Source organism: Artemia franciscana, chromosome 7 (genome assembly GCF_032884065.1).
Source record: "Artemia franciscana chromosome 7, ASM3288406v1, whole genome shotgun sequence".
In the NCBI taxonomy this organism is placed as follows: Eukaryota; Metazoa; Arthropoda; class Branchiopoda; order Anostraca; family Artemiidae; genus Artemia; species Artemia franciscana.
Genome location: NC_088869.1, coordinates 32418913 through 32491001, shown reverse-complemented (window position 1 = coordinate 32491001; position 72089 = coordinate 32418913). Strand labels below are relative to the sequence as shown.

The 72089-nt window shown below is 31.5% G+C and overlaps 1 long non-coding RNA gene across 1 annotated transcript; it reads right to left on the bottom strand.

Annotated features, from left to right (window-relative positions):
* Window positions 1-28510: 28510 nt before the first annotated feature.
* On the bottom strand, window positions 28511-53905 carry LOC136029169 (uncharacterized). The gene is made up of 3 exons (XR_010617990.1): window positions 53789-53905; window positions 34326-34572; window positions 28511-29105 (listed from the first exon to the last, which is right to left on the bottom strand). It is a non-coding gene; the product is annotated as an uncharacterized LOC136029169 (long non-coding RNA).
* Window positions 53906-72089: the final 18184 nt, after the last annotated feature.

Sequence of the window (72089 nt, the reverse complement as noted above, 5' to 3'; positions counted from 1 at the left end):
ACACCACTTTTCTGTAGGAGAATTATTTTGCATAAGCTAAATTGCCACGTTAACAGTAAATAATATAGGACTACCTACACCTTTAGAAGCAAATGTACCACCGGAAGCCATTAATCAGTCTGAAACTCAAGGCTCAATACGGGTATATTTTTTCGAATTAATTGACTGTCTCAAAATTATTACATAATAGGCTTTGGCTTTTTTCGATTAGATTTTTGTTTTACAACACAAAATGTCTGAAAACATCGCTTTGCTGTGGTAGAGTCTGTCTTGCTAAAATAAATGTCTGTGTTAGCCATTTATTTTGTAGGTATACCAGTACTTTTTAAAAACGAATGCACAACCGCAAGGCATTGCTGCCTCTGAAATTCAAGGCTCAATATGTATATGGTTTTTCGAATCAAATCTCAAGATTTATGCACAATAGTAATTCGGCCTTTTTTGCTAGAATTGTTGTTTTACACCAAAAAATATCTTAGAAAGTCACTTTGCTGTTAGACAGTCTTTTTGGCTAAAATAAATTTCAATTTTAGCCGTTTATTTTACAAGACTGCCTGTACCCTTAGAAATGAATGCCCAACCGTATGACATTACTGCTTCTGAAACGGGAGGCTTAATATTCGTATTTCTTTAGAATCAATTGACTGCTTCAGAATTTCCGAATATGATCAGTGTATGTCGATTTTTTCTTCGTGAAACTTATTCTAAGTAAATATTTTTCTTAATAAAACTTCTTTCATTTTTGTTTTATCTTCATGAGAATTATTTCATTTTAGTTTTTCCTTCATGAAACATTTTGTATGTTGAATATTTCTTCGGGAAACCAGTTGTATGTTTGTTCCTCGTAAAACTTGCTGTACATTTAGTTTTTCTTCATGAAAATTGTTGTCCGTTGATTTTTCTTTCATGAAATTTATTCTGTCTTGATACATTTCTTCGTGAAAGCGTTGCAAATTTTATCCTAGTGAAACATGCCGCACTTTTACTGTTTCTTCGTGAAACTTCTTACATTTTGGTTTTTCTTTCAAGAAATTTATTTTATCTTGATGCTTTTCTTCGTGAAAAATGTGTCATATTTTTCTTTGGTTCCTGAATCTTGCAGTAAGCAGATTTATTGACAATTAAACATAATATGTTTTGATTTTTCTTTGTGAGACTTGTTGTATGCTGATTTATTTAAAGATTTTACAAATTCTTTTTTTGTTGTAAAACATGCTGCATGTTGATTTCTGTTCATGAAATCTGGTGCATGTGCATCATTTCTTCAAAAAAATTAGCTTGATTTATGTCTTTGAAAAACTCGTTATATTTTCATTTCTTCTTCATGAAACATACTTAAGTTGATTTTTTTCTTCTTAAGATTTTTATATTGATTTTTTGTTATCGTGAAACCAGCTTTGCTCATGGTACTTGTTACGTGCTGATTTTTTTGCTTGTGAAATTCAATTTATATTTATATTTTTTCATGAAACATGGTTTATTATTTTGTAAAATTTAATTTACCCAGTTTTTTTTCTTTGTGAAACTTGTTTTGCGTTGGTTTTTTCTTTGTGAGACATAATACATGCTGATATTGATGCATTAAACTTGCTGCATGTGGATTATTTCTTCCAAAGTCCTAATGTATCTTGATTTTTGTTTTCCAGAAACTTGCAATAATTTTTTTCTTCTTACTGAAACTTGTTGTATGTTTTTTGTTTCTTCAAGAAATCTATTGTATCTTGATTAATGTCTTCATGGAACATGTTGTGATTTTATTTCTTCTTCATGAAACTTGTAGGATGTTCAATTTTTCCCTCAAGAAACTTTTATATTGATTTTTCTCTTCGTGAGATTGGTTTAATTCTTGGAACTTGTTGTCTGCTGCTTTTTTCATGAAACTTTATTTACCTTGATATTTTTCTTCTTGAAACTTGCTGTACGGTGATTTTGTTCTTTCTTAAAACTTTATATAGAATGATATTTTTCTTTTTTGACAATTGTCGTATGTTAGTTATTTTATTTTCGTGAAAAAAGATGCACGCTGATTTTGGCTAGTGAAACTTGTTGCATATAGGATAATTTTATCAAGAAGCTTAATTTAGGCTGATTAATATCTTGGATAAGCATGTTAAATTTTTATTTCTCCCTCAAGAAACTTGTAACGTTTGGAATTTTCTTCGTGAAACTTGTACACTGACTTTTCTCTTCGTAAAACCAAATTTGTTCGTGGAACTTTTTGCGTGCTGATTTTTGCTCATGAAACTAAATTTATCTTGATATTTTTTTTCGTGGAACTTGTCTTATATTGATTTGTTGTTTCATGAAATTGAATTAATCATGATACAGTTCTTCATAAATAAAGCCGCATGTTGATTTTTTTCTTTGTGAAACTGGTTCAATTCATGGAACTTGTTTCGTGCTGATTTATTTTGTGAAAACTTTATTTATCTAGATATTTTTCTTCTTGGAATTTGCTGTGTGATGATTTTGTTTTTCTTTAAACTTTATTTATCATCATATTTTTCTTTGTGACACTGGTTGCATATCAGTTATTTTTCATTCGTGATAAAAGATGCACGCTGATTGTGGCTAGTGAAACTTGTTTAATTTACATTAATTTTTCAAGAAACTTAAGTTATAATTATTTATGTCTTGGATAAACATGTTATGTTTTTATTTCTCCTTCATGAAACTTGTTGCATGTTGACTTTTCTCTTCGTGAAACTTTTACAATGACTATTCTCCTTGTGAAACCGAATTTGTTAGTGGAACTTGTTGCGTGCTGATTTCCGTTCATGAAACTTAATTTATCTTGATGTTTTTCTTCGTGAAACTTGTCTTATATTGGCTTATGCTTTGTGAAATTTAATTTATCATGATACTTTTCTTCTTGAATCAAGTTGCATGTTGATGTTTCTTCGTGAAACATAAAGGAGGCTAATTTTTGCTCTTAAAACTTGTTGCATGCGGGTTATTTCTTCAGGAAACATTATACATTTTTTTTTATTCTTCAGGAAATTTGCTGCATTTTGATTTTACTCCAGAAAATTATGGCATTTTTGTGTTCATGAAACTTGTTCCATGTTGATTATTCTCTTCTTGAGACTCGTAAATTAATTTTTTATTCTCGTGAAACTTGTTTTTTTTTCGTGTATCTTGTTGCGTGCTGTTGTGTTTTTGTTCGATAAGCTAAATTTTTCTTTATATTTTTCTTCATAAAACTCATTGTTTGTGGATTTATTCTTTCTTGAAGCTTAATTTACCAATACATTTATATTCGTGAAACTTGTTGCTTGTTGGCTATTTCTTCACGAAATAAGATGCCTGCTGATTCTTATTCTTGAAACTTACTGCATTAGATCTTGATTTATGTCTTCGAGAGACTTGCTATAAATTAATTTCTTCCGCAAGAAAATAGTTGCATGTTGATTTTTCTCATCGTGAAGGTGTATATTGTTTTTTCTCCTCGTGAAACCAGTTTTGATCGTGCATTTTTGTGTTCTGATTATTGCTTGTGAAACTTAATTTATCTTGATATTTTCTTCGTGGAACTATTCGTATGATGACTTATTCTATCGTAAAATTCAATTTATAATGATGTTTTTATTTTTTAAATAGGACGCATGTTGGTTTTCAAGAAACTTGTCATATTTTTTTTGTCTTCATGAAACTATTTGCATGTTGATTCTTTTCTTCGTAAAACTTGTACATGGATTTTTCTCACTGTGAAACCACTTTTTTTATTGAACTTGTTGTGTTCTGGATTTTTTAATGTGAAATATAATTAATATGTTTTTTTCATCTTGAAACTTGTTGCATGTCGATAGTTTTGTGGAAATTTATATATCATTATATTTTTTTTTAAACTTGTTGCTTGTTTGTTGTTTCTTTCTTCCTGAAAAATGATGCAAGCTGATTTTTGATCGTTGAACTATTTGCATTTTTTTTTCTTTTTCATGAAACTTGTTGATTTTTTTATATGTGTACATTTATTTTATCTCTAATTGAAACCAGAATCGTTTCTTGGAACTTGTTGCGTGCTTATTTTTGGTCGTGAAATTTATTTTATCCTGATAAATTTTTTTCGTGATAGTTGTTGCATGTTGTTTTATTCCTTTGTGATATTTAATTTGTTGTTATATTTTTTTTCATAAGACTATTTGCAAGTTAGCTCTTTCTTCGCGAGACAAGATGCATGCTAATTTTTGTTCGTGAAAATTGTTGTATGTGGATTTTAACCTCAAGAAACTTAATGTATGAAAAACTTGTTAATGTTTAAGAAGAAAAAAAACTTCTTCATAAAACTTCATGTAAGTATAATTTTCTTGTAATATAGTAATATAACTTGTAATATAATATAAAGTAATTATAGCATAATATAATATAATATAAGTAATATAACTTGTTGCGTGCTTATTTTTGTTCGCGAACTTTATTTTATCCTGAAAATATCTCTTCGTGACAGTTGTTGCATGTTGTTTTATTCCTTTGTGAGATTTAATTTGTTGTGATATTTTTCTTCATAAGACTATTTGCCTGTTAGCTTTTTCTTCGCGATACAAGATGCATGGTAATATTTGTTCGTGAAAATTGTTGTATGTGGATTTTAACTTCAAGAAACTTAATGTATGAAAAACTTGTTAATGTTTAAGAAGAAATAAAACTTCTTCATAAGACTTCATGCAAGTATATTTTTCTCTTCTTGAAATAAGTACAATGATTATGTCTCAGTGAAACCGGTTTGGCTGATATAAATAGTTGCGTGCTAATTTTGTTCGTGAAAATTAATTAATATTAGGGCAACTCGTTTTAGCATTTAAGTATTTCTTTAATAACAAATTCACCTGATTTAAATAGAACGAATAAGCAGTTTAATACTTAGCGTTTCTTTCTGATATTCTTTGATATTTTCCAAGTACTTCTATTAGAACTGTCCCAAGACTTAAAGACGAAAGAGGTGGAAAAGCAAAAGAAGATAGATCTAATGTAATATATATAAATTCGGATATTAAGAAAGCATTACTAACACTTCCATAGCATTTAAAACTTCTACGATAAACAAATTATCTCTTTTCTAGTTCTTCTTCTATTTACATGTGAAAATAAAAACTTTAAACGAAATTCGATGGATCCATTTCCTTAAATCTCAATTTTATGCAATCAAGACACAAGTGAATATAATTAAAGAAACTTGTTATATTTTTTTTGTCTTCATGAAACTATTTGCATGTTGATTCTTTTCTTCGTAAAACTTGTACATGGATTTTTCTGACTGTGAAACCACTTTTTTTATTGAACTTGTTGTGTTTTGGATTTTTTAATGTGAAATATAATTAATATGTTATTTTTCATCTTGAAACTTGTTGCATGTCGACAGTTTTGTGGAAATTTATATATCATTATATTTTTTTTAAATTTGTTGCTTGTTTGTTGTTTCTTTCTTTCTGAAAAATGATGCAAGTTGATTTTTGATCGTTGAACTCTGTATTTTTTTTCTTTTTCATGAAACTTGTTGATTTTTTTGTATGTGTACATTTATTTTATCTCTAATTGAAACCAGAATTGTTCATGGAACTTGTTGCGTGCTTATTTTTGTTCGTGAAACTAAAAGACACAAGAGGTGGAAAAGCAAAAGAAGATAGATCTAATGTAATACATATAAATTCGGATATAAAGAAAGCATTACTAACACTTCCATAATATTTAAAAATTCTACGATAAACAAATTATCTCTTTTCTAGTTCTTCTTCTATTTACATGTGAAAATAAAAACTTTAAACGAAATTCGATGGATCCATTTCCTTAAATCTCAATTTTATGCAATCAAGACACAAGTGAATATAATTAAAGAAACTTGTTATATTTTTTTTGTCTTCATGAAACTATTTGCATGTTGATTCTTTTCTTCGTAAAACTTGTACATGGATTTTTCTCACTGTGAAACCACTTTTTTTATTGAACTTGTTGTGTTCTGGATTTTGTAATGTGAAATATAATTAATATGTTATTTTACATCTTGAAACTTGTTGCATGTCGACAGTTTTGTGGAAATTTATATATCATTATATTTTTTTTAAACTTGTTGCTTGTTTGGTGTTTCTTTCTTCCTGTGATTCTAGTTCTTTTTCTATTTACATGTGAAAATAAAATTTTAAACAAAATTCGATGGATCCATTTCCTTAAATCTCAATTTTATGCAATCAAGACACAAGTGAATATAATTCAAGAAACTTGTTATATTTTTCCATTTCCTTAAATCTCAATTTTATGCAATCAAGACACATGAGACACGTGAATATAATTCACATAGTAAAATTTTTGGACTTGGGTAGAATAAAAGGTAATTGCTTATTTGATGTCTTTAAATAGTTGACTATTTCATTTCCAGGTGTAATTTCAAAACAATCATAAAATTCCACAAATGAGAACTTGGGATCATTAATATAAGAAGTCCAATGCGTCCCAGGTGATCCCATACACTCATAGTCGATTAAAACATTTTTTCCCAATTATTTTACTCAATAGTTTAGCTCGAGAAAAGACACCTTGAAAATAAGAAATATGACCTAATTCATTCAATTTATCAATACTTTCGACTGAATCATCTGATTTTTTATTCTTTCTAATGTTCCTTGTTTTTTGCAAGCGAGCATTCTTTGAATTGTGAAATCTCATCTTCAGAAACTTTTCTGGGTCTACCATGTCTTTTGGGAGCTCCATCACCAACTTCTCATCAAGATCCAACAATTTTGTGACTACCTTATAATTTTAAACCTCAAATTTTAGCGGTAGAAGAAACTGCAAAAAGTTCTTAGAGTATATCGATAAACTTGAAAAATTATTTCCATATGCCCCTTTTTGGGGCTTAGAATATTTCTAATTCTTCTATTTCCTGCATTAACATCTTCCTCTGTTACTTTTGTGGTATTTTTTAATAATAGTCCTTTTAATCAACTGAAGTCAATATATTCTCAGATGATTGATAAATTTTAGTTAATCTATGAATATCAATGCTTAAATAATGATTTTTAAGAATTTGTTGGTTAACAAATTTACCCTTGAAATCGTTGAAAATAATTTTCACATTTTTCATATCCATTGCATCTCTCTCTGATTTTTGATCACCTAGATTTGTTAATCGTTTCAATGGTAAATTGAAATTACCATCATTATCGATTAATCTGCTTTTCTTACTTGTATATCTCCGATATTTACTTCCTTTGCTTCAAAAATAGTTCATTTGGTATACACAAATTTTATCAAGCGAATATCAAAGTTTTATTTTTTTAATTGGAGGATCTATCATTTGTTTTCAAATCAATTGGTAAAAATCCATCATCTTTTGTTGCCTCATTAAAATGTTTGACAAATTTCTCATTTTTCAAGTTATATGCATGGTTTTACCTGATTTTATTTCTTTTTTTATTACAATACTTAAAAATTACCATGACAATTACAACAAAGAGAGAAAAACTCAACAAAAAAATTAAACGAGACTGAGGCCAGTAGAGAGAAAAGAAATGAAAGACTGCCAAGCAAACAAAACCATCACCAATAATAATAAATAATATAATCATTATTAATGATTACCATCATTATCGATTAATCTGCTTTTCTTACTTGTATATCTCCGATATTTACTTCCTTTGCTTCAAAAATAGTTTATTTGGTATACACAAATTTTATCAAGCGAATATCAAAGTTTTATTTTTTTAATTGGAGGATCTATCATTTGTTTTCAAATCAATTGGTAAAAATCCATGATCTTTTGTTGCCTCATTAAAATGTTTGACAAATTTTTCATTTTTCAAGTTATATGCATGGTTTTACCTGATTTTATTCTTTTTTTTATTACAATACTTAAAAAATGCAAAATAGTTACAATTTAATCGTATAATTTGAGGTGTATTAAAATAGCTCTGATAACTTTAGATTATTTGTGTATTAAATTTTATACCTCGCACCAATAAATATTCAATTTTTTCTGATGTCTTTGTGTTACAAAATCGTCAAAGATAATTAAATTTTGAACCGTGGGATCTGGGTCATTTATATTAGTGATATTACTTTAATCATTACTCACAAAAAAGAAGATCCATGTCAGTATTTTCTTTCAAAACATTCATGATAATCATTAAATCCTTATATTTATTTTCTTTAAGATCTTTAGCATACAGATAAATTTTTTGACAGTATAGATAATCATGATTCAGGTTCAAGAGCAAATTAGTTGTAATACATCAGAAGTGACCCCAAATCAATCTTCAAAACAGTCATTGAGATGCTAACAAATGCTTATTTTGAGGACGATCTTTATTTCATCCATTTATTCTATACAAATTTTTTGCTGAGTAAAATAAGAGTATGAAACTCATAGCCTTGAATATTATAGATTGGAAGCTTATATTTGAGCTTTGAAGCTTAAAGCTTATAGCTTATAGCTGAAATTCATGGATTTTAGCATACAGCATCAAGGGATGAAATTCCCAAGGTACCGTGTTTACTATATTTATCAAAACCTGTTTTTATGTGTCATTAGGGTCTAGAACTTTTTTTATTTAGTTTTTCTAAGAACATTCTGTGTTTGTTTACTCGTAGAGTATACTGAGTTTCTGATAATCTCTACACTTATCCAAGTGTAACATCTTTATAATTCTGTGTTGTTATTTTATCTTTAACGATACTCACTTTGATTGCTTTCAATTTTTCTTTACTTTGATTCCATCGGCCCACTCTTTTAAATGAGCATACACTTTTAATCTTAAACCTACAAACTAGGAGATTATTGTTCCACATAATTCATCCTTCATTGTACCTGTCACTGTTTTATTGAGTGCAAGGGCATTATAAGGGTTATTTTTCATATAAACTTTAATGTCTTCTTGAAAATCTTCAGTTCAAGTGTCAAAAATAAAGCTATTTGTATCCATATATTATAAGACAATGTACTCGCTATATTTTGGTTTCATATATTGATAACGAAATTCATAAATCCGTAACTTAGATAACTATAATACAGCAAATCCGATATAAATAGGTTTATCTAGATAAGTAATTAATCTAGTAATTAATTATCTAGACTATTTCCAATCTAAAGTTATGCTTTTTAACTATTTCTTGTCTTTGCTCATCAATAGTGATTATTTCAATACGAGCTCTGTTTTTAACATTTTCCATGGTTTATTGACTGTAATAAATTTATAAAAGTTATTTTTCTTATAACCTGAAGTATATAATTTTTTTTGAGGTTAGCTTTAATAGCTTCTTAAAAATCCTCAATAAAGCAATTCGTATTTATATATCATAAGTATATATTTTCACTATGTTTTGGTAACATGTATTCTTAATGAAATAACTGATATAACTCTAATACAGCAAACCCAATATAAAAAGGTTTATCTAGATGACTTTTTACTTGGTTATTCTGGCTACCTAGAAATTATCGCTAAAGCTTAATTCCGATTTAAAGTTAGGATTTTCATCCATTTTTTGTTTTTATTCATACCCAGTGATTATTTCAATATTACTTCTTTTTCTAATATTTCCCCTGGTTTTTCCCAAAACAATCATTATTCATATATTACAAAAAAATTTTTATCGAAATCATTTGTTCCTTTTTGTTGCAATTTATTATTATGAGGGATAAATTCTTTTAAATAGGATGACTCAGTAAATACTAGCATTATATGAATCTTTATCAGTACTAAGCATGTTTCAAATGAAATTCTAAATTCTTATATGCATGACATTATTTATTTTTCTATCTAAAATTATACTGAATCTATATTCAAAATATTCAGAAGCTAGTGGTAAATCTCAATGTTATAATCAAAGCTCTTAAACCGAACTGGTCAGCCATGACAATTACAACAAAGAGAAAAAAACTCAACAAAAAAATTAAACGAGACTGAGGCCAGTAGAGAGAAAAGAGATGAAAGACTGCCAAGCAAACAAAACCATCACCAATAATAATAAATAATATTATCATTATTAATGATTACCATCATTATCGATTAATCTACTTTTCTTACTTGTATATCTCCGATATTTACTTCCTTTGCTTCAAAAATAGTTCATTTGGTATACACAAATTTTATCAAGCAAATATCAAAGTTTTATTTTTTCAATTGGAGGATCTATCATTTGTTTTCAAATCAATTGGTAAAAATCCATGATCTTTTGTTGCCTCACTAAAATGTTTGACAAATTTTTCATTTTTCAAGTTATATGCATGGTTTTACCTGATTTTATACTTTTTTTTATTACAATACTTAAAAATTGCCATGACAATTACAACAAAGAGAGAAAAACTCAACAAAAAAATTAAACGAGACTGAGGCCAGTAGAGAGAAAAGAGATGAAAGACTGCCAAGCAAACAAAACCATCACCAATAATAATAAATAATATTACCATACTGATCCATGTAGGGAAAAGAAGTTATTAAGGTTACTTCAACGAGAATACGAGATCAACATCAAAGCAGTTGATTTGATTTTACCATTAAAGTAACTCCAATAGCTTCTTTTATCTATGTTGATCAGTAACGACAATTGTATTTATTATATATGGTGGTTTTGTTTGTTTTTAGTTAAGTTTTTTTCTTTTAAACTTATTCTAAGGATGCCTAGTTCACATAAAGGCGAAATATCCGTTTTGCACTCGTCTTTCATCTCTTTTCTCTCTACTGGCAACAGTCTTGTTTGATATTTTTTTGTTGACTTTTATCTTTCTTTGTTATTCTATATCAACTTCGTAGATGGTTCCTTTAGTATTCTTAGTCATTTCTGACTGAACTTAATCTTTTAATTGCTGGTAATTGCTGGTAAACTGAGGTATTGTTTTCTTTTAGATGGATGCTTATTTTAAAAAAGGTAAAGTCTTTGTCAGGTGAATTCTGTGGCATTGCCAAACAGCATAAATTATTAGCATATAAAGAGATTAAACAATTAAGAGATTGTGTTCTATTAAATTTTTTCATATATTCATTATTTACTTCAGCATACCTTTTCATACACTGAAATACACTTCTGTTATTAATTTTTCCTAAAGTTATACATATAATCGTCATTGAATAGTGGAAATTCAGCTTTAGAGTGTTTGAGAAAAGCTTCCCATGTTAGTCCTGGTGCTGACAAGAAGTGCAGTCGATCTAGTTTATAATTATTTAAACATACGTTTCGAAAATTTTTAACGACATTCCATAAAATTAAAACATTACTTCTTAGGCATAATTTAGTGTAATCCAAATGTGTTTTACATTTAAATAATTTTCAAATATATCTTGGTCTTATATATTCTTTTTCAGAAATACTTTTTCCCGTTCATCTAGATAAAACTTGTCTACTGAAGCTAATTTTTTATGATTTATTTTTTCATCGCCAACAATATATTCACAGGGATATATCCCCTTCTTAATTATTTCTGGGAATTCTTTAGTATTTTGAAATACATCAGATGCATACTTGAATTTCGTATATGAAACAATTGCAATTTATTTTACATTTACATTTAGCCAAATTTTATCAAAGCCGTCCTAACTACGAAGCCATAATACAGAGCGAATCTTTGAAATGCATTTCCTACTGGGTTTCATTAACAGTTATTGTCTTATAAAATTACATAAGACTCTCCACAGAATCGAAAATACCCATATTTTGGGTATTTTTACATTCTGAAATATACCCTTTATTTCGCAAAATACCCTTTTACATTCTGCATGAGTAAATCCACGTTTATTACAAGTCATAAGGTTCCATAGGGCCAAGGAGCCTTATGAAGACGATTGGAGTAGTGTTCTTGTTAATAAGCGTTGTAATAATAAAAGTATAAAACGATATGGTCGTGATCTCAATGAAAATCATTATCTACTTTTCCCTCTCAAAAATACTACAGCTTTCAATAGTTGTATTAATCCAATTTTTTTCTTACTTATTCTCTCTGTTTATTTTTCCATGATATCTCTGTCTATTTTCATACCCATTGGCTATTTTCATACAAACATCTGTTATGCAAGTTACAAAAATACCAACTAGCATCTTAACCAAAGTATTCGTAATATTTATTTTAGGTTTTATCAAAACAACAACATACTTGGAATCCATAAGCAAATGGCTTTTGCTCTGCAACTTCAATGGTCTTTTTACCTTTCTTTTGAATATATTCTTCATTATAAGATTCTTAATCAGCTGTAATAAAGTAAGGTACTTTCATTTTTTTAGCTGCACTTTGGATTAAATTGTAAATCCTGTTTTTGGCAAAATGATGTCAGGATCTTCACAGTTATCCTTTTTAGAATTTTCTTCATAATTTAGCTCTTGTGTCAAATGTCTTCCATAGATGGTGCAAAGATAAATTTTAATATATTGTTTTGAAATCTGTGTGGCTAACAATTTCTTAAATCTTTAATTAAAATATAATAATTTTCAAAATAGAGTTAATTAATCACATGTTTAGCAGTTTTTCAATTGATTTTAGTTTTAGGAATATGAGTTTTAACCACTTTATTTTTACTTACTTTAAATAAAATAAATTTGATATTTTATTTGTTTTCAAATTTAGAAATATCTTGAGTATCCATAAGAATTTAGTAATCTGTTTAAATTTGAATTAATTTTCATAGTTATGATAGTTTGAAACACTGTCTATATGATTTTTAGCTGGATGAAGATCGGCGAGCATTGAGCAAAGAAAGCAATTATGATCATTGTTTTTTACATTAATGCAATCTTTTTTTTTTACAAGTTCAGGCAATTCTTTATAAGTACCTCAAACATTATTAGGTAATCTTGCCATTTGATAATCAATTCCATAGTCTCTTTCAAATTTTAAGACTGATCAGGGTGTATCCTCTATGACTAATGTGTTTATATTCCCGTGGTTACCATTTAAATGGCTTTGTTCGACGGTACTATTCTTACAAAAACTCCAGGAGTAAACATGATAATTAACATGATAATCGAGTTCTTCATTATCCTTTTGAGAATAAAATATAGCACATATTTTAAATTGACCTTAATAACTATCTCTATCATTCATTATTTTTTCAAATCTCTAGCAACGGAGTCTAAAATTGGTTTGAAGTCATTTCTATTTAAATTCATTGAAATAATAACTGTAAGGGAATATTTTTAATTCATTGAATAGTTGGACTAGTATCATGTTCTTTTCCTTTAAACACATACTCTGAGATATCTTGAACTTCTCTTGTTTTTTTTCTTATTTATAAATAAATTTGAAACATCAATATTATGTTCTTTGTAACACTGTCTACCAGTTACGGCTCTAATCAATTGTCAATTTTTATCCAGATCCTTTTTGTTGACTTCAATATGATTATCTAAATAACTTTTTACTTTATTCTTCACTTCATTAGAATTTTCAGCACTATAAATCTGTTTTGATTTAAAAAGTTTTTTGAGCTTGGTAATATTTTTAATTCGTACACTATTAATTTGAGCTTTTAAATATAAAATAATTTTATTCTTTTCTTTGATTTTATTTTCTAATTCTACTTTTAATTCAGGTTCAATATCATAGTAGTACTGCTTTTTGTCTTTCTTCCTTTTTACATTTAGTGATTAATAAACATAGTGATCGAACGTTAACACTTTATTATTAAGATGAATATCGACGGTATTTATTATTTTAAGTATTTTACTAATAGTTTAAAAATTTTGTTTTTGGCAAATGTTATCTTTATTTAGTACACTAGTAATTTGAAGTTTAAAATAAGAAATAATTTTTATTCTCTTCTTTGATTTTCTAATTTTACTTTTAATTCAGGTTCAATATCATAGTAGTACTGCATTTTGTCTTTTTCTCTTTTTACATTTAGTGATCGTTGAATATAATAATTGAACTTTTATGTTTTATTATTAATAAAACACTGGTGGTATTTATTATTTTAAGTATTTTGCCAATATTTTTTTTATATTTTGTGTTTCGCAAATGATCGCAATTGTAAATTGTGCAAATGATTTTTATCTTGACGAATTCATATTTTAATTGTAAAAACTTTTACTCACTTCTTCAATGTCAGTCATTTTTAAGAGCTGATTTTCTTAAACATAATTCCAAATGTAAAAACTAGTCATGTCTGACTGATTACTAAGTACCTTTAACTCAATGTAAACCTTTTTACTCATGGTATAATATTAGTGGTCAATCAAAAAAGAATATGTTTCAATACTGGGAAAAAAATAAAGAACGGGTTAACGTTGTTATTCCCAGTGGGTTGTTTGATGAAGAGAGTTTAAATAATTTCTTATCTCGTTATTTCAATTCATCCCTAGTTTGATGTCCGAGTACTCTATCATCCCATCTAGTAACAATGAGATATTTTATTATTTTTAAAAGAAAAATAATTCCGGTTTAATAGTGATTTATATTTTATTTTCAAGCTCAAGTAAGTGATAAATATAATGAAGGTGCAAAAGTTCATAATACTACAAAAATTTTGATAAAATATATATCCACTGCTATACTGGATAGTTTGATTGTGAACGGGAATACAGCCTCTGATGTGATGTGCACTTTTGCGCCAAAAACAGAACCTGTAACGCTATATATGAGCTTCCTATTGAAAGGCAATGCCTTCCAATCAATTGAAACGATTATATCAACGCACTAAAGTGACTAAAACTGATGAATTAGGTCACTTAATTGATCCAAATGTAGAGAATATTTAATATGTTTTGGATGTGAAAAAAGTTTAATGAAATTATTTAATAAGATTCATCTATGTTAAATTTGGATTAATAAGAAACAGTTATTGTTAACGAGACAGTACGGTATTGGGATTTGTAGTTTCTTTAAAAATATCGTCAATTCCCAATTGTTTAAGGCCTCCATAAGAAATACAAGAAGAAGCTCGTTCCTCGTGTAACACTATGATTAAACCTTGACTGGAAATATCGAAAAATAGAGCGATTAAATATGGAAAAAATTGGATAGATTATAAGCAAAGATATTTGAATGATGTGAGATGTTTAAAAGATATAGATTCAAATAATGATAGATACTTCAATAAACGTCATTACTAACAGAAAAAAAGATTTCCTCCATGCAATGATTTTAGGGAAGGAACTTAAACAATATCCCCAGTGATGCCTTTGTTGACTCTATCAATGACAATCGAAGATCCTCCTCCACTATTTAAAATCTTTTAAAGTTTATTAAATAATTTATTCTGTATATAAATATCAGGGAATCAAGTTGTTGTTCCTTACTGGGAAATATTGGAAAAGCCTATTATTGATGATTTTACAGCCAAATAATAATATGCAAGGAAACAATTTGAATGTATCCCAGCCATTAAATTACCATTTAATTTTAAAAGATGTGGAATCTTGGATTCTTCCAAGATATAGTTACCTTTATGTAAAAATGAAAACAACACGATGGGCTGGATCAAAGCCAATTTAACAAATAGTGGATTTGATTTGTTCAGAAATGCTGATCATATTATCATTGAAAAATGGATTGAAAGTATTGATTATGTAAGTATAACAACTACTATTAAAAATTTCCTAGAAATTTCAGATGTCTATAGTCGAAATGCAGCAACTAATATGTTTTAGTATGAAGATAAAACCTAATCCTCTGATTCCCTTAAAGCTGAAAATGAATTTGAAAGCACATTTGAACCAGTTGCAGGAGGTGGTGGAACTATCACAACAAAAAGAAATAATGTTTTGATAAAGTTTTATTTAAGAGATTTAATAAAACAAAATAGAGTCGCGTGGCTAGCATGAATTCACCATTATAAAAATCATTTGCATTTTCTAAATATATTAATCGTGTTTTTGAGGTGTTACACATCAAACTATATGATTTTCTAGATTATGTCTAGATTTTCTAAATATAATTATAAATTCAGGAAAAAAATTTTAAAGTAGATGTAATGCATTTATCATGGATACTACCAGTATTACATCCCAGTTTGCCGTTAGCGACTTAATTAAAAGCTGGATTAGAGAAGAAGGCGAAAAAATTGAAAACTAGATTAAGCAAGGGCAGCTTATTTGACGTAAGATGAGAAACGTGTAAGACCTATAAAAGCGATAATAAAACGAGTAAAGAATTGACAAGGAGGGTATTCAGTGAACGTTATAATACAATTAAAATTTTTGTTTCTTTACAAAAATCTAAAAAAGATAACAGTCAAAGGCAAAACAATATGTATTTGACCTTATGATCACTAATAGAATTGAACTGAGTGTAAATGGGTATAAATATCAACAATAAGATTTTAAATGTGGTTTCAGTAATGGTAATAAAAATTATTCTAATTCTTATCAACGACTTTTGTAGTAAGTTTATAAACATAAAAATGTTGATAGTGGAACAATTATAGTGGATAGTGTTTCAGAGTAAAAATTGAATATTATCAAATTTATGATATACAGATTAAACTTTTATTAGAATAAGTACCTGCTAATCCATTAAACATTTACTGCGTTATATTTTCAGAAGGAAAAGTAATCATGGAAGACACTAATACCAAATTATATGTTAATATATAAATTTTTCCCTATTTGGCAATTTATTTCATAAAATACCTCATTAATTCACGGAGAAACCTTTGAGCGTAATGAGAATTGAAAATAAAAATAACCAAACTATTAGAAAAGAAGATTTAGACATTAGAATGGAATACACGATTACAGGAATGACATGTGTTACTAAATATGGAAGTAAAATTGTTATTACTATTGATGTTGAAGGTGAAATGGCTGATCGATTTACTCCAAATCGTTTTCTTTCTAAGAGAGCTGATCTTGAAAAGGAATTAAAAAATTAGATAAAGGTATGATTTTATTTGTTAATAAAAAATAAAATAAATTATTTAGATATTGAAATCGAACTATTCATTAATACTAAATTATTACATTTTATTGGTAGTATAGAAAAAAATGAAATGTAATTAAAGCCCTGTTTCACAAAACCTGTTTTTATATTGAATGCTCAGCATGGGCAATTGTAAAATTCCGGAAATTTTAACTTAAAATGCAGTGAATTCGATTGAAAAGGGGGGATTAGAATCTGTATTCACATTGTGAAAAGTAAAAAATAAAACCAAATTTGATTTCCAATGACCGGTTTTTATAATGAATTTAAGGACGGAAAATTGCAAAAAAGTGATATAATTATTATTAAAATGATATACAATGGACTGAAAATAGTATAAGTTGAATGAATGAGTTAAGTGATCCAGAATCCATGCTTTTTATACTGCTCAAGTCATATTGTCCAAAATGTATCTCACAGAAATTTTGAAATAGATGTTTTATTAAAAATAGTCCATATATCATATAACGAGGCTTCTTGGGTTGAAAGAAAACCAAGAACCTGGAAGTTTTGTTCATGATTTATGCCCCGGGTCATTTAAGATATTTATGGAAAATATCGTTTTATAAACTTTAAAATAGGCTCATTTGGTTGAAAATTACTACTACTACTACTAATAACTCACTGCAGCACCAAGCCGCCTGAGGCCAACACAGCTACGCACGCTCCTCCTCCAACCTAATCTATTTAAAGCCTCCCTCTTTACACCCTCCCAGGAAGTTCCCATTTCCTTTAAATCCTTATTTATGACATCCTCCCAACCCAGACAAGGACGACCTGCTTTCCGTGTAGCCCCAGACGGTTGGCCAAAAAGGACAATCTTCGGTAATCTGTCATCCTTCATCCGTAGAACGTGGCCTAGCCATCTCAACCTTTCTTTCATTATAGCCCCAGAAAGCGGGATTGAACCACACTTTTCGTACAACCTACTGTTTGAAATACGGTCAGTCAGCCGGGTACCCAGAACAATCCGTAGGCAATTTCTCTGGAAAACATCTAGTAAATTTTCATCTGCTTTTCGGAGTGTCCATGCTTCAGAGCCATATTTGACCACTGTCATCACTGTAGCTTCCAATATTCTAATCTTGGTTTGTAGGCTTATCTTTCTATTCTTCCAAACTTTTTTTAACTGTGAAAAAACACCCTGAGCTTTAGCTATTCTACTTTTAACATCTTCACTGCTCCCACCATCTTTACTAATAATACTACCAAGGTAACTGAAGCTCCCAACCTGATCAATCTTTTCGTTACCTAAGGTCACCTGTTCATCTTCACTTATTCCTAACCTTAGTGACTTAGTCTTCTTAACATTAATTTTCAAGCCTATTTTAGCACCCTGAACTCGTAAAACCTCTAAAAATTCATTCATTTTGCTCACACTTTCATCTAATATGCTTAAATCATCAGCATAATCTAAGTCCAGGAGCGTTCTTCCTCCCCATTTGATTCCATGGTCTCCAATTGCCTTTCCTGTGCTCCTTAAGACGAAGTCCATCAAAATGATCCATATAAAGGGGGATAGAACACAACCCTGCTTAACTCCTGATTTAATACAAAACCAGTTGCTAACCTCATTTCCTACCTTAACCGCAGCAGTATTATTCTCGTACATAGCGCAAATCACTTTAATGTATTTTTCTGGTATACCATATAACGATAAGACCTTTGTTAACGCTGTTCTATCAACAGAATCGAAAGCTTGCTCATAATCGATAAAACTAAGGACCAAAGGTGTTTGACAACGAAGGGACTTCTCAATTATTAACCTAAGAGTGAAAACATGGTCGACACATCCTCTACCTTTTCTAAAACCGCATTGTTCTTCCCTTAAAACTTTGTCTACAGCATGTCTCAGTCTAAAAAGTATCATATTACTCAGTAATTTGCTACCTACAGAGACCAGACTAATGCCTCGATAATTCCGACATTCACTCTTGTCACCTTTCTTATACAGTGGTTTAATTAAGGTTTTCCTAAAATCATTGGGTACTTCCCCTTTTTCAAAAATCATGTTCATAATCTTCAGTAGCTTATTCCTAACCTCAGAGCCACCATATTTAAGGAACTCATTAATCATACTATCAGCACCTGGGGCCTTATTATTTTTTAATCCTTCTAGTACTGTCGCTAATTCTTCCTCACTAAACAAATCTTCCTTCACATCCAAGGTATCACAAACTTTTTCATTTTCATCTATATCTTTTCCTGCAACTGTATCTCGGTTTAGCACATTCTCAAAATGTTCCACCCATCTTTCTTTAACTTTTTCCTTATCACTAATTGTGACCCCATTTCTATCTTTAACTGGGACTAGTCCGGATCGGCTACTCCCTTTCAATTTATTAACATGCCAGTATAATATTTTACTATTATGCCGTCTAGCCGCATCTTCCAGATCCTCAGCAATTTTATCCATCGCCTCCATTTCACATCTCCTTAGTTCATATTTTAATGCTTTCTCCACTTTCTTTACATTCCTTTTGTTTTCATACGACCTATCGCTCAGATAATTCTTATACAAACCCCTTCTACTCTCTATTAAACCTAAAGCTTTTTCACTAATATTCCTAGTTGCTGTCTTAGCACTCTTCCCTAGGACACCATCAGCAACTTCACAAATTGTTTTTCTGAAATTATTCCATCCATCTTCCACATTGTCAAATTTTAAACCCTCAAGTTTAGTACTCAACTGTTCCTGGAATTTTTTTCTCAGATTTTCATCCTGAAGTCTACCAACATCATAACTTCCCGGGAGGGAGTTACTCTTCCGAAATTTCAGCTTTAAATTAACCTTAGACACTACTAGATGGTGATCTTTACTTTTAACATCAATAACGGCACTCCTATACACCCTAGTATCTTGTATTGATCCTGCTAGTCTTCTGTTTACAATAACATAATCAATAAGGTTTGCTGTCTTACCATCACGTGAATACCATGTCAACTTATGGGCCATTTTGTGACCAAACACCGTATTGGTTATAACTAGGTTGTTATACCTACAAAATTGCAAAAGCCTATAGCCATTACTGTTTTCTTTTCCTACACCAAAATTACCTAGGCTAGGATACCATCTATCCCTATTTCTACCAACCTGGGCATTAAAATCTCCTAGCAAAAACACCATATTTCTACCTGGTACCCTGTCTATTTGCTCCTGTAACTGTAAGTAAAATTCATCTGAGTCACTAGTATCTCCATCAGTTGGTTCAATGGGGGCATATACTACTATAACTGATACCCTAAACTTTTTAGTCATAAAATGAGCAATTAGTATTCTATTATTAATACCTTCCCATCCTAAACAAGACTTAGCAGCTTCCTTATTCATCATGAGCCCTACTCCCTGTCTATGTACCCCATCCTTCCTTCCTGAGTAAACAAATTCTATGTCACCTAATTTCATGCTTCCTACCCCTGGGATATGAGTTTCTGAAACTCCTAATAAATCCAGTTCAAACCGTCTGAATTCGTCAGTCAAAATGTCGATGCGATAGTCATTTTTTAACGTCGTAACATTCCAAGTTCCAATTTTCATGTTCTTTAAATCTTTGAAATTATTTTGGCCTCAAGAAAAGCAGTGATCCCGGATACCAGTGCAGGATGGGGACCAACATATCTTCTCAAGTCTACACCGAAGCGCTTAAGCCGGCTTAGAACCGGACAGCAAGAAGTCCCTGGGACCTCCAGTAAGTTGGAGGCTTTGTGCAATCCTGGGCCCATCTTGGTCACAACATGGTTTTCAGCACTTGGCGATGCTCTTCTATCAACAAGAGTCGAAATCCTGCACAGACAGTCCCAAGCCTATTACCTCCGACTCATTATATATTCATGCCTACAAATATTATGCTACTACGGGGAGGCAGCCCATAGTAGATAAATTAGCTAGGAAGAGGTTTTTCAGCCCGAAAACGCCCATCAAAACAAACCAAGCCCAGAAAATTATCCAATAATCAGAATCCCGTACGAGTGCTGTGTTGTTTACTAGGCTATAATTTCCTCGAGGGGCGCCACTCCTCAAGTGGGAAAAATTGACCGCAAGTTTCCCAGTCTTGCAGGTACCCCGAAAGGGTCGAGGCAGCCCTTTACAGAGGCCGTTGTCCATAAATCTGGATCTTACGCCCTGCCGCAGTTGTCCTCCTATAGAGGATCCTCCCAAGATGGTGTTCTGCTTCACCATGCAATTTAACCCATTACTGGGAGAAGGTTTGTAACTTTTCTGACGCGTGAACACGGCAGTTGGCCCTGCTGAGTGTACATTTGAGGGGCCTTCTTCCTCCTCCACCTGAAATTATGACCCCCAGGGGAGGGTTTCCCAGTTTCTATTATGGGCCCCACTGGGACAAGGTCCTACTTGGCCTAAGCCTCCTATGGAGCTACCCTACCTATCTATAGGACTTACATATATACATATATATATATATATATATATACATACATATACATACATATACATACACACATACATATACACATACACACATATACACATACATACACATATACTCACTAACGTGCAAATATATACCCTGAATTGGTATAGGCTAGGTCTGTATATGGTGAATATTAATTTCCTTTCTGATGCAAATGCACAATAACTTTGGATTCAGGATGCAATTCTGACTATAGAGATAAGTATTTTTCTTACTTGAAGTGTATGTGCAGAATTAGAAATTCTGCTGGTACTACAAAAGTAGACCTAAGTAGCCAATTTAGCCTGTCTGAAACATCTCACAAGCCAACACCTTATAAAAAAACACCTTTGATAATTTAAATGAATAAGAAAACTTATTAGAAATTCTGCTGATACTGCAAAAGTAGACCTAAGTAGCCAATTTAGCCTGTTTGAAACATCTCACAAGCCAACACCCTATAGAAAACACCTTTGAGAATTTAAATGAAGAAGAAAACTTATTAGAGACTCTGCTAATACTGCAAAAGTAGACCTAAGTATCCAATTTAGCCTGTTTGAAACATCTCACAAGCCAACACCCTATAGAAAACACCTTTGACAATTTAAATGAATAAGAAAACTAGTTAAAACTCTGCTAATACTGCAAAAGTAGACCTAAGTAGCCAATTTAGCCTGTTTGAAGCATCTCACAAGCCGACACCCTATAGAAAAACACCTTTGACAATTTAAATGAATAAGAAAACTAGTTAAAAACTCTGCTAATACTGCAAAAGTAGACCTAAGTATCCAATTTAGCCTGTTTGAAACATCTCACAAGCCAACACCCTATAGAAAACACCTTTGGCAATTTAAATGAATAAGAAAACTAGTTAAAAACTCTGCTAATACTGCAAAAGTAGACCTAAGTATCCAATTTAGCCTGTTTGAAACATCTCACAAGCCAACACCCTATAGAAAACACCTTTGACAATTTAAATGAATAAGAAAACTAGTTAAAAACTCTGCTAATACTGCAAAAGTAGACCTAAGTAGCCAATTTAGCCTGTTTGAAGCATCTCACAAGCCGACACCCTATAGAAAAACACCTTTGACAATTTAAATGAATAAGAAAACTAGTTAAAAACTCTGCTAATACTGCAAAAGTAGACCTAAGTATCCAATTTAGCCTGTTTGAAACATCTCACAAGCCAACACCCTATAGAAAAACACCTTTGACAATTTAAATGAATAAGAAAACTAGTTAAAAACTCTGCTAATACTGCAAAAGTAGACCTAAGTAGCCAATTTAGCCTGTTTGAAACATCTCACAAGCCAACACCCTATAGAAAACACCTTTGACAATTTAAATGAATAAGAAAACTAGTTAAAAAACTCTGCTAATACTGCAAAAGTAGACCTAAATATCCAATTTAGCCTGTTTGAAACATCTCACAAGCCAACACCCTATAGAAAACACCTTTGACAATTTAAATGAATAAGAAAACTAGTTAAAAAACTCTGCTAATACTGCAAAAGTAGACCTAAGTATCCAATTTAGCCTGTTTGAAATATCTCACAAGCCAACACCCTATAGAAAACACCTTTGACAATTTAAATGAATAAGAAAACTAGTTAAAAACTCTGCTAATACTGCAAAAGTAGACCTAAGTAGCCAATTTAGCCTGTTTGAAACATCTCACAAGCCAACACCCTATAGAAAACACCTTTGACAATTTAAATGAATAAGAAAACTAGTTAAAAACTCTGCTAATACTGCAAAAGAAGACCTAAGTAGCCAATTTAGCCTGTTTGAAACATCTCACAAGCCAACACCCAATAGAAAACACCTTTGACAATTTAAATGAATAAGAAAACTAGTTAAAAACTCTGCTAATACTGCAAAAGTAGACCTAAGTATCCAATTTAGCCTGTTTGAAACCTCTTTCAAAGATAGCTAAAAGTAGCTAAAGTAAAATTTTACCCCTACTGTATCTTAAAAATCCAGTTTAAATAGCAATCTCAGCAAATATAGACTATATAAAAGGCTATAGGTTTTCACAGATCTTCCTCTGGTACCCCAGCGGGTTCCACAGGCCCTGGTTGAGAAAACCTGTTCTAGCCACTGTTAGGAGAGTTAAACTAAATTCCCAGATGTCACTGAATATTTGCCAACAATACAAAAATTGGTAATTGTGCCTGAAGAGCCTCACGATGATGCTCGTTTCCAAGGTACAATATATAAGTTCTAACTACCCCTGGCGTCAAGTCCTAGTGCGAGTGAGCCAAGTCTTGAGAGCAACACAACAGTCGCTATACTTTGGTCAATAATTCTATACCAAGATTACTCCATCTTTTTTTTTTGTTTCATTAAGCAATCAAGAGACAAAATCAGAATCAATGGTTGATAACCATATTTCTTTCTTTTCACTCTAGAGGCTGGGCACATTTCATCAGATACGAGGACTGTCACTGATTCTTTACAATAATTCTTTTGTCATTTTGGTCATTTTGTCATTTGTGAAGTATTTCATTCCAGTCATATTGGGGTTATCGTATTGAAATTATATACAATAAGCTAGAAACTTTTAAGAGCCTTTACTTTAATGCTATATATATATATATATATATACATATACACACATACACATACACATATATATATATATATATATATATATATACATATATATATATATATATACATACTAGTCATACCCAAAACAATTGCTTTCTTACGATTATCTAGGTTTCCATAGCTCAGGTTAACATCTACAATGAAAATTGTAGAGTACACAATTTGGGACATTTTTATTCTAATTTTTTGTTTAAATCCATTTTTCTTACGTTTTTAAGAGTCAAACAGAATTTCAGGGGAAGGAGTCCAAACCTTGTACCCACCTCCCTCCCTCTAGATGAGGCCTTGTCACTGTTTTCTTTTCCTTGCCATGGGCATGCTGTCTCATTAATCACTACTGAAGAAGTCGCTTAGGGAAACCCCAATATATTTTAGCAATTCCAGAACTATTAAATTTTCATGCCCACAACAATTGCTTTCTTACAGTTACCTAGGTCTCCATAGCTCAGGTTAACATCTACGATGAAAATTGTAGAGTACACAATCTGGGACGTGTTTTAGACAAAGAGCAGAAATCTTGTAGAGCTCGAGTTTTACGTATTATAATACAAGGTGAACTATGCACCTTGTACAAAATTATTAAATTATTAAATATGATTAAAAAGGCATAATTTATTGGCAAAAATTTTCCGGAAATCTTATGTTCTAAATTATAATAATAACTTATTCACAACCAGTCATAAAATAAGAGTGGGATAACGCAACACAGAAGGAAAGAGAAACCAGCATTAATAAAATTATAATTGTCTATATGAGAAAGATGGGACAAGACTGCAAAACGCTTCAAATTTTTTAAATGCAGAATAGACGGTCTCACGTGTAGCATGGCTAGTTTAGTCACTATATAATGAAGATTAAAATTCTATACAGATTTTCTGTTTTATACCCACGTGGAAGATTTGCCAAAAATACAAAATATCGAAAATACACCAAAAAAAGACCCACAATATCTCCTTCGAGGGAATTTTGAGTTGCTGGAGGGCAAATAACACGTCCAATCAAAATTTTGAGATAACAATATTGTTCAACGTATTTGAAAGTTCCGGAAATTATGTATTTGAGGATGACAACGCCCCTCCCCCCCCCCATCCGTCATGGCAAGGGTTGTAAGTTATGCCCCGAGGCCCCACAAGGTTTATACAGAAAAGGTGATCGTATAAACTTTGGAGGGGCTCATTGGATTGGTAATCAGAAGTTCTAGTGCCCTTTTAAGATTCAGAGTAATCAGAGGGTGGATACCCCTACATCACACATCATATTTTCCCAAAATGCATCTGATAGAAATTTTGAAATGGCCATTTGTTGTCTTAGAAACCTCGAAAAGATCCCTTTGGATTGGAAATTGAAAGGGCTAGTGCCCTTTTTAATAGTCGAAAGTGATTAAAGGGCAAATAACCCCCCTCACACGCCCACCATTTCTGCAAACATTACATTTGAAATGTTTTCACCTTTCTTACTTTCATGAATGAAAAATTATCAAAACCATAAGGATGAAATGTCATTATATGTCAAATAAACTGACAATCCATGGTCATTTGTTTTTTTTTTTTTTTTGTTTTTTTCTCCAAAGCGCAAATTGTTTTCTGGTCTTGAAAAGGCCTATCAGCCCTACTCGTGCTAATTGTCGCTCTTTTTGAGTTTGACTCGGCTATTTATTGTAATTTCTGTTCGTTTTGAGTTTGTTTCATTTATTGACAGTGATTTTTGGTAGTTTAATGCTTGAAATATTATTTGACTTATTTTTGCTTATTCTTGGGCTTAATAGAGTTCTTTACTTTTCTTTGAGAAACTTATCTTGTCGACAAAGTTTTTTAAATTAATACAAAGAAAAGACGAGTTAAAAATTGTTCTAGTTTGGACACCAAAATATTCGAGAAGAAGGCTCAAATTCTCAGCCACCTAACTTATGGATATGAATTTAGTTACTTCGTTTTATATTAGTTAAAATATCAATTATATTATCTATATTATTTATATATAATATTTATATTTTATTAATATTATCGATTTTAAATAATCTCATAATATATTTGTAATCGAGAAGAAGGCTCAAATTCTTAGCCCCCTAAGTTACGGATATATGTTTACCTATTTTGTATTATTTATAATTTATATTATATTATTTACATAATTTATATAATATAAATTATATAACTTTATAAATTATAATTTTATATAATTTATATTTAAATTATATTAAATTTGTATCTAAATTATGTTTATGAAAATTTACATTATTTACATAATGTTGTTCATACTTAATCTATTTTGTGGTAAAAGAAATGATTTGTTTCTTGAAACCAAATTTGATAGTGATGCGGTTTTACCCTCTTCCCGACTTTTTTCTTAACCAAACGAATATTATTAAAATTGTAAGTAAAGATTTGGCTTAAAATATTCCAAAGAACATACAAAATATCTCCAGGGTAGATGCAACCACCCAGCGCCTTCTACAGCGCCTTACTTCTACAAAATGTGCCTGTTACTACTGCTAACAATACTGTTGCTACTTTGGTTACTACCAATTATACACAACTACCGCTGCTATTGTTCTTACTACTACAGCTTCCGCTATGATACTAGTACAATGGAGGCAACAAACATAAGGGTTAAAATATGACATGATATTTTGGGGGATATGAGCTAAATCAAAATACACTAAACGATGTAGATTTTCAAACTGGTGTTTCTCGAAAATTGATTTGGGTATTAAGTTGAAACTTTAAAAGAATACTTAACAGATAAGATCAATTGATAAAAAGATAATATATACATGTTACTACTAATAATAATTCCACTGCCATTTTTCCTTGTACTGTTACTGCTACTAAGCACTTCCAACTTCTATTTCAATTTCAACAACTTGTAAGGCTTACTGAATTAAGATGAAAAGAGTATCAAAAGTATATATCAACAATATTTTTGGAATGTCTTAACTTGTCAAGGTGAAGTTTCATGGGCATCATGAAAGCGATGTTCAACTGACCAAAAGGCAATATGTAGATGCTGCTACTACCATCAGTACTGCTGCTACTACTGCTACTTCAACTACTTAGACAAAACTAACACTGCAACTTATTTTTCTACCATCGAAACTATTGTAATGGTAGCACTATTAAGGCTAAGTATATGAAGGTCAAATCTGAGGGAATATTGATGGCAGGTCAATATAAATTTTAAAAATAATTTCAATGTTTTCAATTTTACGGCCTCAGTAAATCAAATAATATTAACATTTTAAGGAATAAATATCAGCAGATGTATATTTACCAGACAATAAACATTCATTTGAATACTTTCAGTAAATTGAAAATTACGTTCTGGCCTTGAGAAGACATTGTGATTTTCAGCCCAACTCCTGTCAAATTTTGCATAGTTTGAATTGACTTGGTTATTGATTTTCTATCTAACCATTAATACTACCAAGTCAAAAAAAACCATCTAACCGTTCTAACCATTAATGCTGCCATGTCAAAAAAAAATACTCTGGCTGAACCCCCTAAAAAGAGACTTCAGGGGTATTCTTGTGAAATTTTGCGGTCTAATATAAGAAAGGGAAATTTTTATCATTATCATTAATTTTAATAATATTTTTTGAAAAGTATATCTTGAATTTTTTCTATTAAAGTATTATTCTTTTCATGAACCTTTTCATATACATTCGTTGCAAGTACCTCCTTTGATAAATTATCATCAAAGAGTCTATGACAGATAATTGCAAAAATATTGTTAGTATAATCTGTAAATATAATTAAAAAATGAAATTTTATAATAGCTGTTTCTGGATTTACCTTAGCATTTTAAAATATTACCTCATTATTAAGGTTATTTGCATTAATGTTTATACTATTTCTAACTCTATTTATATTCCAATTTTTCCAATGTTGAAAACTATCTGAATTTTTTTATCACCACTTACCAATAAATAAACTTATATCTTTGTTTAATCCCCTAAGAATATTTGATGGTTTAAAAGGATTAGAAAGACGGAATTTATCTCCCGTCATTGTTATAGGTTTGAAGATAAAGTTGCTTTATTTTTCACTTATTATAATATGTTTTTAAGCTGTATTTACAAATAATAAAAGTTGCTCGCAATCACAAAAACGTTTCCAATTACAATCCTGGTCTAATTTCTTAAGTACTGATTATAATGAAAAATCATTTGCGAAATTGTTTTCGAAACCTTACACATTATAATCAGTATTACCTTACACAATTCAAATTACAAAGAAAACCAAGTTTCAAAACCCCAATTTCTTTAAAAAAAATTCACTCATTTCTTTCATAAGGTCATGTTCGCCACCATTATTACTTAACTTAGCCCCATACCCCTCCTTAGAACGGGTGGAATTAAAACTAGGAATTCGGAATTAGTGTTGTTATGTATATATATTATTAATTTTTTAAACATAGAAGAAAGAACAAATTTTACTTCTCTTTCATTCAACTATTCTACTTTTTCGAAGAAGAGCTTGGCAAACGCCCCTAGTTACAAAAATCTATGCAAGGTGCCCATTTTATTCACACTAGTACCTCAAGTCTGTTAGCGGCGGCATTTTCTGGTATATGTTGAGTATTCCGAACTATTCGTGCAGAGACACTTCTGCTTTTATCCTTACTTGAGGTTTATCAAAGGTATAAGACCTAATTAATATGTCGAAAAAATTTATTGCAAGATTTTCGAACAAAACTTAAAAATCATATTAATAATGAAACTTGTCGTTAAGTGAAAATTGCTTAAGCACTTCATTATGAAAATTTTTAGTTGTGAATGTTTTAAACGATTACCCAGAGAAAATAGAATATGTTTTCCCTACACTTTGAGTTATTTCTTAAAAAACCTTTTTTCACTAAAGCCTCTTAAATAGTTACACAGCACAAAAACTACTTTGATCAGTGGCATATATCATTTGACTAGCTAATACACTTGTAAGAACATTCGACAATAGCAAAACCAAAAGAAAAGTGGAAAATTCAAAACTATAAAAAAAAAATTCCCTGAAATAAAATTAGAAATTTCTTCAGCAAGGCACATTCCATTGATAAAGGTTTATGATACCCTATGATACTCCAACCCACGGAGTTGCCTTTTCTTCATAGTCAGGTGGCGCTGCTGGCATGCCTCAAGTTTTAGGAATGATTCCATATGGATTTAAATAATATATAAGGTACTTAAGCACATACATAACACTAGGGTTCACATAATAGAATGAAATGGCACTATTGGAGCAGCAGTGGAGGCCCTAAAAAATGGGAAAATATTATCAAGATATTTATATTTAAGACCATATCTTAGCCAAGTTAAAGTGGTAACATAGAAAATAAATGTCGATCAAAATGTAGCCCAAATCACTTGAACTACGCCTGCATAGTTCAAAGTGCGTTTTGGCTGGTATCTTCCTCTACTTTTTCTAAAACCGAACTGTTCTTGTATATAGATAAAAAGGCCAATCCATTAAACTGTTCTTGACCTGAGACACTCTCAATATATGAATTCACTCTTGTCAGGGTAGAAAAAGAACGCTCGCACGTAGCTTTAGTGACCGGAATCTTTGTAAAAATCTTCAAAATAGATGTAATTGGGGGGAGGGATGTTCTTATCACATTTTTTCAAGTACGATATGAAATGTTTTGCTTCCAGGTTTTGAGACCATATCCACATTTTCCTTTACAGAGCTAACTCAGCAATTTCTTATGAATAAGGAATCACTGATGCACCTGCTGCAGGAAGTAGTCCATAGATTGGATAAACACAGGAAATTACTAGTAAGCTTTCTGAATCCTCTGACCGCTGCATAATTATCCGTGTGTTTTTGTTTCTGAGCTTATCTGGGAGCTGTAATGCTGATTTTGAGCATCTTGGCCTAGTTCAGTTACTTCAGTAAAGAAAAAAAAATGGGAAGACGTAGCTTTATTCTTTCTCTCATGTTTTTTTACTTTGCTTTTAAGATCCTCAGAGTGTAATTATATAAAATAAATAAATTGTTAGTTTTTGTATCCGTTTCACAATATGAGATAAGGCATACATTATCCTTTCGTCTTAGTCAAAATCTATAAGAATGTCTTGTATTGGAAAAATTTTCCAAATTTTGTCGGGGCAATGTATCACCTTAATCTCTCCTTCCCTGGGATTAAGACAAAACCCTATTAGGAAGTATGCATACTTATTTCAGGTGGAGGGGATAAATATTTACTGGAGGATTTGTTACTGGGAGAATATTTCATGAGAAGTGAAGTCTTTGGGTGGTGAACGTTCTAGGAGAAATTTAACACAGAGGGAAGTTGCCAAAGTTCCTATACGAATTTGCTCTCTTTGGTCTTACTTTCTCTTAGTCGATTCAAATTCACATATGGAGATAGTAAAAAGAATTGCCTGGAGGGCGGGGATTTTTACCGAGTTGGAGTTTTCCTGAGGATATTTCGATAGGAGAGAGATTATTCACGGGAAAAATTCGTCATGGGGTTTTTTTTCACAGGATGAGTTCTCCAGAGGGAGTTTTCTGCGGGAACAACTTTCTAAACGCGGGCAAGTTATTTGTAAGAAAATTTTCCACATAGAAGGGATTTTTCAACATGATTTTAAAACATTTCAAATGAAAATCTTTTTCAGATGAACGTGTGCAAAGAAAAATTTGTCTCCTGGAACCATCCACAAAAATTCTTCGGGAGGAATCTTCACCTAGAATAGAATTATCTGAGAAGAATTCCTGGAGGAGGTATTTTACATGGAAATAACTCTCTACTTAGGGATTGTGTAGGGGGAGATGGTATTTCCGATGAGGGAAGATCTGGATTTTCCGCCATTATTTAAAAACAATCAGAAATAAAAAAAATAACAACATTTTTTTATCCGATAGTAACGAGCATCATCTAAACTTTAGATGAACAAAATTATTACTTTTATGATTGGGGCTGCCCTCTCCTCAATCCTTTACTTTTTAAGCGGAAGTTTGAATTTTTGTTCAAATTCATTAAAAACAATTCCTGAAAAAATTGGGCCATTTAAGTAGTATAATAAGTTTTTAAAATGTTCTAAGAAAACCTTTAGCCTAAAAGGTGACGAATTGAGGAGAGTGTAACCCCTCTCCTTCATATAAGCCATCATTTCTGTTTGTCTTAAGATTTGATGTTGCTCCTCACTTTTAGATGAAAAAGCTTGTTTTTCTTCTATTTAATCTCACTAAAAAAAACATTCCTTTGCTTCCAAAGTGTCACAAAACCTGGCTAAATTTTATAATACTTAATATTAACCAAGTGACATATAGCGATCGCAAATTCTGTCGGTCTTTCGGTCTTTCTGTCGGTCCCAGTTTTGCTACTTTAGGCACTTCCAGGTAAGCTAAGATGATGACATTTGGCAAGCGTATCAGTGACCAGACGAGATTAAATAAAAAATAATTTATATCCGATTTGATCATCTGGGGGGAGGAGTGGGGGGCCGGTTAATTCGGAAAAAAAGGAAAAAATCAAGTATTTTTACCTTACGAACGGGCGATAGGATCCTAATGATATTTGACATTTGGAATGATATCGTGTCTCAGGGCTCTTATTTTAAATTCCAAACAGATCTGATGACATTGAGGGAGTTGGAGGGGGGAACCTAAAATCTTGGAAAACGCTTAGAGTGGAGGGATTGGGATGAAATTTGGTGAGAAAAAAAGCAAAAGTCCTAGATGCGTGAAAGACATAACTGGAATCAATTTTCTCTGTTTAGGATGCTGGAGGAGAGGGGATTTAATTCTAAAAAATTAGAAAAATGAGGTATATTTAACTTACGAAGGAGTGATCGGATCCTAATGAAATTTGAAGTTTGGAAGTATTTCGTGCGTCAGAGCTCTTATTTTAAATCCCGACCAGATCAGGGATGAAACTTGGTAGAAAAAATATGCACAATTCCTAGATACTTGATTAACACAACTGGAACGAATCCGATCTCTTTGGGAGAGTTGGAAGGGGGGCTAGGGTTAATTCTGAAAATTAGAAAAAATGATGTATTTTTAACTTACGAAGAAGTGATTGGATCTTAATGAGATTTTATGTTTGGAAGGATATCGTGTCTCCGTGCTCTTATTTTAAATCCTTACTGGATCTGGTGACATTTGGGGGAGTTTGTGGGGGGCCTAAAATCTCGGAAAACACTTGGAGTGGAGGGATCACGACGGAACTTGATGGGAAAAATAATTATAAGTCCTAGATACGTCATTGACATAACTGGAACGGATTTGCTCTCTTTGGGGGAGTAGGGAGGAGGGGTAATCCTGAAAAATTAGAAAAATTAGTTATTTTTAACTTACGAAGGAGTGATAGATCTTAAATGAAATTTGATTTTCGGAAGAATATCATGTCTCAGAGCTCTTATTTTAAATCCCGATCGGCTCCGGTGAAGGGGAAGATGGAGGTGGAACCTAAAATCTTGGAAACCAATTATAGTGGAGGGGTCGGGATGAATCTTGGTGTGAACTTAAGAACAAGTCTTAAATACGGGATTGACATAACCGGAACGGGTCTGCTCTCTTTCTGGGCGGAGGGCTAATTTTAAAAAAATTAGAAAAAATGAGGTATATTTAACTTACGAATGAGCGATCGTATCTTAATGAAATTTCATATTTAGAAGGAGATCGAAACTCTGATATTTTATTTGAAATCTCGAACGGATACAATGTGATTAGGGGGGAGGGTGGAAATCTTGGAAGACACTTAAAGTGGAGAGATCAGGATGAAACTTGATGGAAAAAATAAGCACAAGTCCAAGATAGGTGATTGAGATAGCCGGACCAGATCCGCTCTCTTTGGTGGAGTTGGGGGGATGAGTAATTAGGAAAAATTAGAAAAAATAGGTATTTGTAACTTACAAATAGGTGATCAGGTCTTAATGAAATTTGATATCTAGAAGGATCGTGTGCTTTGTGTTGTTTTGCCAAGATGTATAGGAATTAAAATTGCCAGTTTTGCCCAGTTATTTTGATTATTCTAGTGATTTATTTCTCATTTTTCATTTATGTATAGAAAAATTAAAGTATAGTGTTTAAAATACACATAGTTTTCAACAAATAAACCATGGTGCAGTAAAACGTTTGTGGCTAAGGGTGGAACTTTAAAACTTTTACGTTCGAACTTTTTTGTTAAGGGAAGGGAGAGGAGGTTAGTAAGGTGTGTTCGTTTTTAAGTTGGATATGCGTATTCGATTTAGTTTAGATTTGTTTCAGGATTTATTAGTTAATCTATATCAGTAACTCCTATGAAGGTCCAGGCTAACCCAGAGAGGTTCACGGAAGCGCCGATAAAGGTAGGCATTGACATGACAACATTGGCAGAGGGTCACAATTCGCAAATACTGTGACCCTCTGAGAACATAGTGTCTGAGAACACAATTCCTTAAAATTTTTATCTAAACTAGAAAAGATGGAAACTTAGAACACTGGTTCCTGTATTTGTGAGAGAAATCTGAAAAAAAAAATGAAGAAAATGTAGTATAAGGAGAGAAATTAGTGTTGGTGGAAATTCTTAAAACTAATTTCTTCCAATTTTCAATTAGAGTGCAATAATTCAATGATTTCTTCCAAATAGGGCACAAATAAGTGTTGGTGGAAACTCTTTAAAATAATTTCTTTCAATTTAATTTTAGACTTTGCAAATAAAAGTACGACGCTAAAATAATAAAAAAATAAACAATATTATTCATGAATTTTTTTTGTTACCGACCAATAAAATAATGATGTGTCTCGGGCTATGAATTATTTGAAAGGACATAAAATAAAAAAGCAGAGAACTACCTCACGTTTTTCCAATTTTAAATAAAGCAAGTTTAACACAGTATCTTTTGGCAAATATATTTTAACTTACCAGACGAGCTTAATTTTATATGAAAAGGGTTTCCTCTGCCTCTAGTGGCTTTCCCGCATCCCAAAGCTCCATTTTTAATCCCTCCATTGAAGTTCCAGTTTCCTTCAAATTGTTCATTGTTACGTTATTCCACGTCAGTTGAGGACAATCTCCTTTGTGTTTAGCCCTAAATGAAGGACCAAAAAAGCCAAATTTCGGCAATCCTTCCAAAGCACAGTGACTACCGAGCACTGTCACTCTGCTGCCAGATGAGGTGTACTTATGCTTTCGGGGGGGGGGGGGGGGGTACTCATTGAATTTTTCATTTTGGAAAATGTTAAAATCAAATTAATATTTTGGATTTTTTCACTTTTTGCCCGAAAATTAGTGCATTTAGGCTCTTATGCATGTTCTATCTTATAGTGTATTTTGAGCACTTTCCACTACCATCCCCCATCCTTATCCAGCTATTAAACATTAAATTCTGATTTTCTGGATGGTTGTATTTGTTCTGAAACAACGTCAGAATGAAAATAAAGGCAAAATACTCCACTTCGGATCTTTTACTTCTGTTTATGCTTTTAAAATTTGAAGTTTCTGCAATGTATACCTATTGAAATACTTCAATAAGCAATTCTTACCTTTATTTATTAGTATCATAATTGCAAATGTAGTCGACGTTAAACCATCCTTCTCTTGGTTTCAAAAATCTCCCTTCGCTTAGTTTCAGTCCTCTTGCTACATTTTCTGATTTAGGATAGTACCACAACCCAATTTTACCCGGTAACTGACATAACACAGTAGTTAGGAGAAGGGATTGGTCGTCTTCTAATGGTAGCTCGACAGTTCTTCCGTAATTCCGGAACATTTTACACGTATGTAAGACATCTTTGACAATGAAAAAAAAGGTCAGGGTAAAAGTCAATTAGTAAGTAAACATACATGAGAAAATAGTTTTCACAAAATTCACAGCAAAACTCAGACGAATGCAATAATGGGAGAAAGACTCATGATAGTTGTCTGGTAAACGCCCTACTTAAAATTACTTCTAACATGATTCTCTGACGCTCAATCCTAATGAAACATACTATATTTCTCCAAATAAGAGGGAGAAGGGGTAAAATATAGCGGGTCTGCACGCCTCATTTGTTAGGTACAATTATTCTGCATATAAAGTATCTAACTTCATACTAGGAAAATTCTAAACCCCCCCCCCCCTGATTTGCTAATATATAACCCTATTTTGAATATTTTACATATATTCTGTCACATCTTTTTATCTTGTCTCACGCTAAGCACAAAAAAGCTAGCGAAAAAAATGGTTCTATAATGCGTCAATGAATGAACAACATTAGGTAGGACGTTTATCATAAATTGAACCGATTCATATTGTATGAAAACTTTTATTGTTGCCAGTCATTCACAGCACTTACCAAAATTATTATTTATGTTATATCCAACAAGAAATTACAACCATGGAAATTCGGCGTAATTTCAAATAATTATATGATGAAAATCTTCTTTTGTTTTTTTAACAGGTTTAAATGTTTCTTTTTTTATACTTCCATATGATCTTATTGTCTAAAAGGCGTTCAATAACTTTGTTCCCTCAAAAGGATTAAACAGTAATTTTGTTTATCTTATAGATTATTAAAAGTAATTTGCCACACACTTTACCTAATGTAAGGCTAGTTTTGCTGTAAATTAATATTGCTATCAAGCTTTAAGTTTCTTTATTAATTAGTTTCTAGTGCACCAAGCTATACAAGGCTCTTAACAATAAATGCTACAGCATTAAAGACAAATTTTAATAAAATAATAATGAAACACACTTTATAACAACGAACCTGTCACGAGAAAAAGTAGAACACCAAACATATTACAAAAGTTTTCCCTACAAAACGGATCCAGATTGGACCTAATTTCGAAGTTTGTTGAGGATTCGCTGATCAGATTAACAAATTCTGTTTAAATAGTGCTATAGGAGTATTTCAGAGAAGATCCAATGTTTGGGCAGACAGATAGTACCAAGATATAAGTTTGGTGTGTTTCAGGAAATGTGGTTTGAAACAGATTGTTCTTTTGTTCTGATTTTTGGGCAATTTCAGAAGTATTTTCACTTCATGACCAGAAAATGGTAACTGCCAAAATATCCATGAACTAGGGTAAGAGTATCTAACGTGGACGATTTCTTCTGCCTTGTGATGAGGATGTAATGAGGGTCTTTCCCTCTGGTGATTGCCATGCTGACTTTTAGTGTCCTTGGTACTGGAAGAGTGTTAGTAATGTCCACATTGTCATCTCTATGGAACTCATTGTGAAGTTCTTTCTTCTTGTTAAGTCTCCCGAAACAAAATCTACCCTTGGTATCCTTGTTGCTACTGATAGTGATTTCAACAATTTTATTAAAGCTGCGGGTGACAATGGAACTGTATCAACCTATTTTTGCAGTTGAAATGGAAAATTTTCAGACTTTACATGTGGCTGACTGCAGTTTCGAGCATAGAACTGTATGTCGGAGATGTACGAAAAAATATTTTATTTGTATCATCATCAAGCATTCTGGCACAAGTATTGTGGAAGTAAGGAATCGTCGTCTTTTAAAAGTCATTAAAGAACAACACCTTGGCAATGGAAACTGTCTGTTTTTCCTAACACTATCAGACTAACATAACTGATCCCTTCTTGACCAGTGGTAGTTAAGTGTGTTTTCTGAGATGCCCGTTTATATTGATGTAGTTTATTGAGAGTGAGATCATTTTTCTTGTTTTACAAGTATCCCGTTAGAATTGGAATCGTTTGAGTGGCTAAAAAGTCTCCACTTTTGATTATACCGATCATCAAATAATCGGTTCCACCAGACACGGTAGCAATTTATTTTAGGGTGTTTGACGATTATCTCTTACCCGGTAGTTAACATCTCACGACTTTTGTTGGTTGCCCCAGAAGTGGTAGCACAATTATCTGGATGTTTGATTTAATTTTTCCAAAATAGTACTCCAAATCTTTAGAGCATGTTCTGTTACTACTGTTGCAAAGATGACCATCATTGTGTTGTTTCCCCCCGTTAACAATGGAATTGAACCAGACAAACATTCTTCATACCACCTGCTTAACATAGTTAATTATATAGTCCATTAACACAAAATTCTGGTAATACGCAGATATTATAATTCAAAGGTTAGATGCCCACACATGACCAGGATGATTTTAGTGAAAGTGTTATTCGTCTCATTAATTTTTTGGTACACACCAATTGATTTTTAGAAGCCCTTGGTTTCTGCAAAAGACTGTTCATAAGAGTAATTACAAATCTTTCTGAGGGCAGGACCAACAACTATATGGACCGCATACTTATCAGTGAACTAAGGAGGTCATTCCTTAAATATGTAAGAACGTTTCATGATGCAAACTGCTTCTCATATCATCAACTTGTGATAACAAAGTGCCAACTAAAGCTGAACATTGAGAAGAAAACCTACTACAAAAATACTATGTCGCATTGTTTCATGAAAAGTTTCATGACAAGGCTATACAGATGGGAAATGATCATGAATTAGAAAGTAGATTCACTGAACAAGAGCTCAAAGCCTGTAATGTAAAGAAATAAGATGGATATTGTAAATCAGTGCTACAAAAGACATTGCCATAAAAGTAGTTGGATATAAGAAGCTTGGAAAAGAAAGAAGGATTAGTGATGGCACTTTGCAGCTAATATAGAAAAGATGTTGATATATATTTGATAAAATGTTGATAAATATTTGCCTAATCATCTCTGTGATAACTGTTAGCGTCGTATTTTGAAATTGTTTGTATAAAAGTCCTGATAAAGAGGTAAATAAGTCTGTAGAGAAGATAATAGAGTATGTATTTTAGAAAATAGACATAGAAACTGGAAGGGCTGCAGGTTATGGAGATATTTGAAATGTATACTTAACAACCAAAAACATACAGAAGGTAGCCAAAGAGACGTCTTACCATTCGTCGAAGATGTAACTTTTCAGATTCTGGTCAGTCCAGAAAAGGTGACAAAAAGGTGAAGACAAAACTTCGCTTGTGTTATCAACCAACTTATTTCATAAGAAGCCGTTGATATTCCATATACCCCAATCTTTAATCCTGATTTATATTCAGGTCTAATGCTCCCAATAAAGTGGATACTGCAGTTAATTCCCTAAGAGATGTTAAAGCAGCTTACCATGAAGAGTTCCACCTAAATTTATTTTGGTGGAAAGGCTTTCAAGAGACCACTTAGTAAACTACTTACAAATTATTAGACTGATGATGATACTATTCCATATGAATGGAAAAAAGGGGAGATTATCAAACTTTTTAACCTATTTCCGGCTTATTTATATACTCCCCGTAGTGGCATAGTATTTGTAAGCATTAATATATAATGAATTGGAGGTAGTTGGCTTGGTCCTGTCTGTGTAGTATTTTGACTCTTGTTGATAGAAGAGTATCGCCAAGTGCAAAAAACCATGTTGGGACCAAGATGGACCCAGGATTTCACAAAGCCTCTAACATACTGGAGGTCCCAGCGACTTCTTGCTGTCCGGTTCTAAGCCGGCTTAAGCGCTTTGGTGTTGACTTGAGAAGATATAATGGTCTCCGTCCTGCAATGGTATCTAGGATCATTGATTTTCCTGAGGCCAAAATAATTTCAATGATTTAAAGAACATGAAAATTGGAACTTGGAATGTTTTGACGCTAAAAAAGACTATTGTAACGACATCTTGACTGACGAATTCAAACGGTTTGAACTGGATTTATTAGGAGTTTCAGAAACTCATATCCCAGGGGTAGGAAGCATGAAATTAGTTGACATAGAATTTGTTTACTCAGGCAGGAAGGATGGGGTAAATAGACAGGGAGTAGGGCTCATGATGAATGAAGAAAATGCTAAGTCTTGTTTAGGCTGTGAATGTATTAGTAATAGAATACTAATTGCTCATTTTATTACTAAAAAGTTAAAGGTATCAGTTATAGCAGTTTATGTCCCTGTTGAACCAACTGACGGAGATACTTGCGACTCAGATGAATTTGACTTACAGTTGCAGGAGTAATTAGACAGGGTACCAGGTAGAAATATTGTGTTTTTGCAAGAAGATTTTAACACCCAGGCTGGTAGACATAGGGATAGATGGTACCCTAGTCTAGGTAAATTTAGTGTAAGGTAATAAATAGTAATGGCTGTATTGTTTCGTCACATTGTTTCGTCACAAAATGGCTCATAAGTTGACTTGGTAATCACATGATGGTGGGACACCAAACACTATTGATTATGCTATTGTAAACCAAAGACTATCAAGATCAATACAAGAAACTATGGTGTATAGAAGTGCTAATGCTGATGTTAAAAGTAAAGATCAGTATCTAGTAGTGTCAAATCTTAATTTAAAGCTGAAAATTCGGAAGGGTAACTACCTCAAGAAAATTTATGATGTTGGTAGACTCCAGGATGAAAATTTGAAAAAACCTTCGACAGGAACAGTCGAATACTAAACTTGAGAGTTTGAAATTTGACAATGTGGAAGATGGATGGAATAACTTAGAAAAACAATTTTTGAAGTTGCTGATAGTGTCTTAGGTAAGAGTGATAAGACAGTACCTAGGAATATTAGTGAAAAAGGCTTTATGTTCAATTGGGAGTTGAAGGGGTTTGTACAAGATTTATCTGAGTGATAGATCGTAAGAAAACAAAAGAAATGTAAAGAAAGTGAAGAAAGCCTTAAAATATGAACTAAGGAGATATGAAGTGGAGGCAATGGATAAAATTGCTGAGGTTCTGTAATATACAGCTAGACAGCATAATAGTAAAATATTATACTGGCTTGTTAATAAATTGAGAGGGAGTAGTCAATCCAGACTAGTCCCAGTTAAAGATAGAAATGGGGCCACAATTACTGATAAGGTAAAAGTTAAAGAAAGATGGGTGGGATATTTTGAGAATGTGCTAAACCGAGATACAGTTGCAGGAAAAGCTATAGATGAAAATGAAAAAGTTTGTGATGCATTGGACGTTAGTTTGGTTAGGAAGAATTAGCGAAAGTACTAAAAGGATTAAAAAATAACAACGCTCCAGGTGCTGATAGAGTGATAAATGAGTTTCTTGAATATGGTGGCTCTGATTTTAGAAATAAGCTACAAAAGATTATGAATGTGATTTTTGAAAATAGGAAAGTACCTACTGTTTTCAGGAAAATCTTAATGAAACCACAAGAGCGAGCAAAGTTTTAAGGAAAGAATACTGTGGTTTTAGAAAGGTAGAAAATGTCTCGACTAAGTTTTCAATCTTAGGTTAATAATTGAGAAATCCTTTTGGTGTCAAACACCTTTGGTCCTGAGTTTTATTGATTATGAGCAAGCTTTCGATTCTGTTGATAGAAGAGCGTTAGCAAAGGTATTATCCTTATATGGTATACCAGAAAAAATACATAGAAGTGATATGTGCTATGTACGAGAATAATACTGCTGCGGTTAAGGTAGGAAATGAGGTTAGCAACTGGTTTTGTATTCAATCAGGAGTTAAGAAAATTTGTTTTCTATCCCCCTTTATATGGATCTGTTTGATGGAGTACGTCTTAAGGAGCACAGGAAAGGGAGATGGAGACCACAAAATCAAATATTAGATGAAAGTGTGAGCAAAATGAATGAATATTTAGAGGTTTTGCGAGTTCAGGGTGCTAGAATAGGCTTGAAAATTAAAGTTAAGAACACTAAGTCACTAAAAATAGGAATAAGTGAAGATGAAAAGGTGATGTTGGGTAACAAAAAGATTGATCAGCTACGTAGCTTCACAGATTGTTCTGCGTACCCGGCTGACTGACCGTATTTCGAACAGTAGGTTGTACCATAAATGTGGTTTAATCCCGCTTTCTAGGGCTGTAATGAAAGAAAGGTTGAGATGGCTAGGCCAAGTTCTGCTGATGAAGTATGACAGATAGCCGAAGATTGTTCTTTTTGGCCTATCGTCTGAGCTACATGGAAAGCAGATCGTCCATGTCTGGGTTGGGAGGATGTCATAAATAAGAATTTAAAGGAAATGGGAACTTCCTAGGAAGGTGTAAAGAGGAAGGCCTTGAATAGATTAGGTTGGAGGAGGAGCGAGCGAAGCTGTCTTTGCTTCAGGCGGATTGGTGGTGCAATGAGTTATTAGTAGTAGTAGTAGTAGTAGTAGTAAATACTTATGGACTGACAGTTTAGTATACATTAATTAAAAAACATTCCTGGAAAAAAAGTTTTTCAAAGAAAAGTAAAGACCATACGAATAAATTTTCATGGTAAGGAATTGTAAATAAGGGGAAATGTAACTTAATAGCAACCAAAACTCGGAAAGCAAATTACTGATACCAGTAGGCACATCAAAAGAATCGGCTTATTATACTAATTCCAAATATATAGGTTCCACTAAATGTATTGTTACCAATCAAAAGCTAAGTTTTTGAGGACATTTGCCAGACTTTCCAAGAATGGAGGAAAGACTCACTGAAAGTATAGGAATCGTAACAAAATAATACCATTAGATTCACCGTATCAGAGAGCCCTACTTCAAAATTTCTAGCTCCTATCTGAAAAATTATTGGTTTTTGTGTTTTTTTTTATCAAAAGAAAGATCCAGGATGTGTGTTAATTTTTTTTATTGTTTACTTTTTGTTTTTTGTTGTTTTTTTTTCTAGGGGAGATCGTATCGACCCAGTGATCCTATAATATCAGAATATCGAACTAAAATTAAAAATTCTAGTATCCTTTTTAAGTGAGCAAAAGATTGGAGGTCAACATGGCCCCCAACCATATCCTCTTATCCGCAAAATTATCCGATATTTTTTGTATAGTCATTTTCTTCAATATAGATGAAATACCCAATAAATTTGCTTTTTGAGATAACCTGACTCCCCCCTATCCACAACTGTGAGGGAAATGTCCTTAAGTTTAAGATTAGCCCATTGTTTACGCATAGTATTTGCTATTGGGAAGTATGAATAAACTTTTTGGAAGGGGAGGGGCAGGGTTGAAATTTCTGCTGGGGGAGGTTTCCAGCTCCCCATCATTTCAATAAATTGAAATAAAGATAAATTGTTGATTAACATTCGTCTAATCATCTCTGGGATAACCGTTAGCGTCATATTTTGAAAAAAAATGTAAAAGTGGTAATAAAGAGGTAAATAAGTCTGTAGGGACGATAAGAGAGTATATATTTAAGAGCATAGCCATAGAAGCTGGAAAAGGCTGCAGGTCATGGAGATTTTTGAAATGTATACTTAATAACCAAAAAAGACAGCAGGTAGCCAAACAGACGTCTTCCCATTTGTCGAAGATGTAAATTTTCAGCTTTCGACCAGTCCAGAAAACGTGAAAAAACGGTGAAGACGAAACTTTTCTGGTGTTATCCACCAACTTATTTCATAGGAAGCCGTTGATATTCCACATACCCGAATCCTTAGTCCTAAAATATATTCAGGTCTAATGCTCAAGACGAACTAGATACTACAGTTAGGGATACAAGTCCCTAAGAGATGTGTAACCAGCTCACCCTGACAGAGTTCCACCTAAATTGATTAAATATGGCAGAAAGGCTATCAAGAAACCACTTAGTAAACTACTTACAAACTATCATACTGATGAGACTATTTCACATGAATGGTAAAAAGAGAAAATTGTCAAATTTTTCAAGAAAGGAAAGAAATCAGTATACGATAACAGGAGGGAAATTAATCTTCAGAAAGTCGGAAGTAAGGCTCTTCGCGAAATAATATTAAATAAGTTAATATGAAATATTAAATAGGAACAGATCTATGTGGACTGACAGTTTAGTATATATTAATTAAAAAAATTCATGGAAACAAAAATTTCAAAGAAAATTAAATGCAATATAAAAAAATGTTCATGGTAAGGAATTCTAATTGAGGGGAAATCCAGCTGAATAGCAACCAAAACTCGAAAAAACAATTCTTGATACCAGTAGGCACATCAAATGAATAGGCTTATTTTGCTAATTCCAAATATATAAGTTCCACTAAATTTACTGTTACCCATCAAAAGCTAAGTTTTTGAGGAGATTCGCCAGACTTTCCAAGAATGGAAAAAAGTCTCACTGAAAGTACAAGAATCATAACAAAAATAACACCATTAAATTCACCGTGTCAGAGAGCCCTAATTCAAAAATTTCCAGCTCCTATCTGAATAGATATGGTATGCTGTGTTTTTTTTTATCACAAGAAAGATCACTAATGTGTATTTATTTGTATTATTTGTTTTTTTCTTGGGGAGATCGTATCGACCCAGTGATCCTATAATATCAGAATATCGAACGGAAATTAAAAGTTCTTGTACACTTTTTAAGTGAGCAAAAGATTGGAGGACAACAAGGCCCCAACCCACACCCTCCTTTCCAAAAAATTATCCGATTTTTTCTTTTTTTATAGTCAATTTCCTCAATTTGGATTAAATACCCAATAAGTTTATTTTTTGAGATAACCTCACTCCCCCCTCCCCACAATCGTGAGGGATATGTCCTTAAGTTTAAGATTAGCCCATTGTTTACGCATAGTATTTGCTATTGGGTAGTATGAATAAACTTTTTGGAAGGAGAGGGGCAGGGTTAAAATTTCTGCTGGGGGAGGTTTTCCATGGGAAGGGAAATTTCCAGAAGAAGGACTTTTCAGGAGAATTCTTGTACGAAACTTTTGTCATATGTCATTTTTCTCTTTGCCAACTCAATTTTACCAGTTGATATGTTAAGGGTAAATGTCCAGCATAAATTTTGACCTGGCTTAAATATTCTAGAAAATATTTTGGTGGAGAAATAGGATTTTCTCTGGAAGTTGAGCTTGATTTTCTGGTACTATTAAAACGATCAGAAATTAAATAAAAAAAAATCTACTAAAACAAATTTCAATAAATCGAAATTAGTTTCATGAAATTAAAGCCAAAGTTTAGTCTTTCCTAAATCTGAATGACAGAAATTAAGCTAAAATAAGGAAACTAAGGAGACTGAAAGTAAGGAGCAACGTTTAAACTTAAAACAAAAAGAAATTATTCCATAAATGAAGGTTGCCCCCCCCCCTTCCTCAACACTCACCCTTTACGCTAAAGTTTAAATTATGTCACATTCTCTAAATAAAACTCTTGAAACACAAGGGTTGTTTAATTAGAACAATAAGAAGTTCTTTTAAAAGTACTAATGAGCTTCAGTATGAATATATATATATATATATATATATATATATATATATATATATATATATATATATATATATATATATATATATATATATTATATATATATATATTATATATATATATATATATATATACATCTATCATGAAAAGAGAAATAACCAATGCAACAGCACAAACACAAAAAAAAAAAAAAAAAAAAGAGATAAAAGGAGAAAAGGAAGACTGTTTTCCTAAATTAGTGATTAATATAGACCAGCACTTGAATGAGGCCTTAACCCTACTCATCCATACAATCAAATAGGTCAAACAGCATAGCCACACACAATCAACCATAAAGAATAATCCATGGACAGGCAGTCATGTCGTCAATAAGTATTAGTCGTCATTTACCAAACAATAGAAAAAATAATATAGACAAATAATTCAGAGGCAACACCCAACATATGGGCTCATCAGGAGAATACACTGGCCTATATAGGGTTTCGCCACTCTAAATTCTCTACCCAGCACAGTGTTGTGGCTACCACAGAATATCCATGGCATCCCCGCGTCAGGTATCACCCCCAAAATACATGCCTATGAAAGAAAAAAAAACAGCAAATGTAAAACAACCAAGTAAAACCAAAACAAGCTTATCCTGTTAATATATCCCTCCCTTTAGCAACAATAGGTAAACTAGATATTATAAATTTTACCAAATCACAAATATTAACACATTGCAAAAAACCTGAATGAACTAAACAATTATAGAATTCATCTTTACCATGTGGCTAATTTTTAAGAAAATCCGCTCAACTAGAAACACAATTCAAAATAAATGGCGCTGCGACAACATTTCTCGAACCTCCGAAATTAGTTGAAAATTTCTTTAAGTATTTCTAGATAATTCTTTTGATATTTATTTAAAAGTTCGTTATAATGAAAACTAAATTTTTTAAATTGCCAAGTTAATTTATTTGCAGAAAAACCTCTTTATATCAATTTTTGGCGTAAGATTTTACATCTATTTTTAAAATCAATATAATTACTACAAATCCTTGCATAACGAAGTAACTGTGGGAAAAACGCTGAATATGTGATATTTGAGTGTATATTACTTTCAGGGAATGGGAAACTAATCACTTCAAAATCAAAATCATCCGTTTTATTATACATTTTAAAACTTAATTTATTATTATCACAAATATTAATATTTAAATCTAAGAAATGATCTTCATGACATTTTTCCCCGCGTCATATATATATATATATATATATATATATATATATATATATATATATATATATATATATATATATATATATATATATACATATCTATATATATATAAATAAATTTGGTGTGTGTGTGTGTGTCGAGTGACGTCATGTTTGTGTTTCTACTGACGTCATGAAGTTAGTTGTCGTCATGTTTGTTATGACGATGACGTCATTAAAGGTATTTAAGACACTCGTTCACGGAAAAATGTATAATTGTAAAATAACTGAAGAACCTACAATGACAACAGCCAAGGAAGCTGCTAAAAGAGTCTATGCTAAAAAACTTGCTGGTGATAGAGAAAGTAAGAAAAGAAAGCGTGCCGAGGAATCACAAGAACAGCAAGAAAACAGGCTTGCGGCTAAAGAACACAGAACCGCGCAGTTAGATGAAAATCCACCTGGACAGCGAGAGTCAAAACAAATCAAAACTGAAAATGATAGCGATGATGATTGGGTTTGGGATTTTGACTTGGATAAGGTCATCAATGCCAACCAGATTTAAGTTAAAAAAACAAAGGTTCGGCGATATGTACTTCATAGGGACGCTGAAAAATAAAGAAGAAAAAGAAAACTGAATAAAGAAAAAAGGTAAAAACTAAAAAAAAAAATAAAAAAAAAACACTCAAAGAGAAATTACAGACCGGGACACAAATGACGACCGAGACAGAGGGAATATAAATGACGACCGGGAACCTCAAAGAGATATTACAGACTGGGAAATCACGACCGGGACACAGGGAATATAAATGACGACCGGGACACAGGGACACAACTACAACGGGGACGCCGGGGGCACAGGCGGGATATATAAATGACGACCGAGACACAGGGATTGTTCGAATATATATATATATATATATATATATATATATATATATATATATATATATATATATATATATATATATATATAATATATAACATAATGCTGTTATATGACTTTCAGGCCCTTATGAACACGCCCGAAATATTTCAATTTAATGCCCTCAGACACTCCTAAGATATTGCTGGTGCGCCCCTTTGACAAACAAAGTTTTACCTACTAAACTGAAACTTTCAGGGTATTTTGAGGGGATAAATGAATTAGATGGATAAGGCTATAAGACTTATCTGACAAAAAAAAGACTAAATGTTATTAACTAAACAACAACGAACCTCTCTGACAGTTGAAAAAAATATATTAGATAATCTTTGTATGTTGTGTTATCTTCCAAATTGTTTGAGCAATCTGGAATCCAGTATAGATAATAAAAAAAAGACAGTGATAAGACCTAAAATATGCAAAATTTAAATAAACAATAAGCCAACCGTAACATATTTTTCAGAAGGCTTGAGTTTTCAATCTATTTAATTATACAACCTATTGATTTTTTGAATATAAGAAAAATGGTGAATGTGTTACATTTATTTAGTTAAAAAGATTCCTTATCTTTGAGTATTGTAGGCTTTTAAGGTCCGACAACACAGTACCCACTTCGAAACCCGGTCCCGACACGTTTTTCTTAGAAACTTGTTTGAGACGCAGACGTTATTAATTTTTTAAAAGATCTTGGTGTTAAAAACGTAATTGAGAGGGCTCTCTAAACGATGCATCAGTTAATTACTTAATAGTTTTTCAACGATTCTTTCAGAAAATCTTCAGGACCCCAACCAAATCTTGTCTTCCTTGATTGTTACGTCATAGTTTCTTAGACTGTGTAAAAAACCTAAGTGTGTAGAGAAAAACCTTCAAGGCCAGTCAAATAATTTTTTTTTTTATGTTAAATCAGAGGGATTGTTTGTTATGTAAGGGCGAATGTTTTTTTCTTAAGGATCAACGAGGGCTAGGAAAAAACCTGGAATGGTAGAATGATTCCACTAGGGCTATAGCAACCAACCTCACTGAGCCCCCTAGTATACAAATCTCCGGGGGACCCTAGCGAGCAAACTGACCAACCAGGTGCTTATTACATAATGGGTTTTGTTTACTTTTGGCTATTACGTAATAGGACTTCTTAAGATTCTACCAGTCAAGCAGACAATCCCTGGTCGTAACTGAGGGGAATAAAACGTTGTTTTTTACCTAATACTTTAAGATATTGTTTCTTCAGAATTTGATTTCTCTTCGGGATTTCGTTAGTTTCGAGATGTTTTTTTTTCTTTCAAGTCGTTTTTTCAGGGAACTCTTAGAATCCAAAGATTTTGTCCAGATTACGAGATTTGTAAACTTATTTTTCTCCTCGTGAAACTGATCTTGTTCTTGAACTTGCTTCGTGCTGATATTGTTCTTGAAACTTAAATTGAAATTTTTCGTCGTAAAACTTCTTGTATGTTGATTTGTTCCTTAGAAATACTTAATTATCATGAAATTTTCTTTATTAAACTTGTTGTATGTTGATTTCTTTCATCGTGATATGCAAATGTGATTGAGTGCAACTAACCCTCTTTCCACGCCCACTATCTCCCCAAACATGTTGAATAAAAATTGCGAGATAGCCATATTGTTTTACGTAGTTGAATGTTCCAGAAATTATGTTTTGAGGAAGCCCCCCCCCCATCAGCCCTCAAGGCAAAGGTTGTAAGTTGTGCGTTTCTTGCATATAATTTCCTTCTAGTAAGCTTTGTTTTAGAAAATTTATAAAAAGTTTATTTGATTAGAAATCGGAGGGTTTGTACCCTGTTTAATAGAATCAAATAAGGGTAGGGCGGGTGCTACCCTCCTCACGTCTATCATTTCCTAAATACTTTTAATCAACATTTTGATGTCAATATTCTGGAAATTACGTCTTTGAAGATGATACCCCCCATTGCCATCAAGAAAAGGGTCGTAAGTTATACCCTTGGGGCAAATAAGGTCTTATAGAGAACATTGTCGTAGAAACTTCAAAAAAGCTCATTCAATTGAAAATTGAGGAGACTAATACATTTTCCGTTAGTAAAAAAGGATCGGCTAATATCCCTCCCCTTGCCAATAATTTCCTCCAAATACTTCTAATCACAATTTGAGATAAATATTTTTTTCAACCTAGTTGAAAGGTCAAGAAACTATGTCTTTGAAGATGACAAATCCCCCGAGTCCTCAGGGCAGGTTTATTAATTTGTGCCTTGGGGCCACATAAGGTATTTATAGAATATATGGTGATATAAACTTCGGAAGGGGCTCCTCGGATTGATAATCAGATTTACAGTGATGTTTTTAAGAGTCAAAGTGATCGGAATGTAGCTAACCCTCACACAAAAAATATCAGTGTATAGGAAACACTGATTTTGGACCACCTAACTCATCCGTTCAATTTAGATCATTTTCAGTCCATTTGACATCAGTTTAATATCAATTATTGCACATTTTTACAATTTTTAATCCTTACATTCAACAAGAAAATAGGTCCTTAGAAATCAAATTTGGTTTTATTTTTGTACTTTTAACAATGTGAATATGAGTTTTAGATCACCCCGTGAATTTGGCCCCTTTTCAATTAAACTCACCCAATTTTAAATTAAAATTTTTTGGACATTTTCATAATTTTCCATTCTGAGCTTTTAGATCAAAACAGGTCTTGTAAGATTAGGAAAATTATGCTTGTGAAATAAAGGAATTATGTGATATTATGTTCCCTTTTTCTGCTACGAATAAAATGAAATAATCTAATATTTAGTGGAAAGTTTGGTCTCAATATCTAAATAATTTATTTTATCTTTAATTTTGTTTCCATAAACTTTAAAATCATACCTTTATTAATATTTTAAATTTCTTTTCAAGATCAGCTGCTTTATAATCAAAACACTTATGCGCAAATAAATCAGCTATTTTCCCTTTAAAATCAATAGTAATATCGAGACAATTTCAAGGAGTAAATCTTGCTATGATAGGAGGACAATGTGTCAGCACTCATAATTTTGGAATAAAAAAACGTTAATATTTTTCTAGAGGCAAGGGTTGGGGTTAGGCCATTATGGGAGGTCCTGGGGTTAGCTCCCATGATTTTAAAATAAAATATCGTTAATCAATTGTTTGTATTTTTATGTTTTTTTTTGGGGGGGGGGGATCATTAAGGGGAAGCCAGGGGTTAGCTTCGTTGATTTTTTGAACAAAATATCGTTAATAAGTTCGCATTGCTTTTTAATTCAATTAGCCATTGCACTTCATTTTTCCATAACAGTTCACCGATTTCATTTTAATTTCTTTTGATTAGAATTCCAAAATACAGGAGTAAAATACCTTTAATAATTTTGTTGGGTAGAAGGGGGTTGGGCCATGGAGCAAGGGCCAGGGGTCAGCTCTTTGGGTTGTTCTGAATAAAATATCAATAATAAGTCCGTCTTGGGCTTTTCTCTAATCAGTCTTGATTCTTACGTCTTGTTTTTTTCTCCAATCATCCATGGCTCTTAACCCTTTCATCACAGTCCACCAACTTGATTTTAATTTAAAAATGTTTTGAATTAAAATCAAATTAATAATAATAAGATCTAAGAACTTCGTTCATGATTTTATTCTAAGAAAGGGAGGAGTTGATCTATGGAGGAAAGACCGGGTGTCAGCTCCAATGCTCTTTGGAATAAAAAATATCTTCATTAATTTTTCTTGAGAGGAAGAAGGTCTGCTTATGGAAGGAAGGCCAGGGGTCTGCTCCTATTATTCTAAAATAGTATATCGCTAATGAGTTGTTGATTTTCGGATGAGGACGGGGGCCTTAGGCCGTGGGGGGAGGATCAGGGGTCAGCTTCCATGATTTTTGAAGCAAAATCTTATTAGTGAGTTTTTTTTGTGGAGGGCTTGAAGAGAGAGCCAGGGGTTGACTCATAGGATAGTTGGAACAAAACGTCTTGAATAGGTTGTTGTTGTGTTTTTTTTTGGGGGGGAGGGTTCTTCAACCCTAGAGTTTTGTGTAATATTTGGTCTATTATGAACAAAATATTTGCCTCAAAAGGCTCTTAAAAAGGACGCTAGGAGATCCATAAGAACCTTATATCCACCCGGAGCATAAATTACAATTCCTTCCCGCCGATTATGGGTTATGATTGGAGAAAATATGGCATTGAAGGGGGTATTAGTTTCAATCACATAATTTTTTTCCGCTTAAAAAGGAGCTAAAAGTTTCAACTTCCAATCAAATGAGCCTCCTCTAAAGCTTATATGGCCATTCATTCCATTAAAACTGTATATAACCCTGGGGTATGATTTTCAATCCTATCCCCCAGGCTCTGAAACGTTGTGTCAATGCCATAGTATTGTTGTTTAATTTTTGAACTAATTAAGCAATATGGCTATTTCAAAATTTCAATTGATTACACTTAGGAAAAAAATGACACAAGGGGAACTAGTTGCTCTCCAATCTTTTTTGCTCTTAAAAGGGGCAGTAGGACTTGCGATTAACAATCGAACGATCTTCCTTCAAAGTTTATACAACCGCTCCTTCTATAAGAGCCTTACTTGCTAATAATGGGAAAATAGAATAACCCAGAGCCCTTTTCCTGAGAACAGTGGGGGACTTGTCATCCCAAAAGACGTGATTACTGAACTTTTAAGCTTTAAGAGCTTTTAGACCTTATACAACCGTTTATGTTGAGCAAAATAGTTATCTCGAAATTTTGACTGGATAGCACTGGGAAAGGAATGGGCGTGGGGAGGTGACTAGCTGTCCTCGAATGACTTTTGACTCTCAAAAACTGCTTTAGAACTTTCTATGTCCAATCGAATATGCTCTTTTTGAATCATTTGTGACAACTCAGGCTTTTAAAAATACCTTGGTAAAAGAAAATAAATTAGTGCATAAATAATACGCTGTACCCTCATCAATCTTTACTTAGGCAGTGTTTCTGTGTTGCATCTGAATATACCATATTTAGAAAACGGGCCAACTACCTGACTTACAGCCTTTGCCCTGAGGGTGGTCGAGGGAGGGCTAGGTATCCCCAAAGATATAATTACTCGATCTGTAAACAGTGCTGAATAAAATACACAAGGACTTGAGATTAACAATCGAACAATCCCCCTTCGAAGTTTATGCGACCACCCCTTCTATAAGAGCTTTACATGCTAATAATGGTAACTAGAATGACCAACAGTCCTTTCCCCGAGGACAGTGGGGGACATGTTATTCCCAAGCATATGAATAGTCGACCTTTTAGCTTTAGGACTCTTTAGACCTTTTACGACCTTTTGTGCTGAACAAAACACTTATCTCAATATTTTGACTGGGTATGTCTTAGGAAATAATGGGCGTGGGAGGCGACTGGCTGCCCTTCAATGACTTTTGGCTCTCAAAAACTGCAGAAGAACCTTAAGTTTCTAATCGAATATTTTCTTTTTGAATATTTTGTGACAATTCGGGCTTTACAAAATAACTTGGTAAAAGAAAATAAATTAGTAAGTAAATAATACTCTGTGCCCACATCAATCTTTGCTTAAGCAGCGCTGTTGTGCTGCTTCTGAATATACCATATTTAAAAAATGGACCAACTACCGCACTTAAAGCCCTTACCCTAAGGTTGGTAGGGGAGGGATAGGTATCCCAAAAAATATAATTACTGGACCTTTCAACATTGCTGAACAAAATAGCTCTCTTGGAATTTGGATTGAATGTATATTCAATCGAAATTTTTAGGGAGCTAATGAAGTGCATGGGGGGCTGATGACCTGCCGTTCACTTTTGGCTCTTAAAAAGGCAACAGCAATCACCTATTAGTTTTGACTCATAAAATAGACTATAACTTTAAATTTATAATCAAAAGAGCCTCTGCTCAAGTTAATGCGCCCACCCGTTCAATAAGAGGCTTGCATGCCCCAAGTGAATAACTCATGACCCTTGCTTCCAGGCTCTGGGGGTTGTGTCAACTCTGAAAGACGTGTTATGTAATCTTTGGATTTTTTTTTAAATATAATGACAATTCCAAAATTTCTGTTCCATGCAATTTGGGGGAAAATCTTAGGGGAGCGCGGCGAGTTTCCGTCCGATCACTTTTGACTCTTTACAAGAAAACTAGAACTCTTGATTTTTAATTAAATGGGCCCCCTTAAGAAGTATATAAGACCATTATTTCCATAAGAACCTAATATTTTAATAATTGGCAACTAATGTGACTGAAACCTCTTGCCCTGGGATATTTGGAAGATTGCCATGCCCAAAAACATAACTAATGGACCTTTCAATTAAATTGAACAAAATGGCAATCTCAAAGTTTTGATTTGATTGGTATGAGAAACTGTTGGGGCTGGAGAGGGTATTGGTTGTCCTCCAGTCACTTCTTATTCTCAAAAAGCACAAAAGACATTTTAATTTCCAATAGAAGGATTATCTTAAATACTAATTTGTTTCGGGGGATGGGGGCTGGTTGCCCTCCAATCACTTTTTATTCTTAAAACAGACAATAGAACTTTCAATTTCCAATGGAAGGATTCTCTTAAAAAATTAATTTTAGGGACTTGAAAGGGGGTTTGCTGCCCTCCAATCACTTGTTTTTCTTAAAAAAGAGACTAGAGCTTTCAATTTTCAATGTAATGATTCGCATAGAAATTTCTATGACAATTCTTTCCTTACGAAGTGCATTAGTCCGAAAAAGTCGTACTAACATCGCTCTTTACTAAGGCTGCGCTATTGCGATGCCTATGATAAATGTTCGTTTGGGGTATCAATTATTCTAGGATTCTAATTTGTGGTCAGCTTGAATTCGAATCATAATAGGTTTTTAGTTTTGCTGGTTCTAGATTTTATATTGCTCTTTACTTTTCTTTGAAAAACGTCTTTCCCAGAAAATTTTTTAAAATTAATTTTTTTTTCCAGTGCAAAATATTGTTATATTTTCATATACTTATCTTGGGAATTAAAATATATAGTTCCAGTTTTTTATTTCTAATTTGTGTGTTTTGACTAATCAGAAATTCCCCGCAACGATCCTTTCTACAAAATGCCATTCGGTGTTCCTGCATTTTGCAGATTCTAAATAACCGGGATGCACACATTTTTTTTATTAATCGTGTGTAACATCCATTTTTGAAATTATATACCCTTAACAGTTGCTAAGAAAACAAACACGCTAAATTACAAAGGTTAAAAAAACGCTAAATTACAAATATATATATATATATGTATATATATATATATATATATATATATATATATATATATATATATATATATATATATATATATATATATATATATATATATATATATATACATATTGCTGTTATATGACTTTCAGGCCCTTATGAACACTCCCAAAAAAAATTTCAATGTAATGCCCTTAGACAATCCTAAGATATTGCTGGTGCGCCCTTTTGACAAACAAAATTTGACCTACTAAACTGAAACTTTCAGGGTATGTTGAGGGTATAAGTGAATTATATGGATAAGGCTATTAGACTTACTTGACAAAAAATCTTGTGTAACATCAATTTTTGAAATTATAAACCCTTAACAGTTGCTAATAAAACAATCACGCTAAATTACAAAGATAAATATATAAATATATATATATATATATATATATATATATATATATATATATATACATATATATATATATATATATATATATATATATATATATATATACATATATATATATATATATATATATATATATATATATATATATATATATATACATATATATAAAACATATTGCTTTTATATGGATATGGATAAGTAAATTAGATGGATAAGGCTATAAGACTTACCTGACAAACGAACCTATGCGACAGTTGAAAAAAATATATATCAGATGATCTCTGTGTGCTTCGTTATCTTCCAAATTGTTTGAACAATCTGGAATCAAATATAGATAGTAAAAAAACGACAGTGATAAGACTTAAAATATACCAAATTTAAATAAACACTAACCCGACCGTGACAATTTTTTTCAGAAGGCTTGGATTTTCAATCTATTTAATTATACGACTTATTGATTTTTTGAATATAAGAAAATGGTGAATGTGTTAAATTTATATACTTAAAAAGAATCTTCTTCTTTAAGTAGCGTAGGCATTCAAGATCCGACAACACAGTACCCACTTCAAACCCGGTCCTGACACCTTTTTCTTAAAACTTGTTTGAGACGCAGACGTTATTAATTTTCTAAAAGATATTGGTGTTAAAAACGAAATTGAGAGGGCTCTCTAACCGATACATGTGTTAATTACTTCATAGTTTTTCAATGATTCTTTAAGGAAACCTTCAGGACCCCCACCAAATACTGTCTTCCTTGATTGTTCCGTCATAGTTTCTTAGATTGAGTAAGAAACTTAAGGGTTTAGAAAAAAACCTTCAGGGCAAGTCAAATAAGTATTTCTTTGGATGTTACCTCAGAGGGATGGTTTGTTAAGCAAGGGTGAGTTATTTCCTAAGCATCTACGAGGGCTAAGAAAAAAAATTCAGGTCCTACTAGTGGGGAACCCTAGCAACCAGTTTCATCGGACTCCTTAACCAAACCATCAGGAGGCCTTCCATTTTCACTGGGTGCCCTAGCATCCATTTTCAACGGGGGCCATAGTTTCCAATTTCATTGGGACACCTAGTAATCTTTTCCAGCGGAAATGGCCTAGCATCCAATTACAACGGGATGACATCTGGAATGACCGAATCATTCCACTGGGGCTCTAGCAACCAACCACACCGAGGCACCTATTATCCAAATCTGCTGGGGACCCTAGCGAGCAAACTGACCAACCAGGTGATTATTACATAATGTTTTTTTTTACTTTTGGCTGTTACGTAATAGGACTTGTTAGAGTCTACCAGTCAGGGCATCCCTGGTCGTAAATGAGAGGAATAAAACGTGGGTTGTTACCTAATACTTTAAGACATTTTTTCTTCAGAATTTGCTTTCTCTTTGGGATTTCGTCAGTTTCAAGATTTTTTTTTTCAAGTTGTTTTTTCAGGGAACCGTTAGCATCCAACGATTTTGTCCAGATTAAGAAATTTGTAAACTTATTTTTCTCCTCGTGAAACTGATCTTGTTCTTGAACTTACTTCGTGCTGATATTGTTTTTGAAACTTAATGTGAAATTTTCTTCGTAAAAATTGTTGTATGTTGATTTGTTCCTTAGAATACTAAGTTATCATGAAATTTTCCTTGTTAAACTTGTTTCATGTTGATTTTTTTCATCGTGATATACGAATGTGACTTGAATTCAACTAACCCTCTTCCCACGCCAACTATCTCCCCAAATATGTTGAATAAAAATTGTAAGATAACCATATTGTTTAACGTAGTTGAATGGTACAGAAATTATGTATTGAGGAGTAAACCCCCCCCCCCTTGGCCCTCTGGGCAAAGATTTTAAGTTGTGCGTTTCTGGCATATAATTTTCTTCTAGAAAGCTTTGTTTTAGACAATTTTTAAAGTTTTTATTTGATTAGAAATTTGGAAGGTTTGTGCCCTGTTTAATAGAATCAAGTAATGGTAGGGCGAGTGCTACTCTCCTCACGTCTTTCATTTCCTAAATACTTTAAGATGACACCCCCTACAACCCTCAAGACAAGGGTTGCAATTTATACCCTTGGGGCAAATAAGGTTTTTATAGAAAACATTGTCTTAGGAACTTTAAAAAAGCTCATTCAATTGAAAATTGAGGAAACTAATACGTTTTCTGTTAGTCACTTCTCTGTTATGCCAATATTCCTCTCCTTGCCAATCATTTCCTCCAAATACTTCTAATCAGTTTGAGTTTAATATTTTTTTCAACGTAGTTGAAAGGTCGAGAAACTATGTCTTTGAAGATGACAATTCCCCGAGTCCTCAGGGCAAGTGTTTTAAGTTGTGCTTTGGGGCCATATAAAGTATTAATAGAAAATTTAGTGATATAAACTTCGGAAGCGGCTCCTCGGATTGATAATCTGATTTACAGTGCTGTTTTTAAGAGTCAAAGTGATCGAAGGGCAACTTACTGTCACACACACACAAATATATCAGTGGTATAGGAAATGCTGGTTTTGGACCACCTAACTCATTCATTCAATTTACATCATTTTCAGTCCATTTCACATCAATTTAATATCAATTATGGCACATTTTTACAATTTTTAATCCTTACATTCAACATGACAATAGGTCCTTGGAAATCAAATTTGGTTTTATTTTTGTGCAATTAGCAATTTGAATATGGGTTCTAGATCACCTGATCAATTTAGCCCCTTTTCGATTAACTTCACCCCATTTTAAATTAAAACTTTCTCGAAATTTTCATAATTCCTCATCCTAAGCTTTTAGATCAAAACAGGTCTTGTGAAATAAGGGTTTAACTATGCTCCCTTTTTCTGCTACCAATAAAAAGAAATAATTCAATATTTAGTGGAAAGTTTGATCTCAGTATTTAAATAATTTATTTTATCTTTATTTTTGTTTCCATAACCTATAAATTCATACCTTTATCTAATGTTTTAAATTTCTTTTCAAGATCAGCTGCTTTAGAATCAAAACACTTCTGCCCAAATAGATCAGCTATTTGACCTTTAAAATCAAAAGTAATATCGAGATTATTTCTGTATTTTGTTTTGACAAATTTCATTCCTGCAATCGTATATTCCATTTCACCTAGTCACACAAGGATACTTCATATAGAGAAAGGAATATTACATTAAATTTTCAATGTAAGTAATTAGAATGCTGTGTTAATTCTATTTTGTTTCAGAATGGTTTTACGGTTCGAGTATGAATCGAAACAGATTCGACAGGTAAGAAATTGAACAACAAATCTAATAATATTTTTGAAGTTTTTCTTAAACATACAGCCTTATGTCGCTAGAACGGTGCTATAAAATAACCGTATAAGGCGTTTCTAGTAAAATTCACTCATCTAAAATTTCATGAAATCAATTTTATTTATTTTTTCAACAGTAATTTTACATTTAAAGATTTATATTAGTCATAACATGACTTATTCTATTAAAGTATTAGATATTCCTATGAATTTCTTGAAATTATTTATCTATTATTTATGAAAGCGCTTATCCAAAGGTCCTCCTAAACTCTTTTTCATGATTTTGGAAGTCAAGTAGGTAGAATTTCTATTCAACGATTTGTTATACGTGACATCTAGTTCCAGACATCCTCCAAAGTCTTCTGCAGGATTTTGGAGGTCAAAGAAGGTGGAGTTTTTATTCTAGAGAAACTAATAAAAAATTTTCTTATTTAGATGAACAATAAAATCATGAAAAAGAAAAATATAAATAAATGTTTGAGTGGGATCTTGAAGTTGGAAACGTCATAACAACTGACCATTTCGATGCTATGGAGCAGTTGAATCGACTGATGAAAATAGTGAAAGTTGTTGCCCCAATTACCAACTGGAAAAAAAAAGACGAGAAAACTGAAAATAGTAACTGAGAGTTTACCTATCAAAATTAAAGCTAATTTACAATTCGGAAAAAAACTATGGATGCATCCAGCTGGACATAGAAGTTAAACAGCCATTAGCAGAGGAAATAGAAGAATGTGATTAGGAAAAAGCTGCTGATTTAATGATAAAACTAGCAAATTAAGGGTATATTTAGATTATTTAACCCTATTAATGAAAGCTAAGAAATGAGAAGATAGCGCACATTCAAAATAAGGAAGAGTGTCATTATGATCATATGTTCCGTAACTTTGGTGAAGTGAAATCAAACGTTAAATCAACAGTTCGGAAAAAAACTATGGATGCATCCAGCTGGACATAGAAGTTAAACAAATATTAGTAGAGGAAATAGAAGAATTTGATTAGGAAAAAGCTGCTGATTTAATGATAAAAATAGCAAATTAAGGGTATATTTAGATTATATAACCCTATTAATGAAAGCTAAGAAATGACAAGATAACGCACATTCAATCTTTTCCAGGGTGATCTTATAAATAAGGAAGAGTGTCATTATGATCATATGTTCTGTAAGTTTGGTGAAGTAAAATCAAACGTTAAAAAATAAATAAGTTTATATTGCTGTGTGCTTGATTTTCTTGGACAAGAATTTTGCAGGAAAATCTATAATAGCATCTTTGAAAAAGATGAAGTTATACGAAAATCTTTAGTAAAGGATAATGAGCAATAAAAGTAAGCTATGAAGGCACACGAAGGAATGAATATTTAATTCTTGTACAATGTACAATTGGAGCAAAATAAAAGACTTCTTACCCATCATGTTTTTTTTTGCAGATAAGCTTGCTAAGTGTGCCATCTTTAATCGAACATTGAAAAGAAAGTAGCCTTTATCTATTTTCCCATCATGTTTTTGTTTGATCGGGATGATGTATTTTTTTCAATATATATATCAAACGAATTTTTTAAAAAGAGGATTCTGAATTTTTATAATTCATTATTAAGTTTAACAAAACCCATCAAAGTTATGAGACATATTAATAGCTTAATTAAAACCTTTGACGTCAGTGTATGTTTTTTTCTGTGAAAAACTTCTACTTGGCTCTGGAGACAAAATTATTTGTAGGCTAATTTAAATACAAGGGGGCTAATAGCTATATTTTATATCATTGTTTTACTGAGGAAATATGTATTATGAAGAGCGGTTGGAAAGTAAGAGGGATTTTATTAATGTTTTAAAATCCACAAGCCTTACGCAATATTTATAACCATTTAATTTTTCTTGTTTCGTACATTTTTTACTTAAAGAAACTGTAACGTTTTGGGTAAATCATTTTCTCATATAATTATTTCTTTATGAACCAATTCACCTGATCTAAAAAGAACGAATAAGCAATTTATTACTCGGCCTTTCTTTCTACTATTCTTAGATATTTTTCAAGTACTTCTATCAGACCTGTCCTAAGACTTAAAGAAGGAACAGGTAGAAAAGCAAAAGAAGATAAACATGATGTAATAAATGTAAATTACTATACTAAGAAAGCATGACTAACACTTCCGTAATATTTAAAACTTCTACGATAAACAAATAATCTCTTTTCTAGTTCTTCTTCCATTTATATGTGAAAATAAACTTTAAACAATATTTTGTGGATCTATTCCCTTAAATCTCTATTGAAATTTTGGACTTGAGTAGAATAATAGTATTTTGCTTATTTGATGTCTTTAAATAGTTGACTATTCCATATCCAGGTTGAATTCCAAAACAATCATAAAATTCTACAAATGAAAGCCTGGGATGATGAAAATAAAAAGTCCAATGCGTCCCAGGGGATCCTATACAGTCATACTTTATAAAACACATTCTTTCTTGTTTATTTTACTCAATAGGTTAGCACGAGAAAAAACACATCAAAAATAAGGAATATGACCTAATTCATTCAATATGTCAATATTTTCGACGGTACCATCTGAGTTCTTATTCTTTCTAATTTCCCCCATTTTTTAGACGCGAGCATTCCTTGAATGCTCGCTTCAATTTCAGCTTGAATTTCAGCTTCAGTGACTTTTCTGGGCTTACCATCTCTTTTTGGAGTTTCAACAACAACTTCTGATCCAGATCCAACCATTTTGTGAGTACCTGGTAATTTTAAACCTCAACCTTTAGTTTTAGAAGAATTAATAAATTTATCAATAATTTTCTTTAGGTACAGTATATGTACCTAATGCAACTGCACCATTTGTAAGAGCAGCTTTACCTATTGTAGCTGCTAATGGTATTAAAAATGGAAGTAAGGCACCATTTCAAATTAGCTGATGATGCGATACAATTATAGACATCTTTATTCTTTTGTTTTCGCTCAATTTGTTCAATTTTTTTTAAGCAATAATTCAACAGGTTCTGTCCCAACAATAATTTTTTCTATTCGAATTTGGTAATTTTCATTTTTCTTGAAATATTTGTTTATTTTTACTTTTTGAAGATAGGATAAATAAATTATTTATTCAATAAAGTCACCTTTTTTAATTGATTTATAATTTATCAAGAAGCGATAGGACCAATAATCCTGAACTATTTTGCAGTAGTTGTTCGAAAAATGGATTAATATTGAAACCTTTATTTACATTTTCATATTTTCAATCTCAGTCACTTGTCTGTTATAAAGTAATAGTTTAACAGGTTCTCGTTCATTCACTTTTGTTTGCGTTACTCGCAGTTTACATTTTTGTTTTGAATCAAAACTGGTTTTAACTTTTTTTTTGAAATTCTGATAATTAAATTGTATGCTCTTTCATTTATTAGAGAATTATTATCGATAAAATTCCAAGGTAAAGATTTTCGTAAAACTTCATAGGCTTCATTTTTACTTCCAACTTATTTTCATTCTCTTGTTAAATGCTTCATCAAAATCTTTTTCAAGTATGTTTATTATACTATTTTTGGAAGTGTCTAAACGTTCAAATAACTGTAAAAATCTTTTCGATTATACCAATAAAGTTAAAAATTATTTCTATATGCCCCTTTTCGGAGCTTACAAAATTTTTACCTCTTCTATTTCCTGTATTAATATCTTTCTCTCTTACGTTTGTGGTATTTTTTAATAATAGTCTCTAGTCTAATCTATTGTAAGGAGATTGATAAATTTTAGTTAATATATTAATATCTTACTTAAAAAAGGATTTGTAAGAATTTGTTGGTTAACAACTTCACCATTAAAATTGTTGAAAATAATTTTCACATTTTGCAAATTCATAGCATCTTTTAGCTGATTTTGGATCACCTAGATTACTTAATCGTTTCAATGATAAATTGAAATTACCATCATCATTGAGTAATCTGCTTTTGTTAATTGCATACCTCCAATATTCACTTCCTTTTCTTCCAGACTTGATTATTTAGTATAAGTAAATTTTATTAAGTGAGTATCAAAGTTATTTTTTAACTTGAAGGATCCATCATTTGTTTTCAAATCATTTAGTAAAAATCCATGATCCTTTGTTGCCACATTAAAATGTTTGACAAATTTTTCTTTTTTTCTAGTCAGATGCATCGTTTTGTCTGATTCTTTTCCTTTCTTTTGGATTAAAACACTTATAAAATGCAAAATAGTTGCAATTTAAACGTATAATTTTAGGTGTATCAAAATAGCTCTGAGAACTATAGATTATTGGTGTATTTCATTTTATACCTCGCACAAATAAATTTTCAATTTTTTTCTGATCTTTTTGTGTTACAAATTTGTCAAAGATAACTAAATTTTGAGCCTTGGGATCTAGGTCATTTACATCAGTGATATTACTTTAATCATTACTCACAAAAAAGAAGATCCATGTCAGTTTTTTCTTCCAAAACATTCATGATAATCATTAAATCTTTTTATTTAAATCTTTATAATTTAATCCTGATTGCACATAATTCATCCTTCATCGTACCTATCACTTTTTTATTGATTGCAAGGACGTTTTAAGGGCTATCTTTCTTATAAGCTTTAATTTCTACTTGAAAACCTTCAGTTCAAGTATCACGGATAAAGCTATTCGTATTTATATATCATAAGTGAATGTTTTCGCTATATTTTGGTTTAATTTATTCATAACAAAATTCATAAGTCCGTAACTTAGATAACTCTAATACAGCAAATCCAATACAAATAGGTTTATCTAGATTACTTTTGACCTAGTCATTCAGGCTTGCGAGGAAATCTCGCAAAAGTTCATTTCCAATCTAAGGTTATGTTTTTAATTATTTTTTGTCTTTGTTCATCACTAGTGATCATTTTAATACTAGCTCTGTTTCTAAAATTTTTCGTGGTTTATTGACTGCAAGGAATTTATAAGAGTTATCTTTTTTATAACCTAAAATATATAATTTTTCTTGGAGGTCAGCTTTAACATCTTCTTAAAAATCCTGAGTTTGAGTATCATAAATAAAGCAAATAATATCGATATATCATAAGTAAATGTTTTCGCTATGTTTTGGTATCATGTATTCATAATTAAATTTATACATCCTTAACTTAGATAACTCTAGTACAGCAAATCCAATATAAATAGGTTTATCTAGATAACTTTTCACTTGGTCCTTCTGGCTACCAGGAAATTCTTGCTAAAGTTCAGTTCTGATCTAAACTTAGATCAGAGTAAATCAATAAAATGTAAAGTAAATCAATAAAGTAAATCAGAGATAAACTTAGAGTTACTTCAACGAAAATACCAGATCAAAATCAAAGCAGTTGCTTTGATTTTCTCATTAAAGTAACTCCAATAGATTCTTTTATCTATGTGGATCAGTATCGACAATTGTTTTTATTATATTGGTGGTGTTTTTGTTTGTTTTTAGCTTAGTGTTTTTTCTTTTAATATTATTTTGAGGACGCCTAGTTAACATACAGGCGAAATAGACGTGTTGCTTTAGTTTGTCATCTCTTTTCTCTCTACTGGCTGCACTCTTGTTTGATCTTTTTTGTTGAGTTTTATCTTTCTGTGTTATTCCAAATCAAGTTCGTAAATAACTCCTAAATTATCCTTAGTCATTTCTGACAGAATTTAATCTTTTAATTGTTGTTCGTAAACTGAGGTATTGTTTTATTTTAGATGGATGGATATTTTGATAAAGGTAAAGTCTTTGTCAGGCAAATTCTGTGACATTGCCAAATAGCATAAATTATTAGCATACAAAAAAATTTAATAATTTAAAGATTTTGTTTTATTAAAGCTTTCCATATATTCATTATGAGCTTCAGTCTACAATTTCATACATTGAGATACGCCTCCTGATATTCTTTTTTCAATAAATGTACACATATCTTCGTCATAAAATAATGGAATTTCAGCTTTAGAGTTTTTGAGAAAAGCTTCCCATGTTAGTCCTGTTGCTGAGAAGAAATGCAGTCAATCTAGTTTATAATTGCTTAAACACACTCTCTTAAAATTTTAACAACTTCCGATAAAATTAAAACATCAATTCTTAGCCATTATTCAGTGTAATTTAATAGTGTTTTACATTCAAATAATTTCCAAATAGATTTTGGTCTGATATATTCTTCTTAAGAAATATTTTCCCCCTTTCATCTAGAATAAAACTTCTCTATTGAAGGTAATTTTGTACCATTTCTTTTTTCATCGCTAACAATATATTCACAGGGATACATCCCTTTCTTAATTATTTCTTTGAATTGTTCAGTATTTTAAAATACTTCAGAAGTATACTAGAAATTCATATCTTAAACAATTACAACTTATTTTACATTCACATTCAGCTAAATTTTCAGAAAGCTGATGTACCGATGAAGCCGTAAAACGGAGTGAATCTTTTAAATGCATTTCGTAATGGGTTTCATTAACAGTCATTGTCTTATAAAAATATATAAGACTCTCCGCTGAATCCAAAATACCAATATCAGGTACTAATTCTTTAAGAAATAAATGAGAGTAATATTTTGAGAGATTATGCAGAACATAATGGATATGCTTAGAAATTCTAAAGTTTCTTTTACATTCTGCTTGATTAAATCGACGTATATTACAAGTCATATGGCTCCATAGGAGCATGGAGTCTTATGGAGCCCATTGGAGTGGTGCTCTTGTTGATAAGTGTTGTAATAATAAAAGGAAAGAAGGATATGATCGTGATCTAAATAAAAATTTGTATCTACTTCTCCTTTTCAAAAATATGACAGCTTTTCATAGTCGTATTAATCCAATTTTTTCTTACTTGTTCTCTCTGTTTATTTTTCCATGATCTCTCTGTCTATTTTCATACTCATCGGCTATTTTTGTACAAACATCTGTTATGGTAGTTACGCAATCACAGCTAGCATCTTCAACAAAATATTCTTAATATTTATGTTAGGTTTTATCAAAATAACAACGTACTTAGAATCCATAAGCAAATGGATTTTGTTCTGCAACATTAATTGTCTTTTTACCTTTCTTTTGACTTTTTTCGTCATTATACAATTCAAAATCAGCTATAATACCGTAAGGTACTTTCATTTGTTTAGCAGCATTTTTAAGATTAAATTTTAAATCATGTTTTTGGCAAAATGATGTCAGGATCTTCACAGTTATCCTTTTTAGAATGATCTTCATAATTTAGCTCTTGTGTGAAATGTCTTCTACAGAAGGTGCAAAGATAAATTACATTTTTCTTTTGAAATCTTTGTTGATGACAATTTCTTAAATCTTTAAATTAAATATAATAATTTTCAAAATAGAGTTATTTAATCACATGTGTAGCAGTTTTTCCATTGATTTTAGTTTTAGGAATATGACTTCTAACCACTTTTGTTTTTACTTACTTCAAATAAAAAAGTTTAATATTATATTTGTTTTCAAATTTAGAAATATCTTGAATATCCATAAAAATTTAGTAATCCCTTTAAATTTGAATTCATTTTCATAGTTATGATAGTTTGAAGGACCGTCCATATGATTTTTAGCTGGATGAAGATAAGTAAGCATTGACCAAAGAAAGCATTTATTATCATGGTTTTTTACATTAATGCAATCCTTTTTTTACAAATTCAGGCGATTCTTTATAAGTGCCCCAAACAGTTTTTGGTAATCTTGTCATTTGATGATCAATTCCATTGTCTTTTTCAAATTTTAAGACTTATCTGGGTGTATTCTCTGTGACTAATGTGTTTATATTCCCGTTCTTACTATTTAAATGGCTTTGTTCGATGGCACTATTCTTACAAAAAGTCCAGGAGTAGATATGATATTTAATACGATAATTGAGTTCTTCATTATTCATCTGAGAATAAAATATTACACATGTTGTATATTGACCTTTATAACAATCTCTATCATTCATTCTATTTTCAAATCTCTAGCAACAGAGTCAAAAATTGGTCTAAAGTCATTTCTATTTGAATTCATTGAAATAGTAACAGCAAAGGAATTTTCTTTAATCCACTGAATAGTTGGATTATTATCATGTTCTTCTTCTTTATATTCATACTCTGAGATATCTTGAACTTCTCTTGTTTTTTTTTCTTATTAATAAATAAATTTGAAATGTCAGTATTATGCTCTTTTTTAACACTCTGTCTACCAGTTACGTCTCTAATTAATTGTCGATTTTTATCCGCATCTTTTTTTTTACTTTTATATGAATATCGAAATAACTTTTTACTTTATTCTTCACTTCATTATAATTTCCAGCACTTTAAATCTTTTTTGATTTAAAAAGTTTTTTTAAGCTCGGTAATATTTTTATTTCGTACACTATTAATTTGAGCTTTTAAATATGAAATAATTTTTATTTTTTCTTTGATTTTATTTTCTAATTTTACTTTTAAGTCTATCATTTACAGTAATTTCTTAAGAGCTGATTTTCTTAAACAAAATTACAAATCTAAAAAATAGTCAAGCCTGAGTAGCATAGAAAACAAAGTTTTAGAACTCTATTATTCAAAATTTTCAGGTATTGATGATTTACATAGAACATTAAAAGAACGTGGTTTTACTGTGTCAAGGACTAAAATCAAAGAAATATTGCAAAATCAAAATAGTTATTCTTTACACAATCAAGCTTATCATACATTTAAGAGAAGAGGCGTTTACATTCATTGTATCGATGACCAGTGGAAAGCAGATTTGGTTGATATGCTGCAGCATAAAAGTGAAAATAATAATTTTAATGATATTCTTACAGTCATCAATTGTTCTAGTAGATATGCTTGGTGTACTCCTTGACTGGAAAAACGGGTAAGGAGACTATGAATGCCTTAACAGGTTAATATAAAAATAGAAAACCTAAAATATACAAGCAGATAAAGGTAAAGAATTTGTATGAAAAACGTTCAAGTATTTTTTAAGAGTCATAAAATTTATTGGCTCTCATCTTAAAGGGAAATGAAAGCTCAATTTCTTTAGCGGTTTAATAGAACAATAAAAGATAAATTATGGAATATTTTACTCATAACAACACAAAACGTTGGATAGATGTATTACCATCTTTTGTGGACAATTATAAGAATTCTTATCATCGATCCATCAAAATGAAACTAATAGAAGCGAGTAGTAAAGGAAATGAAAATAATGTCTACACCAATTTATTTTCTCATGTCAAATTTCAAAAGCGATCCATAAGGAAATTCAACGTTGGTGATTTGGTTATAATTAATAAAAGTAAGGGTGTTTTCTATAAAGGCTACCTACCAAATTATACAACTGAAGTGTTTCAAATAGTTGCAGTGAAGCCTAAAACCTCTATTGCGTATGAGCTGTCTGATAAAACTGGTGAACTTATTATTGGTAGTTTTTACGAAAAAGAACTCTCGAAAGCTTTCAATAAGACTTTCATTCTATAGATGGATCCTTTAATGTTCAATAAATTATCAGTGAGTATAGTGAAAAGTAGATAAAAACAAGGACGAAAGTTCAAGAACATTCCTTAGAACAAGCCTGATTTCTTGACTATGCTTAAAAGTTGGGTGTTCCAATTGCTGAAGCAAAAGATAAAAATGCAAATATGATTAGTGATAAATAATATGAAATTGAAACAAATTTAAAAAACGATTGAAAAGATTACATTTACAAACATTAAGCTTACAAAGAAGCAATCAATTTCAGGTCAATCTATTTTACCCCCAAATATGCTAAATTCCATTGCTAATGTCGATTTGGGGATAGATGATGAACTTTAGAGAGGAATCAATAAGGATTATGATAATAACCAATCCTATTATGAAATGCCTAGTTATTACTTAGACAAATATAAATATTTAAATGAGGCAATAGATGAATCAGGAACACCCAATCAAAAATACGGAGGAAAGATGAAAGGTGTGAAATTTGGTGAATTAGAAAAAAGCCTCAGTTCGCAAAAATCTATGGAAGAAGATTAAAAGCTATCAAAGATAGCGTTGATGTTATACAACCTCAGCATAGAACTAGATTTATATGAATACAAATGATATGATGGAAAAATTATATAGTTTGCTAAATAGCAAAGCTGCTAGAAATACGTCTGGTAAAATGAGAAATTAAGCTATTAACCTGCTCGATTCATTATTCAAAAAAATGTTAAGACAAATGACTATAATACTATCTACAATAATTAGCTCAGAATTTGAATTTTATTACGAAAAATATTTTTCTAATAAATAGTTTTGATTATTATTAGCGGTAACAAAAGTGAAATCGTGTAAGTAACCTGATCATCTTAGATCGAAACACTGATTGTGAAATACACTAACTCAATGTAAACTTTTGTACTCATGGTATAAAATTAGTGGTCAATCAAAAAAAAATACGTTTCAATTTAGGGAAAAAAAAGATGAATGGGTTAACGTTGTTATGGGTTGTTTGATGAAGAGAGTTTAAATTATTTCTTATCTCGTTATTTCAATTCATCTCTAGGTTGATGTCCAATTACTATATCCTCCCATCTAGTAACAATGAAATATTTTTTTATTTTTAAAAGAGAATTATACATTCTAGTTTAATAGTGATTTATGTTTTATTTTATGATTTGAAAATCAAGCTCAAGTAAGAGGTAATTATAATGGGGGTACAGAAATTCCTAATACTACAAAAATTTTGATAAAATGCATATCCACTGCTCAATAGTGGAAAGTTCAATTGTGAATGGGAATAAAGCCTCTGATGTAATGTGCAGTTTTGCTCTAGAAACGGAACCTGGAACGCTGTCTTTGAGGTTCCCATAGAAAGGCAATATCTTCCAATCAATCAAAACGAATATATCAACGCGCTGAAATGACTATAACTGATGAATTAGGTAGATTAATTTATCTGAATGGAGAGAATATTGAATATGTTTTGGATTTGAAAAAATTTAATGAAATTATTTGATAAGATTTATCTATGTTAAATTTTGATTAATAAGAAACAATATAATGTTAAAAAGACAGTATGGTAATGGGATTGGTAGTTTCTTTTAAAATATCGTCAATTCCCAATTATTTAAGACCTCCTTAAAAATAAAAGAAGAGGCTCATTCCACGTGTAACACAATAATTAAACCTCGAATTGAATTATTGAAAAATAGAGCGATTGAATATGGAAAAGATTGGATAGATTATGAATAAAGAGAGTTAAATAATGTGAGATCTTTAAAAGATATAGATTCAAATAATAAGAGATAAATCAATAAACATCATTACGAACAGAGGAAAGGTTTACTGGATGCAATGATTTTAGGGAAGGGACCTAAACTATATTTCCAGTGATACTCTTGTTGAGCCCATCAGTGGCAATCGTTAATCTCCCTCCACTATTTGAAAATCTTTTAAAGTTCATTTAATAATTTCTTGTGTATATAATGGCAGGGAATCAAGTTGTTGTTCCTTACTGGGAAATATTGGAAAAGCCTATAATTGATGATTCTACAGCCAAATAGTAATATGCAGAAATTAGAGGTAACAATGTGAATGTATCCCAACCCTTAAATTATAATTTCATTTAAAAAAATGTGGAATCTTGGACTTTTCCAAGAGATAATTACCTGTATCTAAAAATGAAAACAACACGATGGGCTGGATCAAAGCTACTTTAACAAATAATGGATTTGATTTGTTCAGAAAAGATGAATATACTATCATGGGAAAATGTATTGAAAGTATTGATCATGTAAGTATAACAACTACTGTTAAAAATCTACTAGAAATTTCAGGTGTCTATACTCGAAGCGCAGTTACTAATATGTTTTAGATAAAATCCAATCCTCTGATTTCTTCAAAGCTGAAAATGAATTTGAAAGCACTTTTGCACCTGTTGCAGGAGATGGTGGAACCATCACAACAAAAAGAAATAACTTTTCAATAAAAGTTTATTTAATGATTTTCTTAAGCAAAACAGAGTCCCGTGTTCAGTATGTTTTTACCATTAAAAAGATTATTCGGATTTTTTAAAGATATTAATCGTGCTTTTAGAGGTGTTACACATCAAATTAAATTAAAAAGGAACGATTTTCCAAATATGATTATAAATTCTGGAGCTCCAAATTTTCAAGTAGATGTAATGCATTTATCATGGATGTTACCAGTATTACATCCCAGTTTGGCCATAGCGACTGAATTGGAAGACAGATTAAAGAAGAAGGCAAAACATTTGAAAGCCGGATTAGGAAAGGGCAGCTTATTTGAAGTAAGATGAGAAGTTTGTAATACCTTTGAAAGTGATAACAAAACGGGTGAAGAATTAACAAGGAGGGTAGTCAGTGAACGTTATAATACAATTAGAATTGTTGTTTTGTTACAGAAATCTGAAAAAGATAACAGTTAAAGGAAAAATAATATTTTATTTGACCTTATGATCACTAATAGAATTGAAGTGAGTGTAAATGGGTATAAATATCCACAAAAAGATTTTAAATATGACTTCAATGATGCAAATAAAACTTATTTTAATGCTAATCAACGACTTTTGTAGTAAGAATATAAACATAAAATGTTGATAGTGGAACAATTTAAGTTACAATGACCTTAAAACAATATATCCTTTATTTTGTTTTGATGTTTTAAAGCAAGAATCGAATATTTATCGAATTGCTGATATAGAGATTAAACATTTACTAGAACAAGTTCCTGCTAATCCCTATAACATTTACTGCGTTTTATTTTCAGAAGAAAAAGCAATCATGGAAGCCATTGATACAAAATTATATTTTAATATATAATTTTTTTTTGATTCGAAATTTATTTAATTAGATAATTTATTAATTAATGGAGAAACTTTTAAGTGAAATGAGAATGGAAAATAAAAATAATTAAACTATTGGGAAAGAAGATTTAGACATTGGAATGGAATACATGATTACAGGGAATAACTTGTGTTACAACTAAATATGGAAATATACTGGTTATTACTATTGATGTTGAAGGTGAAATGGCTTATCTATTTGCTCCTAAGCGCTTTGCTTCAAAAACAGCTGATGCTGAAAAGGAATAAAAAAATTAGATAAAGGTATGATTTTAAAGGATATTGAAAGAAAAAATATAAAATAAATTATTTAGATGTTGATATGGAATTATTCACTAAATATCAATTTTTACATTTTATTGGTAGTATAGAAAAAATTGGAATATAATTAAACCCTTGTTACACAAGACCTGTTTTGATCTTGAAGCTCAGTATGGGCAATTATAAAATTTCGGAAATTTTAATTTAAAATGGTGTGAATTCAATTGAAAAGGGGGCAATTTTATGGTTTGATCTCCATGGTTGATTTCCCCCTTCGAAGCCTCGGGGCAAGGGGTGCAATTTATGCAATTTGTTCCTTGTTTGAATATTGCATATATTACGGAGAAAACTTATGCATGTTTCACTTCAACTTTAGTAAAACATGAAAGGCATTAAGATGAGTCTCTCAGGGAATTTAGAGGAGAGTGTTGAACCAAATCATTATTTGTTATGTCTATATTTGTGGTCTAAACAGTGTAACTCAGGGATGTCTGAGTATAGTGATATGCAATTTTTAATAGATTATAAGGGAGATGATCAATTGACCAAAAAGACAATGTTTAATCACCACTAATACTGCAACTGCTGCTGCTTCAACTGCTTCCACAATTACTATTGCTACTACAAAATGTACCTGTTACTACTGCTAATAATACTGTTGCTACTTCTGTTACTACCAATTAAATACTATTACCGCTGCTAGTCTTCCTACCACTAATGCTTCTGCTATTATACTAGTACAATTGAGGCAACAAATATGAAGGTTAACATACGACATAAAATTGAGGGGCAATTGAACTAAATCAAAACACACAAAACGCACGCGGATTTTCAAAATGGCTTTTCTCGAAAATTGATTTAGATATTAAGTTGAAACTTTACAAAAATGCGTAACAGAGAAGATCAATTGATAAAAAGGTAATATATACATGTTACTATTAATACTAATTCAACTGCCACTTTTCCTTGTACTACTGCTGCTACTAAGTACTTCCAACTACTATTTCAATTTCAACAACTTTTAAGGCTTGGTGTATTAGGATGAATAGAGTATCAAAAGCGTGTATCAACAATATTTTTGGAATATCTTAACTTGTCAAGGTGAAGCTTCATGGGCATCATGAAAGCGATGTTCAACTGACCAAAAGGCAATATGTAGATGCTGCTACTGCCATAAATACTGCTGCTACTACTGCTACTTCAACTACTAATACAAAACTAACACTGCAACAAATTTTTCTACCAGCGAAACTACTGCAATGATAGTACTATTAAGGCTAATTATATGAAGGTACAATTTTAGAGAATATTGATGGCAGGTCAATGCAAATCTTAAAAATAATCTAAATGTTTTCTATTTCATATCCTCAGTAAATCAAATATTATTAACATTTTAATAAATAAATATCAGCAGATGTATATTTACCTGACGATAAATATTCAATTGAATGTTTTCAGTAAATTGAAAACTACTTTCTGGCCTTGAGAAGGCAATGGGATTTTCAGTCAAACTCCAGTCAATTTTGGCATAGTTTGAATTTGACTCGGTTATTGATTTTCTGGCAGGGGACCTGACTGCACCAGCAATAAAGTGTGGTTTAGGGGTATTCTTGTGAAATTTCGCCATCTAATATAAGACAGGGAAATTTTTTTCATTTTCATTAATTTTAACAGAATTTTTTTGAAAAGTATATCTTCTAATTTTTCTAATAAAGTGTTAGTCTCTTCATGAACCTTTTCATATACATTCCTTGCATGTACCTCCTTTGATAAATTATCATCAAAAAGTCCCTGACATATTTTGCAAAAATATTGCTAGGGTTATCTATAAATATAATAAGAAATCAAATTTTATAATAGCGGTTGCTGGATATATCTTATCATTTTAAAATTTTACCTCATTATTAAGGTTATTTGCATTAATGCATATATTATTTCTAACTCTATTTATAATCAAATTTTTCCAACGTTGAAAACTATCTGAATTTTTTTAAATAAATAAACCTAAATCTTTATTTAACCCACTAGGAATATTAGATGGTTCAAAAGGATTAGAAAGAAAGAATTTATCCCCCATTATCGTTATTGGCTGAAGATAAATTTGCTTTATTTTTGCCAAATCACTTATTATAATATGTTTGTAAGCTGTATTTACAAATGATAAAAGTTGCTCTCAATTACAAAATGGGTTTCCAATTACTATCCTGGTCAAATTTCTTAAGTAATAATAATAGTCGAAAATCATTAGCCATATCGT